The sequence below is a fragment of the Lonchura striata genome, chromosome 4 (assembly GCF_046129695.1).
Source record: "Lonchura striata isolate bLonStr1 chromosome 4, bLonStr1.mat, whole genome shotgun sequence".
Lineage (NCBI taxonomy): Eukaryota > Metazoa > Chordata > Aves > Passeriformes > Estrildidae > Lonchura > Lonchura striata.
In genome coordinates, this window is record NC_134606.1 from 5,488,252 (window position 1) to 5,550,570 (window position 62,319).

General features: G+C 44.0%; 1 protein-coding gene across 1 annotated transcript; it reads right to left on the bottom strand.

Moving 5' to 3' along the window:
- Positions 1-33,585: 33,585 nt before the first annotated feature.
- SUCLG1 (succinate-CoA ligase GDP/ADP-forming subunit alpha) lies at positions 33,586-49,050 on the bottom strand. Its single transcript, XM_021535747.2, has 9 exons — positions 48,919-49,050; positions 40,479-40,582; positions 39,522-39,638; positions 38,802-39,014; positions 38,656-38,713; positions 36,247-36,330; positions 35,489-35,640; positions 34,783-34,971; positions 33,586-33,840 (listed from the first exon to the last, which is right to left on the bottom strand). Exons 1-9 carry the CDS (start codon positions 48,968-48,970, stop codon positions 33,814-33,816), a joined length of 996 nt encoding a protein of 331 aa, XP_021391422.1. The 5' UTR covers positions 48,971-49,050; the 3' UTR covers positions 33,586-33,813.
- Between the last annotated feature and the right edge of the window lie 13,269 nt (positions 49,051-62,319).

Here is a 62,319-nt window from a genome sequence, read left to right on the forward strand (position 1 = left end):
AGCTGTAAATCCAGGGCATTCCTCTCCTAGAAAACCACTAGGAGTGATGTATATGATGTACCACAGATGGAATATTTTCTTAGATAATGACATCACTGAGAACTGTGTGTGACAGAGATGAATTTGTCCTACCTCTTCCCATACTGCCAAGTTCAGGAGCCCATGGATGACCATGCATGTGCAAGGATGAAACCCAAGTTCGTCATGGCCAACCAAACAGACAGGTCCTTCCACAACAAACTTCATTTGTTCAGAAAACCTGAGAGGGATGCACAGCTGCTACACAGAGCTGAAGTCAGCTGAGCTGAACCCTACTTCAAAATCCACCTTTCAGCCCTTTGGAAAGACCTCTCTTAACTCAGGGTGGGCAGGAACATGTAAAGATATAGCAAAGCCATTTTAGAAAAGAATTAAATTATTCTGTATCTGGAAGAAGGTGAGGCTGAAATGGGAAATGTGGCAGAAAACTGGTGAGAGGATGAGATGTGGATGAAAAATTATTCTTCTGAAATGAGGCTTCCCCTGCCTGGCAAAGAGAGCTGAGGGAACTTAATTCCTCTTGGCTCGTAACAAGAGAGAGAGAAAAGCACCCTGAAACTGAAGGAAAACACTGACAAAAAGAAAAATTGCTGGAAAATTGGCCATTAATATATTTAAACTAGCAATTAGAAACAACTTCCACTAAGTCAAGTCCCAGCTGGAGATTAAAGAGAGAAAAAAACCCAACCTCTTAAAGACAGAGCTTCACGCTCTCTGAGAGGAGGGTATGAGGTGCTGGTTTTTATTACAGACAACTTGACACACAAGACCAATTCCAACCTCGTTCTGCTGTGTCCTCCAACACTGCCAATGCTGCCACCATAACAACTGAAAATTGAGGGCACTCAGCACTGGCTGGTCCCAGATTCGAGGGCAGCAGAGAACTCCAAGGCTGAAATTAGCTTTTCTCCATTGCTGAAAGCATTGGCTCAGCAGAATCTGAGAAGAGCCAGATGGGCAGGGCATCCCCTGGCCCTGTTGATTTCCTGCAGAAATCATTTCTCAGAAAACATGTTTCCATTTTACAATGGAGTCACAGGAAAGTCCTGGATCGCATTTTACTCCTCTCACCTGCCCATGCAAACAAATTTTAGCTGCTGATTGCTCAGGCTGCAGCAGCTCCCTTTGGAAGGATTACAATGACAGCAGAAGAGGCTGATGAAAACTGTGACAATTCCCTCTTCCCCCAGCTGATTTGGAGCAGCAAACGTTAATGCTAAAATGTACAAATGGCTCTGCATGCAATTTTAATATGATTATCATATGAGAAAAAGAAAGACCATCTGTGGAAGTAGGAGATCTTAATGGGAGATTTAATTGACTTCATTTATCTAAGGGAGATACACGTGTTTCAGGACCTCCAAACAAGTTAGGTTGACACCTTTGCTGTGCTGGAATTAATGGTTTGCTTGATGGAGGGTGCAGTACACCTGAGGGATTGTAGTTGTCATATCCCCCTCTGAACAGGGAAAAGCAAAGTTATAAATCACCTTTATCACCAAGATGATGTTTAAGGACAGAAAGTAGCATTTTAGCACAAGAAATGGATGAATGACTGTTGCAAGACCCAAAGGCCTCAGGCCATAAAACAAATAACTGTGATTAAGCAGATCAAAAGTCTTTAAATTATCCAGGGCCATAAGGACCAAATTAAACCCCAAACCATTTAGGAAATGGGCTTCATAACATTTCTTGTTATGAGCATCTTGGCAGGAGTTCAGGAACCTCATTAGGAAATGGGAGAGAAAAATCCACTTTATTAAGACAAAAAGATCGTGTTGTTTTGCATTTCTGTGTCAGGAAGAAAGTCAGCAGCAGGATGAACCATGGTTCTAACAGAGCACAACCCATCCGGGCACAGGTGGTTGCCCAGAAAGGGCTCCAGTGTTTGTACATCCCACTTAACTTCTTTTGACTTCCTTTTCCTTTTGACTTCCATCATCACTACCAGCAGAAATTGGCAAGGGTTTTTTAATTAAAGTGTTTGCAAAATGATATTTTGTCCATATTTAAGCTGTCTCTGTGTAAGGGGGATAGATGTAATTCCCAAGATCTTTTTTTTTCTTCTGAAATTTTTAAATTAGCATTCAAATCTTCCAGAGGAAACCAGAAAGGTCAAGAACAGCTTGTTCATTGTCCTCGTTCATACAAAAGGAGATGCAAGAAAGACCATCCTGCCCCAGGGATGTCTCCCAGTGGGATATTTACTGTGATGCATCAATGAAAGAAAGAAAGCAGGTGATTACAGTCCTACCCAGCACCCCTAAAAGTTCCTCTGTGCTCTGGCCTACACTCCATTTAGTGTCTGTTATACCAGGAATTGCTCGGGGAAAAAAAAAAAAAAAAAAAAAAAAGGCAAAACTCTCACATATATCTGTAAATACTGTAAATATTAATGTAGAACTATATGTGTATTATCTCAAAGAGCACAGCTGTTCTCTAGCAGCTTCCCTCAGCACCAGTTACCAAATTTTCCTTCTCTTAAGCTACAAGAGAGGCAGAGAAATTTTGCAGTCACTGTTTGGAGCTCTCCTTTCCAGAGGCACTAAGATGACAAGGTGAGATGTTCTTCACTGAGACTGCTACAATTTATCCCGAGCCTTGAGAGGTGTAGAGGTGAAACAGCAACACAAGGAGGCTTATACACCACTTTAATTCTTCAAATACTCTTGGAAAAGCAGGAGCAGGTTGGGAAGGCACAGGTTTGCTGTTCAGAGGCAGAGCAAGTACCTCAGTCGATGGAAGGAGGGAAGAGGCTGGTGCACTGATAATCCTCACAGTATTTAACCCAGACTGCACCCAGGCAGATGTTTGCTGAACCCCCATAGGGCAGGACTTTTTAAAGCTACTTTTACACTGGATTTTTTTCAAGTCCAGAGAAGGGAACCACAGAATCACAAGGCTGGAAGATGTGGGAATCCAGAGCATCCCTCTGACTGCCCTGGTTGCCCTGGGACCCTGGCAGGGGTCAGGAACCCCCCTGGACAGAGCCCCAGAGACACTGGCTGTGATCTCTGTCCATGGAAAAGAGTTTTCAATCTTACAGGATCAATTACAAGCTCTGAGTGTTTGATAGAAGTAACAATGAAGTGTGGCACTGGTGCAAAAGTAAAATTTTAGGATTCTAGATACGGGGTCCAAAGGGGACAAGATGGAGGAAATTGGGTGTGTCTTGTCCTTTTTGTCCTTCTTCATGCCCTCCATGTCTCACTGTGGTGTTGGCATTTTTCTGTTGGTTCAGGCTGGGGACACACTGTCCAACGTAGGTGACAGATATTGGCACGTTATTGTAAATCCAGCCCAGGGAGTTTCTGGTATTTAATGTTTGTCACATCCCACTGAGGGCAGAGCCCCACACGCTGCCCTGCAGGACAGAGCTGGGCAGGGCAGCAGAACATGTGAGAGATAAACAGAATAAACAACCTGGAAACCAGCACAGACCAATTCTGGCTTCTGCTTTGGCAGTGGGGCAGAAAGAGACTTTCTACAATCTCAGAATCATCAATACCTCAGATTCCAACACCTAACAATCTGCTTTCCTGAAAAACACTCCCAAATAGCTTCTGGCATCCAGCTGGAAGTTTTTCTGTGTAATACACTACCCTCTGCTGCTCACACGGCCTAATTGCAATGCAGTATTGAAATTTCGGAGCTCTGTAGGGGAGACCTGGTGTTTGGTGTTAATCCTGACATTAATCCTAAACTCACAAAGGGTGTGAGTTATTCATTGCTACAATCAAAAGGAAGTGGTGGCTTGTCTGCTCGTGATAACTGGATTTATTTAGAAGGCATATCTGGAGTCTATCTGAATTTTCAAGGTTTTTCCTTAGATCTACACTGAATCAGAATTTGTTCTGTGCAGAAATTAAGGCCAAAGACTTTCTGCAGCAGATTTTGCTGGGAGGTTCATAGAGCCATAAACATCACTACATGCAAAATATGTTTCCAAAGTGGATGATTTGTCAGTCCAGTCCTTCTGATTCAGCACAGGACATAAAACTCATCACATCAACTATCAAAAAACAGCTTTATTTCAGAAAATAATAAAGTAATGGTAATTTAAGGACAACTGGCAATTGGCAGTTTTGGATCACACCCTCCTATATTTATTTAGTTTAATTTGTCCACTTAGAGGCACACAGACTCATTTATCTCAGGTCTCTTCCTTCTTTCTCTCAGTGTCTGGCACAGGTTGGGAGCTCTGCTGCCTGCACCCTCTGAGGGTGAGCCAAAGAAAAGAGAAATGTGGGATGACTGCTCCTTCTCAGGGGAAAGGAGAGCTCACTCTCACATCTCCCCTGTGCTAGGAGGTGCAGAGCATTCCACATCAGCCTCCTCTCCCCAGAAAATGGCCCAGTCAGAGCAGCTGCATGGAAATGGATATTTCTGTGGCTCATTGCCGGGTATTTCTGAGGTTAATGCTGGAATTGCTTCTCCATTTTTGCTGCCTGAACCAAATGGCACCAAAGTCTCCTGCCTCTGCAGAGTCACCCACAGGCTTTTGACAGGGATGGGAGGAGTGAAAAATAAACCCCAGGGCTGAGCCCAGCCTACCTGCAAGGCTTGGACTGACAATACAGAGCATGAGATCAGCATATCGAGATCTTTTGACTGCTAAGTGCCAATGCAGTCATTGCTCCTGACTATTCTGGGATGGATCATACACAGAGACCAAGGCAACTTCCTGGTTCAGTATCCTGAGCACCTCTTTAGAAGATGTTTCTGGTTTTCAGACCCATAAAATGTCAATGACTGTCCTTCTTAGTCCTTCTTATTGCTTTACCTCCTACCACAGACCCAGATCCTATTCCCAATGAAACATTTTACTGGCATCTCTTTACTGGAAGGAGAAAGATAACTCTGGATGGACTGAACAGCCAAGCCAGAAAGTCAGATACATACACCTCTCCTCTAAGGAAACTCAGAAGTTTCCCTAAAAACCCAGATTCTCAAAAAAAAAAAAGAGCTGAAGGAAAGGGACTTTCAGCACAACTCACTGTTGCAGCCATCCTTAGACCCATTTCTGGAGATCTTCAGTGACATGAGAATAACTCAATGCTCTGGGCAGAGTCCCCTTGAAGGCTAATGAGCTTCAAATGCAAAGGAAGTGGAAATTTATTCTGCTTGCAAAGCCAGGTGCATACCTAATTCTGTGTTGATTCAGGACCACATTCACAAGATTAAAAGCAGCTGAACCCACTACACTTTGTGTGGCCCTGCTCAGAAGAACTTGTGAGGATTTTTCTTCTAAATGTCTTGAGTTGGCTACAATCAACTCTCATTCCAGCCAACTCTTTCATCCTGAATCCTGCAGAACAGCCCAATACCTTGCCTATAACAATGTGAATAGAAACAAACTGTAAAGGACCGGTGAGCTGAGTCTCTGGTATTTATTACTTGTGGGAATTGATTTCTTCTTAGTTCAATATTGACCATTTTAGGAGGATTTTTTTTTGTTTGTTTCAAGAGGTAGGAAAAATTGCAGGTAGGTGTGTTATTAGTTCTAGTGCCAATCTTCTACATAACTATCTCTTTGTTTCACAAGATACCTTTTTTCTGCATTGCCTAATGCATGCAAAAAAAGCAGGCAAAAATATTTATTTTAATTGAATGAACAGGAAGAAGATGATCAGACCCCTCAGCCGTCACATGAGATATTTGCCATGACAAGGATCAAAATCATTCAGCCTGCAACTGAAATGGCTCATGAAAAGTCTTAATATGCAAACATGGTGCAAAGTTTTGTGTCCAGTCCTCTCTTGTGGACTGGACCCTCCGGCAGTGTAATTCTATGTGGATTTGCCCAGGAATACTCAAAGCCCTCACACTGCCTTTTTTCTCCTGTTCTGGAGACTAGAAATGAATTCTCATCTCTAACTGGACACTTCTTATGCCTTTCAGGTATCATTCCTACTCAATTTTTGGTTTAAAATTTAATGGCAAGACATATACAAACAGCCAGCAAGCTTTGCCTCCTTAGGAAGTCAGGCTAAATATTCAATTAACAAACCAAACAGCATCTATCTTTACCTTGCAACTTCAGTAACTTATTGGCTTTGCCTTCGCAGGTGCTGAAGACAATTAAATTCCCAACCTTGAAGCCCTAGTCAGATACTGAAAAGCAGCCAAGCTCCTAAGGCTGGGGCACTGGAAATAATCTGTTTCCCTGCCAAAACCAGAAGAAAGTTAGCAAACAATTTAAGTTTCAAGGCAAGCTGCTTTCGTGTGCGTTGTTCATTTATTTGTCTTTGCTGGATAGGTTTTTGCTCCCTCTCAGTCCTTAGCTTGTGCAAGGCTGCCAAGGAGGAGAATGATGTGGTGTGGGGAGGAATTGGAAGGAGTCTCAGACACCATAAAAGTGTTTGCTTTAGAGGCAGAGACAGAGAGGCTGAATCGGGTCCACGCTGCCAAATTACAGCAGTCAAACACACACTAAGATGACACCATAAAAAAGTCATCAGCCCACCTAATCCAGGGACAAGCCACAACATAAACCAGGCTGCTCAGGCTCACTGCTGATGCTGTGTGAGTTGTGCCTTGTGCCTGGGAAGAAATTCAGATTTAACTGTGCCAGCTCTGCCACCCTCGGCCATCTGAACCACAGGTCCATGTGCTTGAAATTCCATCTGTAAAGGGAAAAACAAGATGCCAGCTCTCAGCAGACCACCCTGCAAGGGGCCAAGGAATCAGCCTGCCATAAAAATTGCCCTTCTGACAACCTCCTGTTTAAGGAAAAACTCAGGCTGTTGCAGCCATTTGCCCTGGTGAGAGTCCTGGAAGGTTGGCAACCCTTCCCACTCCCCATGAAACCCTTTAGCTCAGTCCCACAGTGTCATTTCTCGAGTCCTTCTGTAAATCCCTTAATTCAGGGACTGCTGCTTCTGCTCACAGGTGGGCTGTGACCCACTGCTGACTGATTCTGCTCCTCATCCATCTGTGCAGGCTGCAGCCACTTCAGCAAAGCTCTTTGGAACAAAGTCCATGTTAGAGTGATTAAAAGGTGAACCATTAGTCATTTACTAATGATTCTAACTTCAGCTCCCTGAATGTTTTAGGGTCTTTGACTAATGGCTGAATTTCAGTTGGAGGGTTAATTGTGGGGATATATGTCCACACATTTCCCCCTTTCTTCCACTAGAGGTTTTGAGTCCTCACAGATCTTAAAGCAGAGATGATGATTTCCTTCTTGTCATAGTAGATGTCTCAAGGCTAAGATATGAGTGGTGTCCAAAAAGTTAGAAAGAACAAGGTTGGAAACACCCAGGGGAAACCCAGGCAGCTCAAGGCCAAGAAGTCTCTGCACAAAGGGTGAGGACTCTGCTCTCTTCTCTGGGTGACAGGGACAGGACCCAAGGAATGGCCTGAAGCTGTGTCAGGGAGGTTTGTGCTGGAGATCAGGAAAAGGTTCTTCCCCCAGAGGGTGGCTGGGCACTGAACAGGCTCCCCAGGGCAGTGGGCACAGCACCAGCCTGGCAGAGCTCAGGGGGTGTTTGGACAAAGCTCTGGGGCACAGGGTGTGACTCCAGGGCAGGGGATGCTGTGAGCAGAGGGCTCAGGTGCACCAGCTCACAGCCACCTCTGGGGCTGTCAGAAGCTCTCTGCTCCCCTGCCAAGGGGATGGGGGGCACAGGCAGAAGCATCTTGAGACACCTGCATGAGGACACAGAGCTCCTTTATTGGGCACACGCTGTCATCAGGCCAAGAACTGTTTGCTGACCAACTTCTACAGACCAGTTTCTATCCATGGAAATCTGCCACCTCCAGGTTTTTGTTTGATTTTGGGAGTTGTGATGTTTTGTTGGGTTTCTTTTTCTCCCCACAGATAATTCTAGTTGGGATGGTGTTTCTTAAAAAGTCACCATTATTTCCAGCTGTGCAATCTGTGAACGTGTCATGGTACTTCAATATCAGCATATGCCCATGTAACATTTCTAATTAATATTGAATGTTTGGGTGTTGTTTATTTACAGAGCTCAGGAGCATGATGACAGACCCATTTAACCACAGAGCAACCAGTCAGTAAGAATATTCTTCATAATTAAAAGCCTTTTCCTGATCCAAACACCTGTTTCTCATCCTTTAATTTGTATCTGCATGCCAAACACTGTCATGCTGAAATTCAGGAGTACAGCACTAAACAACCAGCTCTTCACTGGTCCTGTGGAAGCAGCTCCCTGTCTCAAAGGTCACCTTGGAGAAATAAAGGAAGTTCATATGTTATGGATGGAGAGACAGGTGATCTGCAAGATCCAGAGGCAGGGAAAGGCCTCTGCAGTGAGAGTTTAAGAGGTTCCTCGAGTGGATTTTCACACTATTAAGATCCCTTTAGAGCACGAATATGGGGATATTTGAAGGAATTTTGAATAAGTTAGAGACGGGACCTCTGAGTTTTTAGATGATGAGGTTTATTTTCTTATCTTCTCCATAGGCAGGAAGGATGAGTTCAGCTCACATCTTCACCCCATGGTTCAAAAGGTCACAAGACTCCTAGTTAAAAGATCTTTTAAGGATTTATTGACCAATAAAACAGTGCCAACAAGTATTTTTATGTTTTTGACCCAATCCTTAAATATTTCATCTTATGGATTCATGCTACAGTGTCAGATTTCTTAGCCAATCATGTTATGACACACAAACCTAGAGTACTGCATTCTAAACTCTTTGTTTAACTTTATAACTATGTTTTTCTACATCTTAAACTCTAAAATTCTAAACTTTCCTTTATTTAACTTAACATGTCTCTGCTTTAAACTATAAATCCACATTCTCACTTCTAGTACCTAAGTTTGGAAGCCTTTTCCAAGGTCTCAGACTAAATCCTGTGTTTAATTCTAAGCTTTGGCTCACAGGCCCAAAGTTCTGACAGTTCCTTGCTGGTTCCTTCTGAGAATTCCTTGTTGGAGAGCAGCGTGCAGCTTTCCAAGACCCCAAGGACAGCAAGCAGGTCACAGATCTTGATTCAGGTTCTGATGCCCTGTGTATCTCCAGCCAAGCTGCATTTGAGAGAAAAACTTTCCTTGCTGCAGTACTGAGTGCAGCATCCTTACCCACACCAAGTGGCATTCCTTCATCCCTCACTGCATCACTCCAGTGACAACTTCAGAAGGTGGCTTAAACTTCAAGGGACTTGTCATAATCGTGCCCACGGGGAACAGGGTTGGGGATGCCTTAAAACACTGCTTGAGCTGTGAGGTTATTACAGCTTCAATGGGTACAAAGCTTTGGACACTGACTTCATGGATCCTTATTCACTCCAGATTTTCTATGCATTAAGTTAGGCCATGAAGGTATTTAGATCTCAAAGTAGAATCACCACAGCCATTGAAAACTACTTGAGAATTGATAATTAGCAGGGAATTTGCAAATTCTCTTGTAGCTGAAGTTACCCCTGTCACTTCAAGGTGCTTTTATGCCACACAGCCAAGCTGAGTAGAGAAGTCCACACAATGAGGTCTAAAATCAGCTTTTTTTTCTTCACTGTGGTCAGCAGCTACCACAGGAGCCACGCTGCCCTAGTTCACATTCTGAGATCCATATTTCTGTCATGCTGAAATCAGAGTAATTATAAACAAAGTGGGACTGTCTCAGAGTATAAAGGCTGTTTCTAACTCCTGTTTGCAAGATGAAAAGGCAAGACTCAGCAAATAGAGTTGAGGTGCAAAGATCAGGTCATACACATTTCTCCCTGTACAGATTTGTACTGGAAATGAGGCGTGTCCAGATAACAGAGCACCAACCTAGCAGAGCCAGTGAAGAAAAAGCTGATTTTAGACCTCATTGTGTGGACTTCTCTACTCAGCTTGGCTGTGTGGCACAAAAGCACCTTGAAGTGACAGGGGTAACAACATTTCTGCCAAGGGAGGCTGCTGTTTGTGAATTTTTTTTTTTTTTTCCTGACTCTTTTAGATTTTACAACATTTTTCAGAGCCTGGAAACAGCTGAAGTGCTGTCGTTAGCAGCGAGCAGCCGAAGAAAAGGAAGGAGAAAAAAATTGACCCATTCTTCTAACCATATGTCTGTTCCCCAGGTCTGTCTAGAGAGTACAATTGCCAATAGATAATCACTCAATTTAGAAATGTTAGACCCTGTAGGCAGCTTTCATCACTGAACACAAGGGATGTGCAGTATTAAATAGTTACTCTGCCTCAAGAGATAATTCTCAGCAGCACTTAGTGGGTCAGAAATCATGGCTGCAATCAAATTCAGGTTTTACATCTTGGTCCAATAAAAATATATCAGGTGCAGTTTAGAAGAGCAAAAAGAAACTTGCACACAAGCCGACATAAACCAGGAATTTTCCCTTCACATTTCCCTGCCCATCTTTTTTTATGTTTGCTCTGCATTAGAGAAACGGGAGGCTGGGACTTTTTCCTCTTTGCCATGTTGAATTTATTGCAAGGTAGGTTCTCCTCACAGCTCCGTGGGCAGTGGAGAAGGGGAAAAGAATTCAACCTTCCCCCTTGGAAGATTTCCCTATTCATAGATGTGTTCTCCTTCTTCCCAGGTGTCGGAATCTGAGCTATTGATGATTCTGAGATTGTAGAAAGTCTCTTTCTGCCCCGCTGCCAAAGCAGAAGCCATAATTGGTCTGTGCTGGTTTCCAGGTTGTTTATTCTGTTTATCTCCAACATGTTCTGCTGCCCTGCCCAGCTCTGTCCTGCAGGGCAGCGTGTGGGGCTCTGCCCTCAGTGGGATGTTACAAACATTAAATACCAGAAACTCCCTGGGCTGGATTTACAAGAACGTGCCAATATCTGTCACCTACGTTGGACAGTGTGTCCCCAGCCTGAACCAACAGAAAAATGCCAACACCACAGTGAAACATGGAGGGCATGAAGAAGGAGAAAAAGGACAAGACACACCCAATTAATTTCCTCCATCTTGTGCCCTTTGGACCCCTCATCTAGAATCCTAAAATTTTACTTTTGCACCCGTGCCACACTTAATTATTACTTATATCAAACACTCAGAGCTTGTAATTGATCCTGTAAGATTGAAAACTCTTTTCCATGGCCAGAGATCACAGCCAGTGTCTCTGGGGGCTCTGTCCAGGGGGGTTCCTGACCCCTGCCAGACTCCCAGACCTTCCAGGGCAGCCAGAGGGAAGCCCTGGATTCCCACACCTAGGTATCTCGCTCCTGCTGATGCCTTGAGTTTTTGCTTTTCTATTTTTCAGATCCTGTACTGCATTAGTGTATAACTTTGAACTTCATATAGAGCGTTAGCAAGTTCTCTTCACAGTTTGGTCAGACAAAACAATCCTTTCCCAGATGGGAACCAAGGTCATCATTTCAGACTCAGGCCCAAAATCTACAAACTAAAATGAACTGGGGGGAGCAAACTGAGGGGATGTGACTACATCACCTGAAGCTGTAATTGGACAATTAACAATTAACCCCTGATATGTACATAGACCAAACTTATATCTCTCTGAAAAACTCGTGACTGTGATCCATCTTGGGTGTAGCCTCTTCCAGGCTCCTGCACTGCCCAAGGTGTATCCTTTGAAGGCCTAACAACAAATAACTGCTTTATTTTCTAACTCTATGCAGCCACTGTTCTAGGCAGCCCCTCCAAGGCATCCCTGCCTCTTGGATGGAGCTGCTGCAGCTGGAACAGAGCTGCAGGGACACTGCTGGGAAGCCTTGGCAGCAGATGCAGAAGGGAGGAGAGGCCAAGGCTGGCCCTGTAGCTGAGCCCAGAAAGCTCATGGCAGAGATGACTTTCCTGTTGAGACATTCTGGCAGGGAGAGCATGACCAACAGCAAATAAGCTCTTGGTTAAGCTGTGGCAAGGGAAATATAGGTTGGATATTAGGAAGAAGTTTTTTTACAGAAAGAGTGATAAAGTTCTGGAATTGTCTGCCCAGGGAGGTGGTGGAGTCCCCATCTCTGGATGTGTTTAACAAAGCCTGGATGTGGCACTGGGTGCCAGAGTTTAGGTGAGGTGTTGGGGCTGGGTTGGACTCGATGATCTTGGTGGTCTCTTCAAACCTGGTTATTCTGTGAACTGAAATCTTTTCTTTCTTGTCGTTTTTATCACAGGACTTTGGCGCAGGGCCAGCACCAGCACTGGGTGAGGTGCTGAGCCTTGGCCACTGCAAGGAGACCTTGCCACCAGTTTATATCTTCAAGCCTCACTAAACACCAGCTCAGTAACCCTCTCCAGGTAAGAGCCAGCAGGATGGATTTTTCCAAAGTGCTGAAAGGCACTTCTACAAACCAATTTAATCCCCTGAGATAGAAAGACACATAAGTGCAAGGAAGAGCAGTTTGCCTTGCCCCCATCCAGGCAGCTTTATTTGTGCTCTGGGTAGGTCTGTGGCAGTGCTCCTGACAAAGCACTCAGTGCCAGAGAGGAGGCTCCAGGTTACAATACTAAAACCCCAAGTGGCAGCTTTAGCAGGTGACACTGCCACCCCAGAGCCATCATTGCTGCTGCTTCTGAGAAGGAAAGTGGGCTGGCTACAAGCAGCAAAAAGAAAACAAGTGCCTGCTCCCCAAAACCATAAAAAATATTCTCCCCTCAGTCTCCCACCAGGAGCCCTGTGAAGTTCAGGTGAAAGCTCTTAGGCTCAGAAAGCACAGTTGGGTAAATTTTGGGAATACCAAGGACTTTTTCTAGGATTATCCCACCTTGATCTTACAGACATCCAACTTGTTTTGGCCCAGATAAATGCCACTGAAGCACTGTGCTGAGAGCTGCACAGTCTGAGCAGCATTGCACAGCCCCACGCTGCTCTCGGTGCTCCTGCAGCACCAGAACGAGGATTACACAGACACTTCTCCTGCTCTGTGCCCTCTGTCTCCTTCCAAAGGCAAAGCAGAGGCTGAATTTCAACTCTGATGTGTTAAAATACATCTAAAGGTGGGTGAGTTTCCTTCCTGGAAGGGCTTTCCTTTGAGGAATTTCATCAGGAGTTATAGGAGAAGCAAGCTCAGGTGATCAGTATGGATAGAGATGCACAAAATAATTACCTTCAGCAAATGTTATTTGGGCTCCTCTTGATAAGGCAGGAGGGTAAAAAGCCTTGAGATATATTCATTGGTTAAGCTGGGAATAAATTTTCATCTCAGAAATTATTTGACATCTACAATTCTTAGTTTGTTCACAAGACAACCACTTTCAGCTTGACATAGCTAGGAATCAATGAGCAAGGTTAAAAATGATGTTGTAACTCAGGGTTTTGGTGCCACAAATGTGACTGTAGTTATGCTAAATCAGTGGGATGGGGTAGCCCAGATTTACTGCCGAGTGGCAGCCCCAGCAGTTAATTCATGGATATTGCTCTGGCTGCTTTAGAGGTAAAAGGGTTGTTAAGAACAACACTGGAGCAGTTCCCCCACAGCTGTCATTCATCTTCCACCCAGCCTGCCAGGCTTCTGAGTGTGTTGAAAAACACTTTGATTTCAGCAATAAAAACAGGTAGCTCAAATTTTGCTTACGTTGCTGCTGTGTAAGCACAGCTCCCCTGAAATGATTTTGTGTGTTTCAAAGCTATCAGCTTGGCAAACGTGTCTTTACCTTCATGAAGGAAGTGGAACTGACTTGCTTCTTAAAAAAAAAAAAAAAAAAGCCTGCACTCATTTCATTTTTTAACCTTTTATTATGGTTTATGAAAAATTAATTCATAATAATTAACATTAATATACATGCAACCAGTTTTGCAAGCACTTTATATCTACAGCCACCCTTCCTCCTGTTCCTTGGTAAACATATCTCCCACAGGTCCCTATGAATTTGGAAACCATCTATCATTTGTGTCACTGGGTTAAAAAATGTGAGGAAAAGCAGGAAGTCAGACATCATGGGAGCTCATCAACACCATGTGCCTCGAATGTGTTCTAAATGTGATAAAAAACCAACCTCAAAGGGAGATCATTATGATAAAGTTGTTCAGTTTTTTTGGTTTTAGGTTTTTTTTTTACTCAAACCTAAGTTGAAATTACTCATTTGAGTTACACTGGGAAAAAATAACTCTCTTTTCACAATGCCATCCCTGTGCCCTTTGGAAGGGAGATTTTCCAGCTTGCTTGTGCAGATCAGTGAGGTTTGTATGCACCTGGATGTTAAAAGAGGAAAATGTTTATGCTTATCTGATGGTTTCCATTAAAATCTTGCTTGGTTTTTGTGAAGGACTTGCTATGCTGATTCTTCCAGAATGGCTGAGAAAAACTCTCTCTGAAATTAACTTCATGTGAAAGATTACATGGCTCCAGTGCTATGCGAAGTGAAGGTGACTGGATTATGCATCAGTTTGTTTCTGCTGGAAAACAGGTTTTTGTCAAAAGGAATTTACATTCTACAGTGAAATCTTTTTTGGCTGTCACCTTTAAATCCTTTCCCAGCAGGAAATTTTCAAATAAAGCAAATATTTCAATTTACTTTGCTTTTCAAAAGAACAGATTGCAGAGTGAAAGCAGAAGTGGAATGGAAACCAACTCTTTTAACATAAAAGTACAGGTACATGTTCTTTTACTTCATTTTCCTCAGAGGATTAGAAAATAAATAGATGTATAATAAAATGAATTAAAGCAACATCAGTAGGGTTTCCAGCATGTTTCTTAAAAGAAAAATGAAATATTGTTGTGTGTAGAGCTGCATTTATTGATTTTTCTTTTTTTTTTTTTAATGGTCATTTATTTTGAGAGGGTTTATTTGTATGGTTATGGCTTCTTACCAGGATTATGCTTCCCCATAACATGGTACTGCTCCATCATACAGGGCTCTGAATTATTTCAATAGGTTTGATATAACTTTGAATTTCACAGGAAAGGGCAGGGGAAGTGGGAATAAGAAACTTCAGCTGACTTTTTTTTCCCCCTTCCAGCCCTCAGCTCCTGCTCACACATGTTTATAGCCACTTCCAAGGATGATAACTTCTTTGAAAGGGTTGCAATTTGAGCATTTTTATACACCCCAGGTGTATTGCATCTATATAACTCTTATTACCATATAACTCTTTCTAACTATAAAACTCCTTTAGGGAACATAATGTTGTTTGCATTAACTCAGGAGCTCAGAGCCAGTCAGGAGGATCTGGGGCACCTCGTGCAGGGCACTGCACGTGTCCACATCCTTTACTCCAGGATGAAACAGGCCCAGGAGCCCTTTTTACTCCTCATAACAGCCAAATAGATTATAAAAACATTTCTCTGCAGGAGTGGCTCTGGAGATAAGAAATGTTCATCAGGGTTCAACGGGGCTGAATTTAATTTCAACCAGAGCCATCCCTAACTTTGCTATGGTGCACCTGGTGCCTTCTCACGCTCAGCTTTGAGAGGAATAAAACAACAAAATTCCTGGCAATGGAAAAACCAATAGCAAGAGGCAAGAGACTGAAATCTCCTTGTGCAGATGAATATTTATAGCTGCCACGTGAACATCTATTTTCTCAGATTACACCAGGAGATGTGGTAACAGCACTGGAGGAAATTGCTTTATGAATTTAATACTCATATATTTCCTGTAGTGATTTCATATATCTAGGTTTGGTGGCATTTTATGTGGGTGGTAAGCTCTGCTCTATCACTATTCTTATTACAGCTAATCACCATTGTTATTGTAATTAATTGCTAATTTCCTCCTAAAATAACTTCTGTGGAAATAACTGAGGAAAGATACAAAAACAATAGAAATATAGAGGCTTTTAGGAATTGTTTAAGTGGTCAAACTGTCTAAGATCTCATGCTAAAGACTTCCTACAGCTAAAATATGTCTGTGACATCCTTAATGGCTTTCTGCTCAGCACCAAAGGGATGAGATTACACTCAAATTAGGAATTTGTGTCCTTCTTCAAAAGGGCACACAGCAAGAGCCTGTCTCAAGTGCCTTGAAAGCCTCTCAAAACTGCCCTGGCAGGGGAGGGAGGACTTGGCTGTGATGAAACAGAAGCTGATTTTGTGGGCACTGGACACAGATTTTGGTGGGTCTATCCCCTTATCAGACTGCTAAAGGTGAAGCAAAATGCAGACCCCTCCATCTGGGGCACAAAAAATGAAGAGACACAAAGGCACAATTTAATGACCCACATCAGGACCTTGGGTTATCTGGGATGCACTGGAACATGAGAGAACCTCCTGCAGTGGGCAAAACCACACAGGACCTGTAGAACTCCTAATTTGGGCATTTGGGACATCTCAGGCAGCACCTGGTCTCTTCATTAAAGTCTCTGTACCCTCCAGGGAGTTTTCTCTGATCAATATCTGCTCAATCCATGCCACAGCCAGACCCATCTCTCTCCCAGTTGGACAAAGTCAGTATCTGTAATCCCCCTGCTCAGCACAAGCAAAAAACACAGCACAGAACATTAACCAGGGTCAAGCAATCTCCCCATTGTTTTATCAGTAGATAAACAAAATGAGTTATATCAACTTGAAATCATTTATTTTAAAATATTATGCTGAGAGAATTCTTCAAAGAGATTTGGAGTCCACAGGCAGTCACAGAATTTGGTAAAATCAATGAGTTCTTCAGATGTTCTCCTCTTAATTAAAAAAGGCAATTAAGGCCCCTTTCCATCTAAAGACACCATGGAATTTGGTGTCAAAAAAAAAAAAAAAAAAAAACACCCTAGGACATTTATTATAGTTACTCAGCAGCAGAGTAAGGAAAAAAAAATGCCAGACCCAAGCTTGGTGTTCTGCCCAGACCCTTTTACCATTCCTGTCTTTTAATACATTTAACTTTTGCTGGCATTTTGTTGAAACAAACTTTATGGTCCATAACACCAACAGCACTAAAATATGACAATTAATCACAGTCAGCCACCAAGCTTCCACTGAGTTCAAGCATTTAAGTCACAATTAGCAGACACAATTTCAGCATCTCAATTTAGTCAAAAACATGGAAAGGCTGAACCAAATTTGATCTATGGCATTGGCAGAGATGCAAGCAGCCCATTATTGTACAGCTATATCCGTCATAATTTTTCTGGTCTCTATCAAGCTCTGCTGTGTTCACCAGGCCATGAAGGCAAGGACTGTAAGTAATCCTTGAATCTGCAGAGATGATGGTTAAACCTAGTTTGCCCAGCAAATTTTACTGTCCTGTTTCTCACACTCACAGCCAGTAAAGTTCCTGAGAATAAGCACTTTAGCACCAAAAAGATCCATTTTTGCAGTAACAGGCTACAGGAGTGCCAGACCAGCTGTACATTCAGTTCCCAGAGATGCTGCCAAAGCAACAGCAAGCAGCTCCAGGGCAAGGAGGGGCTCAGCCACAGATTTCTTACAGAGGAGACTTTGCTCTGTATTTACACTGTTCTCACTAGCAGAGCAAACAGCCTCTAAACACCAGAAAAATTTAAAAAAATAAAAAAAAAATAAAAAAAAAGAAGAGGAAAAAACTCCTTTAAAACCCCTTTAACTGTCAGGGAGAACTCTTTCTTATCTTACCTCAGTCCCTGCAAGGCCTGCATTTCAGAGAGGGGCTGCTAGGGGACAGACAGAGAGGAAATTTGGGAGATGCCACTGGGTGGTGGAGTTACTGCTGAGGGTTCAGAATCAAATTAGATCAGCCCAGAAGTCCTTCCAAATCAGACTCAGGGGCAGCTGAAAGACTGGCACAGATGAAGCAGAAAACTGCCTATTCAGATGCATATTCTGCTTGAGCTTTCAGCCTGAAAGGTACTACTGGAATTATAGAAGTTACAAGCTTGACATGGCTACCAAAGAAAATAGAGCTCTGAAATGACTAATTTCATGAAAATAAATATTTCCTCTCTCCCTCAAAAAAAAGAAAAAACCAAATAACCAAAAAAACCCACAAAAACAACAACAACCAAAATAAAAGATAAATAAACCAAAAAGCTTAATGGATTGGAAGGACAAATTTTAAAAAATAATTAAAAAAAGACTGGTTCATTGTCTGGGAGCCACTGATGAATAGCAGGGCAGAAGAGGAAAAATTAACCCCAAAACATCGCCATGGTTCATCAGAATGTTTCATCAGCCAGCCTGTTCCACTGCTCCTTTTACAGGCAATTCAACAACAGCTTTTACAGGCAATTCAAAAACTCCTGGTGCTACACTGTCATTGTTCTGGTCTCTAGACTCTGAACCAGTCAAACACCTGTATTTTAGGAGAGTTGTTACTGGTTGAAACCTGTGTCTGTCAGCCCAGAGGCTGGTCTATGGAAATGAGCTGGATTTCTTATTTATAACTGGATTAATGCTAAGCACAGGTCAGCTTGTACTGCAACATCTCAAAGAGAGCAGCACAGCCTTGGTCACTGTGAAAAATGCATATTTTATGATTGGCTTTTGGCAAATATTACAATGAATATTATATGTGTAATGTTAGAAAGTTATGCTCTATTAAGTCTCTTTAGTGTGTTAAATATAGTCTTAGGTTATGACATAATGTTAAATAGAAACTCTGTGATATAAGATTTTTTTTACTAGCTCAAGCAAGGGATAAGATAATCAAGAAACTCTTCACACAGAGATAACAGCAACAGGGCCCATAGAGTTACAGCCTCCTTATCAGAAAAGACAAACATTCTCCACCTTCTCTGTCTTTATGGAACCACCAGAATTAAGGAGGAAGAAGCTGACAAAAACCAGAAAAGTTCTTAATTTGCATGGAATTTATATAAGCATCATGTATGAGCTATATGAATATGCAACAGGCTATTGCTTTTAAGGGTTATTCCTTTGTTCACAAGGTATGCTTTTGGCAGCTTAGTGCCCAAAAATCTGGATGTCTGTAATTCCTTGCTTTTTATTGTCTCGTAGTGTCCTAATCCTCATTGTCCAAATTTTCATTAGTCTAATATTATCACTATTTTTAATAACTATTTTATTACTAATAAACTTTTAAAATTTCAAAAAACAAAGCGATTGGTGTTTTTTACAGTTACCCCATGGGGCTGCCCACCCACCCACCTCCTGAAGAGAAAACAGATGATGAGTCCAAGCCCTCCACCCCAGATGTTCTCTCTCTGGGGCTGCCCCGTGCCACGCTGAGCTGGAAGGTGTCTGCAGCCTGACCCAGCCTGCTCCCAGCCCACCAGCATCCTCCTCCTCTGGCTCTGCCATGCCCTGCTGGCACCAGCCACTGCACTGTGACACCCTCCTGGCCTTGGTATGGATGTCTGCCAGCTCCCAGAGCAATAGGTGCCTTGCCCAAACCTCCCCCTGTCCCCAAAATCAGCTGATTTCCCCACTCACCTGGGGCTCAAAGCCTTGTAAACAGGTTGCACAGAGCCTGTTTCTGGCTTGTGCTCATCTCCACAGTGAACTCTTTTAACCAGTCGTGCTTAAGATGATTTACAGGTTTCCAAGAGCCAAAGCCAAATCACATCACTGAGTTATTTTTGGATTGTTATTCATGAAGCTCATTCAAAGCTCGATTCAAAGGGCATTTGTACACAGTTGGGGAAGAGCTGGGACCCCCGCTGTAATAAATGAGTCATTTCTCAGTGGAGAAGGAAAAACTTACCATGTCAGCAGGAAGAATGCACATGGCAGAGCCTTGAGAGAAAAATAAAACAGGGTTAAGGGAATGGAAATACAAGGAAATCTTAGAGGAAACAGAGAGGGCAAAATATACAAGTGGAAAGAGTGTCAGATGGAGTCATGTAAGGAATTACCCTCATGAAGATTTTCAAAAGCTCCAGAGCTTCAGAATGAGAGAAAATAATTCAGTTTCTAAAACTCCTTTGGACCTCCCTTCCCACCAAGCTTACTTCTCAGACTGGGTGTCCAGGTGCAGAAGAGGCACTGCAAGGATTCCCAAAGGGAATCAGCCCTAGAGACAGTGATCCTTGAATAAACTTACCAAGTCAGGGCATTATTTTTCAGAAGGTGCTTGGCTGAGAGCAGACTGGATGCCAGCTGAAGGGCAGTTCACCAGGCTACTACCACTGTTCTCCAAGGAGAGAGCAAAGATCCAGGTAGGAGCATCCACAGCACAAGGGAAAGCAGGCAGGAACATTTTCATACTCTTACTGCACTGTCCATAACAAATTTTTGGTCCTTAAGGACAAAATTTTCTCTTGCACTGGGCAATATCTGCCTTGCCTGAACTATTTGGAACTTCTGCCTGACGTTTTGTTAGAAAAGTAGAAATTTGCCTTAACTTTGTGTGAGCTGAACCAGAGCTGGGCTACACCAGTGTCTCTGCAGGGGAGTTCAGGGGGATTTCTGTTCTACAGGGGCTGCCAGATCAGAGCCAGCCCTACCAGCCCCGAGGATGAAGGCTGATAACCTGCACAGCAGGCACTCCCACTGCTGCTCACAGAAGGAAAGATTTCTTCCCAGGACAGACCAAAGCTTCCTAACTCAGATGCCAAAGGTTCATCTGCCTCTCAGGCAGGACTCAGCAGCAGGTGGTTCAGTTTCATTAAAATAACAAAGTGTTAAAACCACCACTGGCTCCAAGCCTGTTAAAAAATATTTTTGGGCTCACTTGTGTCAACCTTTGCAGCTGCCTCCTTCCCCTCCACCTGCCCCCAGGTGACTCTGCCACCCCTCCTGATGTCCCCTTCCCATGTGATGAGTACACTTTTGGTAAAAGTGTCAGTTCTTTTAATTCACTATGCCTTTCTCAAGAAAATCTCCTGCTGAATTTCTTCCAGGTGCTCTGTATTTGTTCTGAGGGATTTGCTTTCATCACTTTAAAATGTGTTTCATTAGGAGGTTCTTTGTGTGGCTAGAAAAGCCTGAATGATAGACTCACTTCTTGCAGCATCATTTATATTCATTTCCTTCACCAGAGGTATTTTTTGTGGAGCTGATTCTTTTAATTTGCCTTCCCTGAACTCTTCTTATTGATGAGGTTTTTCACAGAGCTGCCAAAAGCACCAGCAGAGGCTTTTCCCCTGCATGGTGGCTAATGCAGCAAAGTCCATCACTCCACGTGGGAAGCAGGAATGTTTCTATCTGGAGCAGGGAGCCCCATGGATGAGCACTTGGCTCCACAAATAAAGCAGTTTTGAATTTAACACCTCAGCTCTTTTGCCATGATCGTGGTTGTAATCCTTCACAATTACCTCCAAGTAGCACTTGCTCCCATTCAAATGAATAATCTCCTGCAGGGACTGCCAGGAACAGGTGGAGGGAGGGGGAGAAAAGGAGGGATAAAAGAAAGATATAACTAGAAGGAAAGAGAATGCAACAGAACTTGTCTCCCTGCTTCCCTTAGTTTTCCACTCAGAAATATAATTAAGGCTTTAAAAGTGCAGGTTTTTTACAGAAAATGCCAAAATTGTTGCAATTTTGGCAAAATTGTTTGTAAAGGTAGTGAGGGATGCCAGGAAATGGAGCATGGGATTGCTACTCATGGACTTGGAGATCCCTGTGGGTCCCTTCCAGCTCAGGATATTCCATTAGAATACATGAAGAACCCTGCAATGCCTTGAAGTTGTGGTTCACACTACCTTCAACATCAAACTGATTTGTCTTCTGGTCCCTTCTTAAATCTTAACGCCAAACTGGTCTGAAGCCTTTAAATATCTCACTTATATCTTCCTGAGGTGTGTAGATAAATGAAAGAGAAGCCATGAAATTCATTGGATGTGTTTTTCCACCTTCAGAGTGTTTAAGAAGCAAAACTGATAGTGAAGCAGAAGCACAACTCTCATATTAACCATCATGGGCAAGAGCAGCAGGATTTCCTTTCCTTTCCTTTTGACACAGCTTGAGGATAAGTCACCCCACCTCTAGAGCAGGCAATGAGTACTGAAGAAAACAAGCCCAACCAGAATAAATAATTGAAGTGTCCATGTAGACAAAGAGCTTAAAATACCCAAACTCTGCTTCGGGGGCTGCAGAATCAGGCTGCAAGCAGGAAAATTGTGGGGATACAAAGCAAAGAGCAGCTTCATGTTCAAACAGCAAATTTCTGCAAAAAGCTTCTGCTGCCCACCTGAGTTTGCTGCAGTGACCTCATTGCTGGCCCTGCTTTGAGCAGGAGGCTGAGCCCGAGGTCCCTTCCCCACTTGCATTATCCTGTGATCCCCAGCCACTCACCTCCTGCCACCTTGGTTGTGTACTCAGCTGGAGTTTCCCTGAGGTGAAGTGTTCAAAGGCTTTGGTAAAAGCCCTTGCAGAGCAGTAATCCATGGTACAAATCACTGGTTTGAATGTTTTGCAGGCACACACCAAACCAGGCACACATTAGGAGCAAGCCTTGGGATGATCTAACCAGGTCTGCAGGATAAATATGTCTTAACAGGTGTTGAAAGCCAGAAAAACCATAATGTTCCTTGAGTGTGACCTCCTGAACACACAGACATTGGCATTTTAGCCAATGTTCTGCACCAAACACTTCCTTGCCATGACCACTTTGCCCATAAATGCAGAAGCATTGCAAACACCTTCAGAACTGAGGCACCTGAAGGTCTTAATCCCTTAAAGGATGCCAGTGTAGGAAAGAGGAACTGTAACCCTTTTGTTGAAATAGGTGTTTATTTATTGACAAAAAAAAGGAAAGAGGAGCCCCCAGCAACAATTCAGGACCTCAGAGAAAATCCTCTTCCTGTCCAGCCATCCTTGTTCTCCCCACAGGGCTCACAACCTGTGATTAAAGCTGGCTCTGAAATTCACATCAGGCTGAAAATGGGTGCAAGACTGACCCAGGCTCAAATAATATTTTATATATCATGTCTTAAATCCCTTGGTGGTGAAGAGTGACACAACATAGCCTGTAAGTCACAGGCTCAGGAGAAACTTGAAAATGCTTCTAGCATTTTGCCAGATCAGTTAATAGCTGAACACTTGGACCCATCTCACCAAGGACAGACTGATCTGCCAGCACAGACCTCCTCAACAGCCACAGAGCACAGATGCACAGATGCTGGTCAGTTTGGGCAGACAGGCAGCCTGACAGACACACAAAGAAGGAAGTCAGTTAATGAACACAGCATTTTTCATGTCAAAATTCACACACAAACCCCTTTTATTTTTCAGTAACATTAAAAATGGGGTTTAGTACAAGAGACACATCTTGTCATCCAAAAGCAGGGGCTAGCTGGTTCTCGAAGTCTCAGAGGAGATCACAGGGGCAAGCTGGCAGGCAGCTGATGTCTGTTCAGATGTCCCAGGATGCCCTCCCTGACCTCCATCTGCTCTCCTTCAGCCCATGAAACTTCCACAGGTGCTGTAGCATATTCACAAGCCCCAGTGGAAGATTTGCCTATTTGGCATCTCCATGTGGAAAGTTGAATCCCACTTCTACAATTTGTCAAAAAATTAATTTAGTTGCCTGAACCTGGAGTTGAACAAAGGTATTCTCTTCCCCTTCTGTGCCAACTGGTCACACCATCAGATGTCTCTTCCCCTTCTGCTCCATCTCACAGTCTACTAAAACACCCTCTAAGGAATCATTTGCTAGTTTGTGAAGTTTCTAAAGAGTTTTTAGGGTCTTAAGGGGAAAAAAATCAATTATTTGATAAGTCATTTATAACAAGGGTATCAATATCCTTATTCCTGCTGAGCAGGATTTAAACTGTCCCATCTGTGGAAGCAGTGGTTTAATTACAGGTGTGTTTCTTTCATATTTTAAATGAGGGGGTCTTGCCGGGCCATAGGAAAGAGAGCAGAAATGGTTTGATGGAGACAGAAGATGCACCAGAGGTCACTGGTGGCTCAAATAATTAATCAAATTTGGTGGCCTCCTGTCATTGCAGGACACTCTGCTACCTGGGGTAATTGGCATTTATTAGTGGTTTTTAGTGCTGCATCTGTGGAGAACAAAATATTCAAATGCTAAGGAATTCACTTTTCCAGTCAGAAAAAAGACACACAAAACACACAAGTGAATGGGATGGAAATATTTCCAAACAGAATGCCAGCAAGCTGCTGCTCTCACCCTCTCTTTAATCACCTGATTCATTTGGTGACATCAAACAGTCTCCCTGGGAAGAGTCCATGTCTGTGCAGTCCTTGAAATATCTCCACAAACCTGAATTGTTGGCATACTCTGGATATTTGTCTGGCCACATGGGAGCAGGGTGTTGTGTCACAGAATCATGGAATGGTTTGGGTTGGAAGAGACCTCGGTGATCACCTAATTCCAACCCTCCTGCCATGGGCAGGGACACCTCCCACTAGACCAGGTGACTTCAAGTCTCATCCAGCCTTTGGGTAAGACTTTAAGATCCAGCTGATCTTTAAGGTCCCTTCCTATCCCAACCATTCTCTGGTTCTGTGAACCACCTGGAAACCATCTCTTGCCACCTTGTAACCCCGGACATGAGGCACCTCCCTCACATCACCTGCAGAGGTGTGGTCAGGAACAAAACTCTTCCATTTCTTCTTTGTTCAGGACCTCCCTGGAAGCTTTGGCCACGTTGCTTTACAGCTTCAAAGGTATAGAGTTAGGAAGAGTCCTTAAAATTCCAGCTCTCGAACCTTCTAAAGAATTGTCTCCTTGTTTATGCCTTTGCAAAGGTGTCTTGGTTTGAAAGGACAGGTGCCTGCTAAGGAAGGCAGGAGCATCCCTTGAAATGGAAAATGTAAACCCCCTCCTTGTGAATTATTATAATTTTGAAATTAAGGGGCTCTCAGGCAAAGATATTGGAGTAGGAATAACAGTTCTGTACTAGGGAAGAAAATAAAAAAAATTTAAAAATTTGGCAATACAAAACAACCCTGCCAGAGTCAGAACAGGTCCTGACCCCCTGTGGGTCAGGGAGGTGGCAGCAGCCCCATCCCAGGGGGGCTCAGCCCTCCTGCAGTGCCAGCTGTGCTTCTGCTGCAGCAGGATCCTGCACAAGGGGGGAGTTTTCCTCTGGAGCTCCAAGGCTGGGAAGATGGGCCTGGGCTCCTCTGGGAATGCAGGGGGAAGAAAGCTGCTCCTCTGGGAATGCAGTGGGGAAGAAAGCTGCTCCTCTGGGAATGCAGTGGGCAAAGGCTGCTGTGCTGTTCCCAGGTGAGATTGTATCCAGGTAGGAATGTTTGGCTCCTCTCCCTGGGTGGAGCATCTCCCCATGGGATGATGGAATTTTATCAGCCATGCAGGAACACTCACTGGCCCATAAACAGAAGATAATTAATAATTAATGGCCCATTAACAGCAGAGACCTTCTGGAGGGAGGATTGGTTGTGGAAGAGATAAAGAAAAAACTGTCCAATGAGCAGAAGAGAACTGCCCCACCTCTGACAGATGGCAATGGGATACACACACCCCCAGCTGCATTTTGTAACCTAAGACAAAAAGAAACTCTTCAAAAGGCATTTATGGCTGTTCTGTCTCCAGAGGATGCAGAGTTCCCCTCATTTCCATTTCTGAGCTCTCAGGTCAGGTTTTCAGGCTTTTCTGCACAGCCTTGGGGTACAAGCTCCCAAAGTGTCCCTCCAAATGGAGACACAGCCACTGCCATGGGCTGGCAGCCTCACAGGGACACTTCTGGCTTCCAGCCCTTGGAGCTGGGCAATGAAGGAGCAGAATTAAGTTACAAAGGCACACAACTTGAGAGTTGGCAGCAGGGCTTTTGGTTTAAACTTTGAGTTCCTCTAATCCAAACCATCTTCAGGTTTCTGCATGCCTGGCATCCAGGAGACCCTTATAGTCCAGGGGAATGAAACAAACCCCAGCTCATTACAAACACCCTCTGAAAAAAAGAAACATAGTTTGAAGTTGTAAATCCCAGCACTCATATTCTAGCAACATAAAAACAATCTTTCCAGCAGAAGATGTTCTCCCCATCCTGCAAGCATTATTCACACATTAAATCAGAACTGACAACGCAATCTTTTCAGCTGAGCTGTTCTCATCCTTCTATTTTATCATGATGAAATAATTCCCCTTTTTAACGACTTCCAAATGTTCCTATGGATGTGTTATTGAAGTGACAATGCAGACTCCAACAGGATGTGTTCAGGGTTTTTTCAAAGCAGTAAATAGACAGGATGTTAATGAATTGGAGAAGTATTAAAAATTTGTTTTGCAAAAAGAAATGTTTTTAACTCAATAAACTGCTGCAACAACTATTGATTGTATTTCCACCGCAACAAGGCAGGCAGGCAGGGGCTGATTTATGACAGCAACCCACCCTAACTATCTAACCAGATTTAATATAGTTGCCATCCCATGACACAATGATGTATACTTTGGTGGCAATCTAGAAAATAATTTACAAGGAGTAACAGCTCGTTCTTCAGGCATCAGCCATAAAGCTGTCACAGAAGGGTCCCCAGCCCTGTCTGTGGGACAGTGATGTAGTGAGGATGATTGCAAAGCCTCATGGGCTGGGGGGAGAATGGAGGATGGAATTTATGGATAGCAGCGTTTTCAAGAGACTCTGTTGTTACTGGGTTTATTTAACCATAAACCAAAGGTAACAACGTCTCTATAAGAATATGCAGTGTTTGCCAAAACCTCACTTTTCACTGTCTGACAAAAAATTCAATGCTGTGTAAGATCACCACGTGGTGTTTGGTCTGGAAGGAGCTGGAAACAGCTTTCCATCTGGGAAACCAGAGACAAGGTTAAGGAAAGAAGAGGAGGCTGGAGCTCCTCAAGGAAGAACATCCATTTCCACGGGCTGCTGGGACACAAAACATTGTGCAGGAGATGCCCTGAGATACCTCCATAGCTTTGCAGGTCCAGCCACCACCCTCACTCTTGGGCTGGCAGGGCTAGAAGGAAGCTCCAAATAGATTGAAAATCAGGAAAAATTTCTTCACAGAAAAGGGTGGTCAGGTATTAGAACAGGCTGCCCAGGCCAGTGGTGGAATCAGCATCCCTGGAAGTGTTCAAAAGCCATGTAGATGTGATGCTCAGGGACATGGCTTAGTGGGAACCCAGCAGTGCTGGGTTAACATGGAGTTGATGATCTTGGAAGCCTTTTCCAACCTTAATGATTCTGTGATTCCCACTGGAAGGGAAGCCTGTTTTCTACCCAGTCCTCATTAAGCGCTTCACACAAGATAATTTCTACCATTTGTCATAAACAGAGCTAATAAATACCTTGACCAGCAATTTCTTTTCTGCATTTCAATGCAGATTAAATGGTTGAGCAGTAATTACAGAGAAGCCCCTTCCCCTCCACAATTCCCCTGCTGCCTGCTCTCTTCTGCCTTGGTTGCTCTCCAGCACTTCCATTTTTGGGGTTTGAGATTCTATCATTTTTGCCATTGCTATATCACCCCCATTTAGGGTGCACTGGCTTCCCCACCAAATCTCAAAATCTGATCCACAGGATCATTGATAGCCCCAGAGGTGCTCCAAGCAAACTTCAAGGTGGAAAGCAAAGGCGACAGGAGGACTGCAGCTGCTTCAGGCTGAGTGACTAGAACCACAGTGGGTTTTCCTAGGAAAAAAATCCATGTTTAAGCCTCTAAGGATGCCTTATTTGCCAGCAGCAAATTTTAAAAAATGAACAAACAAGAGTAACCCTCAAAGTTAACCACTGAAATCAGCTCCTGCTGGAAACAAGCTGAGCATATTTTCTTTAGCTGACTAATTCTTGTTTATTCTTTGAAGGCTGACGTTATAAAACTGGCAATCCAATTACAATTTCCAGGCTGAAAGAATGGCTTCTAATTATATTGTTTTCCATTGTTGCACGAAAGAGAGGATTAATGCTGTATGATTTCATTCCCTGTACAAAATCAGATCTTGGCACTCTCAAGTGTTTTATAAAAGATACATTAAATAAATTATTAGCTGGTTTTGCAACAGAAATGGCCTGTACCATAAATAGGACAAAGGATGACACGGCCCATACTGAGTAAAATGGAACCAATTTAAATTTGGGAGGAAAGCTCAGGTGAATTTTTGAGGTGTGGGAGTGGCAGCTTGATTTCCAACATGACTTTGGGTAAGTCACTTGGCCAAGGGGAGGGAGATTGCAGCTCCAGGCAGAGCCAGCCAAGCTGTCTTGCAGGCACAGCTCTCTCCATGCAGGGAGGGTGTCCAAGTTTCTGCTCTGACCAGGAGAGGTCAGTGATCAAACATGCCTGAAATGTGACCATTTCAGAGGTTCTGTGGTCTTTGCCTTGTTTCTTGTGTTCCCCATCACTGGATTCTACCACGTGTCTGAACTTTGGGATGTGCCCCAAATTCCATGTTTCAGGACAGGGCTGAGCCACAGTCTAGGCTGGTATCTGTGATCTTGGGTTGGATTTACATCCAAGCCAATATACTCTATACTCTAGGGAAGAAAAAAATTTAGTGCCTGTCTTGAGCAAACATAACAGTTGCCTACAGAAAGATAAATAAAATACACTCAGTTAAATGATTGAAATGTTTGGATGTCGCTGTTGAGGCAGGACAGGAATGAGAAGACTGACTCAGAAGGCTGCTGAGAGTAAAACTCCAATTTATTCAAAATACACCACTCTTTGAGAGCTTTGTGAGGATCAACTGCATTGGTCCTGAAGTGAAAACAACACACAGCATTGGTGCAAAGTGCTTGACACACAGTAATAGAACTTAACTAGAAACAATATGAACAACAAGAGAGATAAAGAAGTATTTACATTCTGCTCCAGCTCTTTCCCAGGCTTCTGCCTGGCTATAAACTCCCCGTTTCTCTCTTTGACTGAATCTGAGACCCACAATTGGAGGCTCAATCTCCTGACTGTTGTGTTCTCTCCTTGTAGCTAAGGCTCTGGTCAGTAATTAGACTTGCAGTCTGAAAGCAGAACAAGGGAGGAGAGGGTGACCTTGAGCAAGGCACGGTCCCTCAGGGTACAAATCCTTCAGAGACACTTGTCCATGCACACGCCTGGCTCCACACACACAGCAGCTGCTCCCAGACAGCTCCTGGACCACAAGAGCCTTGGCAGCCTCTTCCATGCAAGGGCTGGCACTTCAGACCTCAAATCATGGAATTACAGAATGGTTTGGGTTGGAAGGGACCTCAGAAGTTCATCCAGTTCCAACCCCCCTGCCACAGGCAGGGACACCTCTCACAGGACTGGGTTGGTTCCAACTAAACCAAACTGGTCTTGTGCCCAGCTGGAACTGAGAGGAGCAGGACTGCTCCCAGCCCTGAGGGCACAGCTGATCCACTGCCCTGAGGTTACAGAGCCTGGTGGACACAGCAGCACGGAGGATGCCTCTCTTCCAAGGAGCAAATAACTGAATAAAAGAAAAAAAAAGTAAAGTCAGAGTTGCTAAGTCCTTGAAGAAACAGTCTGAGCCATTTCTTGCCTGTTTCAAAATGAAGACAGGTATTTCTCTAAGGCAGGTCCCATTTGACTGACAAACCCACGCAGTTCAGCCAACATACTGCAAGAAAAACAAGAAGACATTTCAGCATCACAAGAGTAGTGAGAGAGTAGTGAGAACACCATGAGAAAACCAGGCAGGTTCTTTAACACCTCTCTCCAACTCATAGAAAAGGATACTATCATAAATCAATCTAACACAGAGAAAGAATAAAGTAGCGGTAGTGGTTTGCTTCCATCTTTTATTTGTCCAGCACACTTTGAGTCTGAGTTCAGAGCAGGAACCAAACCCATGTTTTGGAGTCAAAACCTGCCACCTAGAGAGCAAAACAGCAAATGGAATGAGCAGGCTTGGAGACTGGTGGGGTTTTCAAAGCAACAAACTTGTACTGTTTCAGATGTGCTGGAAACTATAAATTTGCTGTGCTGTCTTTTACAACAACAAAAGAGGTTTTAAGAGACCCTCAATTATGCATCTGCACAGCACAGACAGCATTACAGGATACTGCTCCTACTCCCAGCACCAGCACTGCTCTGCGTGGTTACTCATTACAGCTCAGAAACACAGGTTTACTCCCTGTCCTAGAAATTTATGTGGCTTTGTAAACAGAGAGGCATCTCTTGTCTTTTCTTTTGAGATCATGTAACTGCTGCAGAAATAAAGTCAGATTTAATGAGAGTTTTTGGATGTTCTAAGTGGCAGAGAATTGTCTGGGTCTGAGCCCTGTGAGTGAGGTATGGATGGTCAGCAGGTCCAACAAGTATCAGGGACCTGGAACTACCAACCCCTGCCCCCCAAAAATAAAATTTAAGAAAAAAAAAGAAAAAAAAAAACACTAACCAAAGCAAACCAACAAAAACAAACAAATAAACAACAAAAAATCCCATGCAACAAAAAAATCCAAACAACAGACCACATACACACAAAAAAACTAACCAAACAAACAAACCAGAACCCTGGTGCAACTCTGAGAAATCTCCCTGAGGCTTTTAACTTGAGCAAAGCTCTCAGATTTCCACTTCTAGGAAAATATCCTGTTTGTACCTCAAGTTCAAGTGGAACAAGCTGACAAATTCCTTTAGAAAATGGAAAGAGTTTCAGTATTTCTGAGTCAAGAAATTTTCCAAAATTGCTGGCATTGATTTCAGGTCAATTCAACACTAAACCAAACTCACAGAGATAAAAGGAGAGGGGACATCCTGAAGTAAATTCTCCCTAACAATGGTACCTAACAGGTTTTTCTTGCTGTATCACAGAATCACCTCCACCACACATTCAGTCACAGGGCTCCAGGCTTCATCATGCACCCAGGCAGGAAAGGAGGAAGTGGCAGATAATTTCAGGGTTGTGCATTATTTACCCTACATTGTGAAATACCTTACCCCCACCACTCACCTCAATCAGCCTCTGTGAGGGTCCTCAGAGCCTTGGGCTGCACAGAGCAAAGGTTGGATGCAAATCAAACAGCAATTGCCAAATATGCTCTTGCTTGTAGCCTTAATTAACTAACTGCACCACCCTGTGCTGGGATATAATCTTTGGTTGAGAAATAGTTTTAACCCCTTGTTCAATAACTCAGGAAAAACAATTATTTAACAATATGGCCAGTAGCATAAACCTCATTTAATTGCTACTGGAGTGCTGCAAGTTGATGTCCAAGACTTTTTGGGTTTTTTGGTGTTAAAATTTCTGTGGAAAGCATCAAACCTGGACTCTTCCCTCTTCACCAGCTATTTCTAGTCATCCCAAAGCTAGAGGCTGTCTCAGCACTGCACAGATGCTCCAGGAGGAACAGCCCACTGTGTACAACACCCAGAACCTTCTGCCACCCTCCAAAATCACCTGCAGGCTCCTGCCCATGGTATCAGACAGACCTTCCTAGGAAAAACTGTCATTTAATCCTGACCAGCAACAGGCAGTGGGACAGGGAAGGCAAAGGTGATGGTAAACTGAGCAAATAGTTGTGTTGCAGCACAAGATTTAATTCCACGCTTCCAGCAAAATTAAGACTTTGGACACCACACACTGGGCAGTGCTTTGAAACCACCAGCACAGAAGTCAGTCTGAAGTTCTTCTTGAAATGGATCTCTCATGGCTCAGATCCTGCATTTTCTGGCCCAGTTTGCATTGACACCTGGCTGCTACCAGGGAATCCAGTCACTAGAAAGTGTTAGGGATGATTCAGAACCACATAATGTCCAGTAAGAGGAAAAAAACCCAAGGGGATCTACATCCTTCTCTCTGTTGAAAGTCAGCGTGGCAATAAACTTCCCTGACCAAAATGAACTTACAGAATTCATCTCTCAAAAGTGAAAGTGATTCATGGATTGACAACACTGTCAAGTGTAGATCAAGAAACACAAAAAGGACTATTCCACAAAATATGGAAACACCAACATTGGCACTGTTTCTCTTGCACACAAGATCTCCCTTGGTTCTACCAGGTTATAGTTCTATAGGTTAACTATTACGTTATAAAGCAGCAACTGCTTTAAGGCTCAACACTAATTTAAGTTTTGCCATTAAAAAGAATAAATAAACAGTTTTCCAGATCAGATTACTCAAAATATTTATCCACAAGAACATATGGTACTAAACAGATGTGAATGTTTTCCAAAGAGATGCTGTCATTAATTAGCTGATATTTGTCAAGTGCACATTTTTAGCCAGCAAGAAAAAACTGCAAACCAAACCTTTCTATCAGACAAGGTCAGGGTCTTTCTCCATCCTGAGGTGACATCAATGCCAGGTTAAATTGCTGCCCGGGCTGGAGCAGGTCCAGGCAGCTGCTGAGGCACAGCACTGGACTCTGCTGCAAACCTTAGAACCAGGGGTGAACTGCTAAACCCATCCTCAGATCTCAAGGCACAAGGAAACACTTTCTCAAGGTGCAGCAATCACTGGAGTTTATAACTGTCTCCTAAAATAGCTGGTGCCTCTAAAAGCTTCCAAGGAGCAATCCCTAGCAGGAAACTCCCTCCACCTCAGCTGTCCTGGAAGAACATCTGTTACAGGGATGAAATCCAGGCAGTTCATCACTGAGCAGTGCCCGTCCCAAAGGGCACCAGCACAGCACTGCCATGAGTTACTCTGATTATCAGACTCATAAGAAGATTGGCTGCAATTCCCTGACACTCACTGCTGAGGAATTGCACTCTTGCACAGACTGAGACAATTTAGCAGTGCCATTTCTCTAAAGGGCACCCATCATTCTTTTTGCTCTAGATTAAAACAAGCACCACCAGAAAACTGAGCAGATCTAGTAAAAAAAACCCTTATCTGCTGTCATAGGCTTTATCAAATGATTTACTGCTCAATGCTGCTTTCAGCTGTCCAGTGACAGCGTGTCAGGTTCATTTCAGTAAATCATGCCAAGGTGAACAATGCAGCACCTGGTCTCTGTGTCCCAAGGCCTGCATCACCAGACCATACATCAAGTGCATGGACACACCTTCAGTGTGCAGAGATATGACCTGTCCCTTATGCACTTCATCAGGGCTTAGCTCTAGGAGCTAAAAATGTCAGCAGTGACACACCTGCTTGCTTCAGGAAGAGAAATTCCACAGGGATTTATCTGAGTGGGAAAACTAAGAATAGTTTTAAATAAATAACGACACAGGTTTTTGTAACAGCACCTTTATGGGACACAAGGTTAGCTTTAAACAAGTGCCAGGTTACATGAACTTTCAGTCCTCTATATAAAGCAATCTGGGGTTTAATCCATCCTGATGAAACTTGCAACATTTATAGGCACAATACTTGAGCTATATCCACAGTAAAAAAAAGAGGGATTTCCATTACAGTGCTGGGAGTGGTTAACAATAAAGTTACCTTATTATATTCTTTTCTAGAGAATAATAATCCTTCCCTACTACGTCCCATTGTTACTTGGATTTCAGAATACAAGCAGTGCAATGCTAGTTAAGATAAATTGGAAATTAGTGTAATGTCAGCTAAAGACCAAATCATCTTCATAGTTACAGACAACTTTGAATATATATTTTGCGTGTGAAATTATATTAATTTTTATCAATAACAATTCCATTTCTATACACAACAAACAGAATTCTTTGCCAGTAGAGGACTGCACTGTGCATGGCTAGTCAGCCTTGAAGAGAAAGTCTGGACCTCAGGCATATCCAGCTACGTGGATCAACACCAATCCCTCCAGATCCAGCAGCTTTGGTTTCATGGACGGAAACTTTGGCCTATTGTTCAAAGGTACTGGCCAGCAACGAACGAGCAGGACTGGACTCCTTAAAAATAAAGCAAAGTGTGGTATGTGCATACAGTCAGTGCCTTGATCCTTAAAAGCAGCTCTACAAGAAACTTCACCTTAAAAAGGGGCAGTGCTTAAGTTACAAAAGATTTTGTTTATGATGACCGAAGAAACGGCTCTGCTTCAGGAATTCAAAAGATGGATCAGATTTAGTAGTAGATTTATTAATTTTCTGTGATTTACAACAGGGTGACAACGTCTGAAACAAGTAGACACCAAAACAGGTTTAGCCAGGAGGTTTATGGCTTCTGAGTCAAATTCATTGACCAGTGTCAAGACATTGGGGCAACTGAAGATTAGCAGACAAAAGATAAGCGAAGGCCGGGTGCTGCACTGGTGTTTTGAAGAAAAGTGTTCCAAAGTGTCTTCTCTTACAGCAATTTCCTTTTCTCAAACTCCTGCAAAGAGCACACAGATGTTACCAGCAGGAAAAACAGAAAATGCTTCTATTATACTTCTACTTCAAATTACTTTGTATGTATCTAAGAAAATCTGATGTTAAGAATTAAAAATTGGTATTAAAAATTAAAATATAAAAAGCATAAAGTGTGCAAGTTGAGGGGAAAGGAAACTGAGCATTCTCCCACCTCACATTAACAAGCCAGCTCTGGAAAGCCAGACTATAATCACTGCCAGACTGCAATGCTGTCAAGAACAGATTTATTCCCAGCATAATGGGGTTGAAAAACACCAAATCTGCATCAGAACTGCAGGAGAATCCTTACAGGAAAGGACTCAAGCCAGGGAAGCAACAAAATCAAGATTTTCATTTCAGTAAAGAAAAAGCACAACAAAAGAAGGCAAGAATCCCACAGCAGCCTGTGGAGATCCTGTACTATATAGTCACCACAGGAAACAAAAAATACCTAACAGAGCTGAATTATGCATCTCCTCAAGCGGCATCCCTTTTTTGGATATTAAGTAAAATGCAAATAATCCCATTCCACACCTCAATTTTTCAGTAGCATATATTCAACCATAACTCTGAATTACATGCCAAAGTTCTCCTTCCTAAAATACCCTATTTAGAAATAATGTTCTCATATTTTACATTAATTCAGGCTCTTTGCATCCAGAAAACAATTTCAACAAGTAGCTACGCTTGAAAGCAGAATGTAATCTCTTCTCTGTTTTGCTACATTTACTCTTCCATAAAACAATATTCAATAAGACTGTGTGCACATATCTTTTATGTAGTAATTTCAGCTTGTCCAGCCAATAGAGTTCTTATGTTTAAGCAACATAATTAGCAGAGTGTCTGGGTAAGAGATGGACTCCCAGCTCATATTCCCTCAAAAGTGACTTCTTGCTCCAGATGTGCCAATGCCTGAGGAACCAACCTTGTAGATGGTGCTGCCCAGCTGAGCAGGGGACATGCTGACCACAACCCCTGCACTCTGGAGGGCTGCAATCTTCTCCTTGGCTCCCCCCTTTCCCCCAGCAATGATGGCTCCAGCGTGGCCCATCCGCCTGCCTGGAGGAGCTGTCAGGCCAGCTATGAAGGACACCACTGGCTTAGCATTGGGGCCCTGGAAGAGATAATTGTGTTATGTGTGAGGAGGGTGAGAGAAAAAGCAGTTCCATGTAGCAAATTGCTCGTTTTGTCCATCTTTATTTTGTTCATTTTTTATTGAAATATTAACTTGCCCGGCAAATTTATAAAACAGCTCACACAGCACAAAGAAGTGTGGAGTACTTCCTCTGCTGATAATCATCATAAACCAAATGCAAACAAACTTTAAATCTTTCTACAGACCCATGCATACTACAAAAAAAAAAAAAAATCACTACAAATATTGTTACAGGAATAAAATTCTAAATTTGACAATGCTCTCCACTTCACAGAGCATGGCTGGAAAGACCTCTAAGATCATTGAGTCCAACCTTGACAACACTCCTAATTTCAACTCTTTTTCTTTAAAAACCCGATGACTGTTTGTGGTTTTTGTAAACAGAGATGAGAGAGTGAAATGAGGTCTCTTTGATGTGGCAAAAGAAGCTGGCTAACTATGAAAGTGTCTGGAAGCAGGGTGTTTTAAGACTTACGGCATTATTTTCTTTCAAAAATGCTGCTGCATCTTCTTCAGCATTTCCTCCAATCTCCCCAATCAATATGATCCCCTCAGTACGAGGATCCTTCAGGAAGACATCAAGGCAGTCAATAAAATTAGTTCCATTGAAGGGATCACCTCCAATACCTACAAAAAAAATTAAAACCACAAAAAAAGAGGAACTCAGGATAAAGATATTGCACTTACAACAGAAGTTTAGAAGTAAATTTCAGCATAAGGAGTACTCCCAAAGGTTCGTAAGACAGGCAGCTCTGAAGGTTCTACCCAAGTCAGAGCATGTCAAATTCCTGCTCCAAATACCTCCCCAACAATTCACAGAAATCTTTGATATCTGAGTGTTCACTTTTCAAACCATAAACAAAATGTTATGAGCACAGCAGGACCAAGATGCCAGCTCCAGAATTTTGGTGTATGAAAACTGAATTTACTTAACACACCCAATTAAATGCCCAAGATTGCCCTAATCCTTTGGAACTAAACTTCTTGGGACAGTTTGACATCATATCTGCTCACAGTTCTCTGTTCAAAACTGATTTAAGGCTTGAATTAATCTGAGGTGGAAATGATAGCAGAGAAGAGCTGTACTCTGCACAGCACATAGGAATCCCACTTGTCAAGACAACTGCCATTCAGCAAATTCTACACTTGCAAAAAGGAATTATTTTGAATTTACACTTGTGAAGAAAAAGCAGATTAGTCTAGGTCCAAGAGACTAATTCTGAGGGAACCTACCAACACAAAAAGACTGCCCCAGCCCAACTTGTGTTGTCTGATGAACAGCTTCATATGTCAGGGTTCCAGATCTTGACACAATACCTTGAGGAAAGAAAAGAAGATAAACTTACCACTAACACAGCACATAACTAGAGGCAGCTGTTCTTACAGTCATGAACATCACCTCAGTAAACAACATGAGATTCCAGGTTTTCCACCTGCCCTTGCCAAAACATTCTGTCAGATTCTTTCTGTACCATTTCTTGGTTTTCATCTTTTGACACTTAACTGTCAAGGGACTAAAGCTGCCCAGAAAGTCAATAATATTTTTGCTAAAAGCCTTACCAAGAAAGAAAACTGAAAAGCAAATAAAAGAAAATACTTCTTATCTTGTATGTGAGTAGCTGATGCACTGGTCTTGAAACAGAGTTGCAGCTCAACAGTTAACAAAAGAATTCTGCATTAATCACACCCCCATTATGGTCAGGCACACCAAGAGATCTTCCAGAACAGAAAAATGCTGCACAAATGCAAGTTATCACTATTAAGGTATTTGTTGCTGCCCTACAGAACACATTACAATATCACAAGAGACCACAACCCCAGTTTTAAATTCAGGATAGAAGGAAGCACAGAACTTAGAGCAGGGGCAGAATATTTGCATGGCTTTTTGTTCATTTTTTCAAGTCGAGACTTCTGTTAACACTACAAAAGGAAAGGTTTTCAGGAAAAATAGAAACCATCTTCCATCTACTGCAAGCCATATAACAAGAAACATAATACATACATGGCATGAACAGAGGAACAGAGGAGAAAATACACCACTAGACTAAGAACCTTAGTTTTATCAACTATTTATACTGTTGGCCAGCTCAGATATGTTCTAGCACAGTGTTTTTTCCTTGCTGTGTTTGAAAAGGCCTCCCAGTTTACCACTAAGATCAGATTGCCTCAGAGGAGCTACAGATGAAAGTCCAAAGACTGTGGCTATTTTTATGCCTTGCATCACAGTATATTCAGATGATTATTGGATGCCTCACAGTAATAGAAAGCTGCAGAGCACATCACCAAAGGTCACACGTTAGATGAAACTGGGAGGGTGGCAAATCCACATTTTTATTCTTTGATTCTTGGCTCACCATTAAAAACATTTCCAGCAATGGCACAGCTACTGGATTCAAGATGTTAAATATTCTTTTGCACTTGATGTGCCTTGCATTCAGAGTCTCATAACTTGTGGCTGCAACACATTTCCTGTATATATTTAAAAAATCAGAACAGAACTTTGATTCAGAAGGGAGCTCAGAGCAGGGTTGATGTTCCCTTTTACAGTCATTGAGCAATGTCTCAGTGGTTTTTATAAAGGGCATAATTGCAGCTATTTGATTTTTCAATTCCAGGTTTATGGGTACTTGTAAAAGCTGAAGGTGGAACACGAGTGTTAACACATCTTCCAGCATTCCTTAGGTGCAGTCTAGTCTCAAGCCAGAAGTGGTCACATAGCAAAGGGAGCTCCTCATGCTAAAAAAATGCACTGAGTCCCTGTAATTCAATAGCACTGAATAGGCTTTCCCACAATACACACATTTTTCCATCAAAAAAAAAATAAATAAAAGGAAATGCTGCAAAGAATACTGCTACGCTTAAGTGAAACTGGTTACCTTGCTGACAGGCAACAGCAGCGTGTGCTGTTTATAGCAATATTTCTGAAGCTCTACGTAACTACAAATGGACATTTCAGAAGAAATTTCTCTACAGCTCCTGAGCTGCATTATTTGAAAATTTAAAAATCAAGTTGTTATTTCTATAGTTTACAACAAGGAGCTGACAGAAGTCAGGACATGAGAGTAGCATGTAACAGGGTGTGTAACTCATTACACACAGGGGGTGTGACCAACACTGGTTATGAACAAGTCACTGCCTTCCTGCTCTTTACCACACTGCCTGAAAATTGGGAGTATTTGTCACTTCCACTTGTAATGGTTTCATAGTTGTCTAAATTATATCATAAACTATCTGTAGTCTCTTCTCTTTGCTGCAGTACTGAGATCACTAGAAGAGTAGGATTCCAGCCCCAAGCAGCCAAGCTGTTGTAAGGAATAGTGTTGGAGAGCTTAGTGCTCTCAAATCCCAAGAAAAATGGAAGTTTCCTCAAGGCTCTCCTTTGAAGACACCAAGTCAATCATATTACCTACAGGAATTCCCAACTGCTTTGCCTCCACTATCAGCACCAAGTGTACTATGGAAGAATTCTGGATTTGGGCTTTCAGGATTGATAATGCTAAAATTCACGTACAAACTGAGGACAGACAAGCTGTCCCACAGTGTTATCAGCTCTCTCCAGGGCAGGATGTGCCTTGCCTCACAAGGAAGAACCAGAGCACCAAACTTTTGTTTTAGATGATGCATAAATATTCAAAAACTCACCAATTCTTCCTTTCTTGTGAATGTGACCAGGCATGATACCAATTTTACATTCTCCAGGCTAAGGAAAGAGTGGGAGAAGTCAGATGGAACATTCCAACCACCACTAGGAACAGTTCAGCCTTGGAGCAAAGGCAGAAGTCACTTACATTGATGACTCCGGGGCAGTTGGGGCCCACCAGCCGGGTCTTGTTCTGCCGCAGCAGCCGGTGCTTGACCCGCACCATGTCCTGCTGGGGGATGCCCTCAGTGATGCAAACCACCAGAGGCATCTCTGCATCGATGGCCTCGTTGATGGCAGCAGCAGCAAACGGGGGAGGGACGTAGATGACAGTGGCTGAAGCACCCGTTTGTTCTTTGGCCTGCAACAGACACCAAAAAAAACCACACGGTGCATTTAGTGGGGCTGAAGAGAATGTTTGACAACAAGTCATTTAAAATACATCCATTCTCAGGCATGAATTAAGGATTTGTATTAATCTACTATAATCTAAGGAAGTGTTAAATTCCCTGAAAATGGGGCACAACCAGGGAACTGAGAACTGACCACTGTCTGGAAAGGATCTGCCCCGTGATCACCATCATAAATACTCTTACATAACAGTTTGCTAAAAATTCATCATGCACAGCAGAATCAATCAGAAACTAGCTGCATTCATAAAGCAAATGTACCCAGACTCTGTGAACTTCACAGTGGAAGCCAAAGTGGTGCCTGACCACCCTGAATGTTCCCTCTTTTACAAGGCTTCTGTTTCACTCTGTGCCCAGTGACAGCCTCAGCTCAAATATTTGTCTCTCCAGTGTGAGTAATGACATAAGGAGCCCTCCAGCTTTAAACTTTGTGCCCTCCAGTCACTGCTGCAAATTACCTCCTTCACAGAATTAAACACAGGCAGACCTAGATGAGTTTTTCCCCCTTTCCCTGGAGAAATTCCTCCAACTAGATTGGTGCCATACTCCAATGCCTGCTGGCTGTGAAAGGTGCCCTTTGAGAAAAAAAAATAAGTAAAGTTAGAAGGCATGTAATAGCAAATAAACTTAACCAAAAAGTTTGATGTTATTTATAATTCTGAAGGCAATTTATGTCACTAAAATTTGCAGTAAGAAGGGAAGTTTTCACTACACATATATATCTATAATCAGATATTTTGGTGAGTGCATCCCCATGTTTTAAATACATTTGGAATATGCTAATATGCTTTTTTTTTTTCAATCATAGCACAGTAGTTTCATGCTCAAGGGTCTTCTGTTGTGTGCTGCTAACACACCTGCAAACACAGCAGACACAGCTTCTTTCCACATCAAGTTTGGCAGATGACAAACACTACAGTGAAATAGAAGGAACTGGCATGCTCATCCATGACTAGCTGATAGTTTTACTAAAGCAGCCTTCTCTGCCTGCAAATTTGTAAAAGATTGAATCTGAGAAAATTATTAAATATCCTGAAATAAAAACAGAAATTGAATTCATAGCCATTGATACTGAACTACATTTGTGGAAAAAGCACTTTGAAAACGGGCAGGTTTTTGCAGTTTTTTTGCAAATAGCCTTTTACAGAGAAATCCTTTCAGCTGTATACAATATGAAAAACAAAAATGAAAAGCACTGAATAGAGATGACTCAAAACCAACTTTCAAGCTTTTGTACAAGTATTCGGGCCAAAGAATGTAAACTACAGTGCTGAAGGGACCCTCCTGGTGAAGAAGTCCAGCTTCCTATCAACACAGACAAAGGAGTATATAATCCATTTCATAGATAACTACATTTTCTGAGCAATTAACTTTCTGACTGAAAGGCTGATAGAAAAAATGAGTTAGAAACATACCTGTTTGCCTGTAAAACCCTGACAGATAACCTTTGTGTTTTTGTTGACATACAGGTTTTTTCTGGATGCTGTGTAGGAGCAGTGTCGGACTCCATTCTGTTGAACTGGAGAGAGAAGAGAGGAGAAGAGAGCACAAACCATTAATTCACTCCCCTGGTAGACTCTGAGATAAAAAATGTCCTACCAAGTAAGTGCAAACCAGTCAATGCTTGTATCAAAAAATCATGAGCAGCTCATGTTTTCAAAAGCAGCTCTGAAGCCTCATTCAGTTCTTGTCATGCCAAGACATTAAACACCTGTAGCTCACCCTATTATGCCAATTACTCAATTTACCAGAAATTAGGAGAGATTTCTCATATTGAGCACTCAATATCAGGATTTCTCCTGACAGACAGAAACTACTTCTTAAGCACTGCTTTCATTGGCAGACAAACACATTTTTATCTTCTCAGATATTCCGCAAAGTGACAAAGCAGAACTAAAATCCTGATAAAATCCTGAGGCTGTTACAATATTGGTATTATGTGACACCTCCTGTGAACAGAGCAGAGTCCAGAGCAGACAACAAGAGACACTGAGAAGCTTGAGGATCCCTCAGCCCAGGAAAAACCTGATGCCATGTCAGACAGCAAGAGATCTTTTTCCAACATATTCCTAGCTGTGGTATCACTACTGGACATGCATTTGGGCTCAAGAGGAAACACAGCTCTGCAGCAACTCCACTAGAGTGATTTTCAATTTAGTTCTCACAACTCTGGTGCTGAGAGAAGAAAACAACACAACACAATTGTAGAAAAAGAGCACAGTATGTGCTGGCAACAAAAGTCACAGGGAATGACTGCATCTGTGTTGAAGGGAAAGGAATGATGACAGCAAGTGCACAGAATGCTACACAGAAGAAAGCTTAAGATGACAAGAGTGGGCTTCTGGTATAAATAAGATACACACCTATATTTATTGCCATGCTTTTTCAAACACCAGAGTTTTGAGGGGATCAGAACCAATTTATTCCCTGCAAGTGTTCTGACATAAAAACCTTAATTTATACATAGAGTGACCCTGGGAAGGCACAATCCTAATACAAGATCTCCGATATATACACTAGTAAGTTGCTATTTACCCCTTTAGCTCTTTTAAAACTTTAGCAACTAAGACTTAAGGAAGTAAATAGTGCAGCTCAAATAAAAATAACAGATCCTGAATCACAGTCCCCAGATTGTTCCATATACATACTCAGGCACAACTGAACAAGGGAGTATATTTTCCCTTTTCTCTTTTTAGGAAGGGAGTAAAAGCTTTTAAGAGAAAGAAATTAAAAAGTATCTTTATGATAATGCACAGAATTTGTTAAGATGCATTATTACATTATTGTAATAACAGAATTTCCATGGGTTAGTAAATCTGCAGAAACTTTTTAAGATCCACATACACACACATTTCCATCACAGAGTTTCACAGCTCTCTCTTGCCAACTAAAGTGTAGTGCTACACTGCTTTTATGCTTCAGTTGTATTCAAAGGAGTGAACAGAAAAACCAAACCATGCCAGAAGCAACCTACACACACCAGTGCTACTGCTAAACCTAAAGTCCTTACTGTATTCTTAGACAGTGCTGGCAAACCCAGGGTTTAACTCCAGCCACCTCCTGCTGTCCTCTAAAGAGCTGCAGCAAATCCTCAGCTTCACACAAAGAGTAAAACTCCACACAGAAAGGTACAGACTAGGATACAGTAAACTTTTAAGGAAAGTGGCAACAGTGCACTTCAGCTTAGTGACCTGCAGGGCTTTAACCTAAATCACCACAAATACTGCTGCAGAACTTGTTATGCCTGGAAATACAAAGCAGTAACAGACAAAATCCATGTGAAATCCTTAAGAAAAGCCATAAAAAAGCCAATTGTATCCTGGGCTGCATCGAAAGCAGCATGGGCAGGGTGAGGGAGGGGATTCTCCCCTCTGCCCCATTCAGGTGAGACCCCACCTGCAGAGCTGTGTCCAGTCCTGGGGCCCAGCACAGGAAGGACCTGGAGCTGCTGGAGTGAATCCAGAGGACAGGAAGCTGATGACAGAGCTGGAGTTATGAGGATGCCATGAGGAAAGGCTGAGAGAATTGGGATTGCTCAGCCTAGAAAAGAGAAGCCTTTGGGGTGACTCAATTCCCTTCAGTACCTGAAGGGAACTTGAAGGAAAGATGGAATAACATTATTGACAAGGGCATGTAATAACAGGACATGGGTGAATGGTTTCAAAATGAAAAAGAGCACATTTAAATTGGGTATTGGGGAAAAATCCTGTACAGTGAAGATGGTAAGGCCCTGACTCAGGTTGTCCAGAGCTGTGGCTGCCCCATCCCTGGAGTGTTTCAGTCCAGGCTGGAAGGGGCTTGGAGCAACCTGGTCTAGTGGAAGGTGTCCCTGCCCATGGCAGGGGCTTGGAAGAAGATGATCTTTAAGGTCACCTTCTGACCCAAATCACTTTGTGATTCTGTGATTTTATGAAAATATGTCTAAGGCTGAGATTTAATGAACAAGGCTGCCAGGCTGGCTGTGGGAGGGGAGAGAGAAACCACTGCTACAGAAGACAGCACAGGATGTTCTTTGTCCCAGGCTGAGGACTTGGTCTTTTTTGAATCAACTCAAATGCACATCTGGTGAAAAGCAGCCTGCCTTCAGCAAAGGAGAGAAAAAACAAAACCAGGAACAGCTGGAATGCTGGTCAGGAGAGCAGGGAATTGATCTACCTGAGCCCAGCCATTCAGGCAGTCCCTCACTGTCACGAGATGTGCCTGGGTGACACCCAACCCTGAGGACAGCAGAGGATGATTCCCCTTGAGAAGGAGCTCCTACAGTCCTTACCACCATCGAGGCCTTGGGGAGAACACTCCAGGCTTCCAGGAGAATGGCAATGACAGACTGAAAATGGGCCTGCAAGGGGAAAGAACAAACAGGCAACACAAACTGATTCAGATCTAAGTTCTACAGAGCCTGTGCCCAGCCACTGACAAATCCTCCTGCAAAGTAGGAGAGGGATGCTTGCTAGCCACCTACCTACCACTGAGCCATTTCAGTACTTTGAAAAAAATAAAAATCACAGAATGGGTTGGGCTGGAAGGGATGACAGTGGGTCAGCTGGTCCAACCTCCCTGCTCAAGCAGGGTCATCCTACAGCACATTGCACAGGACTGTGTCCAGATGGTTCCTGAATATCTCCAGTGAGGGAGACTCCAGTGCCTTCTTGCTGCTGACAAACTGACAAATAGTCACATTTCTCTACACCTCACAGCAATTTTACACTCCCAGTTCAACTGCTCATTCCAGATCTATTTTCAGATAACATTGCACAAGAAAGTTTTTGAAAGCTTGTTTGTCAATCCTCCATTTTCAGAAGACAGTATTAATACATTTTTCAAGGATAAAAAGCTTTTGAATATTTTCTATACTATCAAAAAAAAAAAAAAAGTAGGCCCTGATATCTAAACAGCAGCTTAAAATTTAAGCTTTGTATAGATTTACCCTTGAAAACCACGTGCTTCTTACATTACTGTATGGCCTTTCTTCAGAGAAAATACAGCTGGCTCAAAAATCCTGGCTATAGATTTGAGCCCTTTGCTGTCTCCAGAGGCAGCTTAGCATGGGCAAATGTCTGGAGAGCAATATATTTTTGAAGGGATTTATGAAAAAAAGCCCTAAAAATCACCTTGCAGTCTCTGGGCTGGATGAGTCTGAGTTTCTGGGGTTTTTCAAATGGCTTGATACAGTTCTGTACTTGTGTTCCTGGCCCCACCTGCAGCAACAAGGTTTGCCCCAGTTATCAGCAGAGGGAGAGCAGCAGGGCCATGGGTCAGGATGAGGTTCTGCTCCACGTGGCACAAACAGCAAGCCCTGGGTGCAGGCAGCTGGCAATTTCAATAGTTAAGACAGATACAAGATGAGAAGGAAACAGGTGGAAGGAAAGTGGAAATGGCATGCCCAAGTTCACAGCAGGTATGAGTCAGAAATAGAAGTCAAGTCTCAACTTCCACCCAGGACCTGCTTCACAACTTCCAAACCAGTCCAGACAATTGATTTTACTACCAAAAAAAAAAAAAAAATCTGTCTGCTTAGGTGTAAATGCATGCTGCTTCATGAAGACTGGAGGAAAAAAAAAATTTTAAAAATATTCTTCAGCTGTGAACCAGCAAGGCCAAACCCATCGGTGATGCTATTTTAATGCTCACGTGTGAATTACAGGCCAAGTTACAAAGGTGAAGGCTCCAGATGTAGGCCCTAGAGCATAAGGACAAGTCTTATCAAATCCATCTCTTCCCAAAAGCACGGGAAAATGCTAAATTTTGTCAAGTCAGAGTTTTAAGACAATATTACTATGTCCAACAAAGGCCTGTAACAGACTTTAACAAAGTGTATTAAAAATAAAATAAGAGACTGGACAAACTTTCCAGACACAATCGTCATTTCTGCCCCGCCCCTGTTCAGTTTGTGGTTTAAAAATAAAGTTACACAAATAAGATGATTTGTTTTGGTTTTTCTTCTTAAAGTACTTTAATTTCTACTTAGCTATTTTTAGTGAGATGTATTGTGTCAAGAGCGTACTTTGGTCCATTGTATAGGAAAATCAGCAGTTATGAAAAGTGCTCAAGTACCCAACCCCTGCTGTCTCAGGGGAGATTTGAAAAGCAATATCTAAATTTAGCAGTGGGGCATAAGCCTGTATATGGAACACCAGCTGTTTTAGAGTCAAGAAACCTTATTAGAAACTAAGGGGCAGTTACTCCAGCACCACACACTGCTGCTGGTTCCTCTGGCATTTCCAGGCAACGAGGCCCCAGCCAAGAGTAGAACTCACTGCAGTACAAATAACTGGAAAATCCACCTCATTTACCTCTTAGGAAAAAAATCTCACAATCCCAAGGCTCAAGCAGGACTTAAAGCTCATTTGTGCATTATAATTAACAAGCCTTTCTAGAAAAATACCCTATTATTTATCATGGAATCCAAACAGGAATTTATATGTTAAAAAGAAAACTGATCCATTTACAAGGTATGTTAAAGCACAGAGGGTATTTGAATACCATTTACACTGAGATTTCAGGCCCTCTTTGAGCAGCAACACCTCTCAGGCACAAATCTCATTTAAAACAATGCAACTCAAGCTACATTTCATGGAATCACAGAATGGTTTGGGTTGGAAGGGACCTTTAGAGATGATCTAGTCCAAGCCCCTCTCTATTTGGGTTGTGCAAACCAGGTGACAGCACAGATACTAAAGGCTGAACCTCTTCTTCATCCAAACTATACAAAGCTCAAAACTTACTATTTTCAGGGCTTCTTGTAGAATTTCCTATGGACACAAATCCAATCAAAGTGTCTCCTTCTTAACCATATTTACCCCAAACCAAAAAAATAAGGAAAGTTGGAAGATGAGGCATATCATTGGAGGCTGCTTATAAAACAAGCCCAGTATAAAAGCAAGCTGAAACAGCAGATCCCTCTCCACAGTGACCTGAGCTGACACCTACATTGCCAGAAGACTGAAATTCTTCCTCTATTGCTCCTTGAAATACCCACAGAACTTGGAGATGAAGGGAGATATTCCCTTTCTTTTCTATTACCTATTTAAGGGAAGAAGAAAGCCTTAGAAATCATAGGAGCTCCAATGTAAGTGGGGAAAATGGAGGCCAGTGCAGGGGAAGCTCAGGGGTATGAGGAGTGCTACGTAAAATGCTGTATCTTTTTTCCACACTTCCCATCAGTTATGGGCCTTCAGCTTGCTGCTCAGAGTTCCTTTCAATGTTTTCTATGTTTAATTTACATTTTTATGCCATCTCCTTTCTCCTTCCTCTGCCAACCAATGCAAGGCCTGAGGAAGCCACAAGAACAGTTCTGGGGAGCTCCTGACAGTGCAGAGAAGCATAAACCCATCCCCAGAACTCACCCCTGAAGTTATCAGCTACATTAGCAGAAGATGCTTCTTCATGACAAAGACGTTTTTATGCTATTGAGGGATTATTCAAAATATCTTACTCCTTTAAGAGGATTATGCACTCCAGGATTCCTGTTTATCAGTCCCCAGGTTCTCTTCTTGCACCATTCCCTTGCCAAATTCCCATTAATTATGGAAACCCAGATCTGTGACCATGAGTTGAGGAATTAAGTAAATTAATTGGGCTGTGAAGGGCAGATGCAATGCCTCCACTACACCCATCACATTCAAACAGATCTACAATTAGTGGGAAATGACATTCAGAAAAATTTCAGTTCTTTCAACACATTTCTTTCCTAATCCAAGTCCCTCCTTGGTACAAATCCACTGCTTCCTACAAGCAACAAGCTGCTCTTCCCCCAGGTATCCTCCACCAAGAATGTCAGCAGGTAAAGGTTTGTGAGCTTTCCTCCCTCCACACTGTTGACATAAAAACAATTAAGGAATGCTTCAGTTTGGGCTGTTATTTCTGCAGCAATTCTTTGCTAAGATTACTCACATAATTACTGTAATCTTTTAATCCAAGAGCTCTCCAAAGCCTTCCAACACATCCAGGACAATGGAACCCTTAATCCTGACTCTTCAGTCAGTTCAAATGCCTACAAAAACTCTTCAAGAGTATGGACAAGCACAGGTTTCTCCTGATTCTGTCCATACACTAGCAGTGCTCCGAGGTGACCTTTGAACAGCATTCACCATTCACTGACAGATTTCATACTCCATTTCCACAACTTCCTGATCTCAACCTTAGGGATACACACCCTGCATGTTTCCTTCAACAACAAACACAAGATTTGTATCTCTTCTGCAACAGAACACACTGGACACTCATGATTTCAAATCACTCAGAGAAGCAGATGTTAATTGTTAGTGAAAATGTATGTACAAAGCCCAGATTTGAGGTTTCAGCAGTCTCTAAAGAGTAAAGAATATCAAACCAAAGATTTTCAATGAAGGACTATTTCATCTTGCAGGAGTTTCTGTAAAAGACTTGATGAACAGCTGCATAAAGACACTTCTTGAGCCACTTAGATTTCTTCCTCCTTTCTACCCCTCAAAATAATTTTGATAACAATTCCCTGAATCTCTTACTGCTATTTGCAAAGGGAATAATGCGGGGTTTTTACACATAAAACTGCACCCAAGAGTAGTTTTGCTGGGAGTATAAATTAAACTGAATTGGAAGGTGCTACTTTCCCATCTGTTCCCCTCCATCAGAACCAATTCTTATTGGGCCCAGGGGAGCCAATTCAAAAAGCTGAAGTGGCAGAAGTTAACAGCATAAATAGTTTTCTGATCCTGCTTGTGGAGAACAAGAGGCAGGAATGGATACCCACCTGGACAGTAGGTGTGCCACAGGAACTACTCAGACCAGCCTGCGGTTGTGAGATCACATTACCTGACCTGCAAGTCACCATCCCACCGGGACAAAAACACTTTGTGGGCAGTCCAGTGAGGTAGGTTTAAGTTTGTTCATTCATTTTCAGCTACAAGAACCACGTTAATGCACAATTTTCTCTGTTTACATTCCTAGTAACTTTTCTTGTGTCTGGGCATACCCACACTGATCTCACAGAGTGGTCTGGGTTGGAAGGGACCTTAAAGACCATCTCATTCCAACCCCTTGCCACGGGCAGGGACACCTTCCACTAGACCAGGCTTCTTCAACCCATCAACCTGGCCTTTAACACGTCCAGGGATGGGGCAGCCACATCTTCTCTGGGAAACCTGCTCCAGTTTCCCCATTGTAAAGCATTTCTTCCTAATATCCAGTTTATACTTCCCCTCTTTCACTTTGAAGCTACTACCCTCATTCTATTACTACCAGTCTCCTCTTCAAGAGGATATAGCCAAAAAAAATCACACTGGAAAGAAAAAAAAAAAAATGAGGGAGAAAAGCACTTTATTTTTAACTGTGATGTTCAGAACAACACAAATTAAATGTTTCGAGCTGAAACACTAGTCTCAGACTGCTCGTGCACTCCAAAAAAGGGAACTCCACAATCTTATTCCTGGCACGAGAAAGAACTTTACCAGGCTGTGCTGAAACCACAGGGTAATCCCCGGCCCTCCAGAGGCCTCCAGCCCTCGCAGTGACCACGGGCCCCCTCCGGCCCCTGCCCTTCGGAGTCTTTGCGGGTCCACACGGCCGTGAAAACCTCCCCGTGCCCCACACGTGCGGCCGCCCACCCTCCAGGGAAAACTTCCCACTACATCCACACACGGCTCCCTCGCAGCCAGGCGTGCCCTGCCCCGGGCAGAGCGATCCCGCCCCGCTCCGAACGCTCAGCGGTGCCGGGAGCGGCGCCGGGACCGCCGGGGCCAGCCCGGGTCCCGCCCGCTGCCCGCGGGCCGCGCTCCGCCGTGACCTTGCCCGGCCCTGCCCTGCCCGGCCCGGCCCAGCCCCGGCGCTGCCCGCAGCCCCCGCGGCGGGGCCGGGAGGGCTCGTCCCGGTACTCACGGCGGAGGAAGCGGCCGAGCAGGCGGGCGGCGGCGGGGCTGCAGCGAGACATGGTCCGGTCCGCAATGACGGCGGCGGCGGCCCCGAGCTCGGCCCGCCCCGGCGGCGGAAGCGGCGCCGCGGGGCCTGCTGGGTGTTGTAGGCGCGGAGCCGTGAGGGGACAGCGTCCGAGCCGCGCGCTCCTTCCTCATACGCACTCCCTCGTGTTGCCCTTGTTATAAATGAGAATTTGTCCCGCCAAGTTAAAATAAAAAAATAAAATATTTATTTGCAATCAAATTCCATCTAGCCAGCCACAAGGAAAGCACAGAGCCCGGGGTCGGCACCGGGTGTGCAACAAGGAGTCCGCCTCAGCAGAGGTTTTCTCTATGCCCACACACCTCCATCCTGGCACAAGCGGGTTTTATTGGGAAAATTCCGCCTGAAGCCAAGATTTCGGCAGTCAGCCTTTTCTTCCATTCAGAGTCCATAAGTTAATAAGATTTTCTTTTTTGGTGATGAGGAAGAACAATTCAGTGTCCGGAGTTGTTGAATCCCTTGATGAAATTTACTGAACGCTGCATTCACATTTATCTGCCCGAGGATTTCCATGAGATCCATCACCATTCAGCACCAGGGTGTCCCGTATCTCTCCAGACACGGCCCATCCCCATCTCCTGGCCGAGCCACATCCTTTTACGTGTAAAAGATTTCAACATAACACCAGTTTAGCCTGTGAGAGTGGGGGGGAACTCCTAATACAAACATGTATACTCCAACAAATATTCAATGTCACATATATCATATATCATACTAGAAATGGTGTGAATTATGTCTACTACACGACACCCTGATTCTTAAGATTTTCTAAAGCCTTCTGAGTTTAAATTATTGTAGAGAATTTTCTCACACAACTTTCTGTAAACAATCTATCGTTTACCATTCCTCCATAGAGGCGGAGAAATTTGATGTACTAGTAGTTTGTCCAATGTTGTTGGAGAGGTGGCACATTCACCCTCCAATCCACTGTCACTTTTGGAAAAGTAGAAATGCTGGAGTTGGAAATTAAACTTCCTCTTTTTCACCTTTGCAATAGCAGCGGTTTGCATCATGTTTTTACGTGTCCTATAGTGACCCCCTCGAAGGCAGGGAGGCCCTGCAGAGACCTCAGCAAGTGCGAGGGCTGGGCAAGCACCAACCGTGTGAGGTTCAGCCAGGGAAAGCGCTGGATTCTGCACCTGGGATGGGGCAGCCCTGGCTGCAGGGACAGACTGGGGAAGGAGGGGCTGGAGGGCAGTGCCAGGGAAAGGGACCTGGGGCTCCTGGCCAGTGGAAAGTGGAAGCTGAGCCAGCAGTGCCCCGGCAGCCAGGAGGGACATCCCTGTCCTGGGGCAGCAGGCCCAGCATGGCCAGCCCGGCAAGGGAGGGGATTGTCCCGCTCTGCTCGGGCTGGGCGGCCTCACCTCCAGTGCTGGGGCAGCTCTGGGGGCCACAATGTCAGAAAAACATTAAACTATCAGAGAGTGCCCAAAGGAGGCCACGAGGATGGTGAGGGGCCTTGAGGGGAAGCCGTGAGAGGAGAGGCTGAGGGCACTTGGTCTGCTCAGCCTGGAGGAGACTGAGGGGAGACCTCAGTGCAGTTACAAATTCCTGAGAGGGGAAGAGGAGGGACAGACACTGATCTCTGCTCTGTGGTGACAGGGACAGGACCCAAGGCATGGCCTGAAGCTGTGCCAGGGGAGGTTTGTGCTGGAGATCAGGAAAAGGGAATTGCTAAACCAAGCACAAGTTCTTGAGCTGGTTTAGCCCTTACTCACCTCAGTGATGACTCTGGACCTACATTTGTGGCATCAGCTGATGTCTGATTGCTGTCTGATCTGAGCTGATGTCTGATCTTACCCTCAATAAAACAACCCAGCAGCTTGAAATCCTCACGAGTCTTGTTAGCTGAAGTGGCATCATCACCTCCTCTCGCTGGAACATAAGGATGTGCAAACAAATTGGTCAGTCCCCACCACCTCCCTGGAATCAAGGCAAGAACCCCTGTGTCAAGGTAAACCCTGGCCTCACATCTATCCAGCTTCCAGCAGTTTGTGGGTTTCTATACTTTAATTTATAGGTTGTAAGTAAAAATAATCCCATCATCTCAGCCCTAGGGAAGTGACTGGGAGGAGCTGGACCACTGCTCTCCTTTCCTTTGAAAAGAGCACAGAGAAATTCAGAGCTGAGGATTCCCTCTGGAGGGATTAGCCACACTTGTGCTTTAACCTGCTTTATTTTTAACCTGCAGCCTGTGGTTTTCAGTAACAGAACTAAGGATGAGAGCATCTGCTAAGGAATTAGTTAGAAATTTACTTTGCTGGGACTCTGTAACTCCAGAGAGCAGAGATAAGGACCAGTGGAGAGTTATGGCAGGGAGGGTGTAGGTGGAGCAAGAAAAGGATCATCCAGCTTGCTTTTTTTCTGTGCAATCTCCATTATGCTTTCAGCAAACACATTCTATATTTTGCTTCTGAAAAAATCCTGCAAACTTTTGTGGTACTATTAGTATAGTTACTTTGGGGGGCTCAGTATTATTAATGCCAAATGAAAATAAAGAAGCACACAAACACTACCCCTCGTCCCCTAACTGTTGCTTGGTATTTCTAAAGAGGCTGACATTTCTGCAGTGCTTCACAAACAGGAGATCAGATTTCAGCTTGGCACCAGCTGTAGTCACAACATTCAGTGGGAAGTCCCAAGCATGGACACCTGCAGCCTGCCAGCCCCAAAATGATCCTTTCAGGTCCATCATGGCTTGGATTTCTCCTGGAATGAAGATGTTGCCAAAAGCCTGTGGTGATCTTCATCCAAATAGTGGGTTTTTTTCCTTTGTTATGTGATTTGAAGTAAGTCTGACTCTGTCAAATATCAGGGGCTTATCAGAGCTTACTCATCTTATTCAGTAACTTTTGCCAGAAATGCTTCAGCAGCTCCAGGTCTTAGAGGAAAGCTTGACATTTGATGGGTTTTTGTAGCTGTTCACTGGGCTGCAGCCATACACTTCCCACTGCCTTTCTCCCTCCTGGAGACGGGGCAGCCAAGCACGGCAATCTGGTTTATTAAAAACACAGGTGTCACACCTGGGGCTGCCCCCCAGAGCTGGGAAAGGTCACATCCTGCAGACCTGCACTTCCAAATCATCAGCCTGCACTGCTGGTCACGAGGAGTGGAGCAGACCTGAAGATGGGAGGGGTTCACAAAGGGAAAACAGCAGACTGGAACAAATTCTGTTCTCAGAGACCCTGTGTGGGGTTTTCCTGGTGTTGGAGCAGGATACAGGATCCTGCAAAGCCTCTGCCACACAAGAAGAAGCAGAAGCAAAATGGGATGTAAGTTTCTTGAAATGCTTATGCCAGAAAAGCCTCTGGTCATGGCTTGTCCCCTTGCTGTCAGGAATTGAGTTTGGCTCTTAATTCTTTCATAGAATCATGGAATGGTTTGAGTTGGAAGGGGACCATTTCGTTCCACCCCTAATTCTTTGCCCTGAAAAAGACTCCACTGAATACCAATGAATCCTTGTGTGATAAATAAACTCAAGTCTTCTTTCCTGGAGGCCACAGTGGTTTTTAAGGTTTCAGGACTGTGGGGTGCATCTCAGCAGGAGTTAAGCTGAAAGCTGATAAAACCCTGACATCTAAAGGCCAGGACGGCAGAGTGGAAAGAGGCACATTCCTTTTGACCTCAGCATCCCTGAAATGCTGTGGCTGATGTGTCTCTGCATAATTAGTCATGGAGCAATGATTTTTTTTACCCCTGCGGGGTTTAAGAAAGCCATAATTCTGAATATCAGCATCAGAAAATAAGAGAGTGGTAAGGACTGGGAGCACCCAAAATGCACAGCCAAGAGGAAGTTCCCAACCTGGCTAAATGTAGCACAGCCTACAACAGATCAGATCTGGTCTGGTCTGGTCTGGTGTCCCCAGAAGTCACAAGCACATGGAACAATGTGTTCACCTTCACCAGGGAGAGCAGTAAATCCAGCTCCTTCCCTTTTGCCCTGTTCCCCCACCACTGTCATCAGCTATTTCATAGGGAGATTGGTCAGGCCACTGCAGGACAACTGGGCAGGGCAGGGCAGGGCTCTGTGGTCCTGGAGCAGGAACTGGTGGCTTTTCCCTCCAGCAGTCTCCTGGGGCTATTCCCTTAGTTCCAGTGATGTTCACCCACCTCTCCTGGACTCACACACACAAAACCACAAAGAGTAGCTCTGTTGCAATTCTTATTTAATTCTGCATCATCAAGCCATAGAGTGCTTTGGGTTGGAAGGAACATTTAAAGGTCCTCTAGGCCAATTCCTTGTCATGAGCAGGGACATTTTGCACTAGACTAAGCTTCTCAGAGCCCTGCCCAATCTGAATATATGTCAATGCCTTAAGAAGTGCCAAGATGCCAAATTACACATTTTTACTCCCTTTTATTGGATGTCATCAGCTCATTTTCAGTGGTCGGACAGGTCACATGCAGTCTGGAAATCCCAGAACTGGCCACAGCAGCTTCACAAACACATCTGTTGGAATTTTTCTGCACTAAAATTGCTTTTCTTTTCAGGCACTGTGGGATTGATGAAGAGTAGAAGTTCTCTAGAGTCCACTATTTGTCTGGAGGCTTAACAGCCCCAGAATAAAATATGAATATATGTTTATTCCACAGCAAGATTTGTCTTGCACCTAAAGACAAAAATAATTTTGCTCAAACTTGTTGTTACACTGAAGCCAGCTTTGTCCTTGCAAAAGTAACTGACAGCATTAAAAGAACCCAGATTCTTTCTAAAGGAAAGAGTTTTATTTGAGGTTTTTAATTTTGCAGAAATCACAGAAATCTTGCTGACACAGCAATGTCAGTGTGCAAAGTTCTGCAGGACCAAGTTAATGTTCTACTGAAATCCTTTGCTTCAGGACTAGGTTCCTGAATGTCTACAAAATGTATACAAATATCTAAACTAAACCAGAGGGGCTAATCCTCATTTCGCAACCTTGCAGTTAAAGTTGGAGCAGCAGTGGTGAAGGCACTGCAATGGCAGCACTTGAGACCTGGTGCCCTTTGTGAGATCTCTCTGGCTATTTATCCTTTAAAGCACAAAATCAATTTTCACCAAGTATACCTATTTTTCAATTTTAGTATTATTCAGTGTATATTTTTCATTGGCCAGAGAAGCTGTGGCTGCCCCATCCCTGGAATTGTTCAAGGACGAAGCTCTGACCAGCCTGGTCTAGTGGGAGGAGTTGCTGCCCATGGCAGGGGTTAGAACAAGGTGGTCTTTGATGTCCCTTCCAACCCAAACCATTCCACGATTCCCCATTTTTCCGTGCCGTGTAACAGCCACAAACACCACTAGATGTCACAACTGCTTCACTGTTTGACTGCTCCCTCCTGAACAGCCTCGGCTGAAGAACAACTTTTGCAGGGTTAACTGAGGAGCAAAATACAAAGACAACTAAGCAAAACCAAGGTTATGTCCTCAGGAAGTGCAGGGTGCTGTAGGACACATCTTTCTTGAGAAAAAAAAAATAATGTTTTTCTCAAATCCTCTAGTTTTGGGCACAAAAAGGCTCTGCAGTTTGTTCAGTATGAAGGAAATTCCTGTTCAGGACCACCCTGACCCTTTGAAACTACAGCAAAAAGCTGTGGAGAAGAAGCTGATGTGGGACACAAACAACTGTGCTGGAGGCAGGAAAGCAAAGTGACCACAGGATATTTTTTTGCCTTTATTCTGATAATTTCGGTGCTGGCAGTGACTTTCCTGCACTTTTCCTGGGTATAGCATATGGCATTTGTGTTGTCACTGTGGTTGTTGATGTTTGATGGTCCTGGAACACACAAGCAGCCACCCACCTCCTCCTACTGAACTAGTGAAGAAATAGCAATAACATCAACTGAACTTAATTAGGCCAAACTCGAGGTGTTTTCTGTTGCAGGAGCTAATTTTAGATGCCAAACTGCCACAGAGGCTTACTGTATCTCTGCCCTATTTTAGCAGCTCGTGGCAGAGAGGCAAATGATTGGAAGGTGAAGGAGTGAGAGCACAATTGCTTCAGCCCATGTGAAGGTCAGGGAAGAATATTCTTCCTCTGTTCCCAAGGCAATCTGATTTCTGTCTCTGCTGGTGTCACCCATAGGAACCTGTTCGTCCTCAGGTCTTGGCACTGAAGTTGCCACAAAAGAAAAATACACATTTTTCAGAGGGAGGTTCAAACTAATTATCTCCCACAGGCTTTTAGAGAATTTTTCTCCCTCCCCTAAACACACTGTAGTCAGTGCACCAGCCTGTGCCATCATTATGTGCATGAAAATAATAGCAAAGCTAAAGATAATGAATTCTTTTAGTCACTCTCTCATGACCAGTAATTGCTCCTATGGATTCCTTTTTCACTCCAGTGACAACAATTATTGCAAACAAAACCAAAACTGAATTCCTGTGAAATTGCTGTTAAAGCATGCCCTGAAGGTGAAAAAACAAAAACCAAAAAAACCCCAAAAACCCCAAAAAACACTAAACCTAAACCAAATAAAGAGTACAAAGAAAAAGAAAGCAAAAGTGATTGTCAGAACAGCAGCACCTTACAAGAAGCAGTGAACATCTTGGTGGGGCTATTCTCACTATGCTGAGTTGTGAAACAATTTCCTTGTGAGGGGAAGAGGAGGGACAGACACTGATCTCTGCTCTCTGGTGACAGGGACAGGACCCAAGGAATGGCCTGAAGCTGTGCCAGGGGAGGTTTGTGCTGGAGATCAGGAAAAGGTTCTTCCCCCAGAGGGTGGCTGGGCACTGAACAGGCTCCCCAGGGCAGTGGGCACAGCACCAGCCTGGCAGAGCTCAGGGGGTGTTTGGACAAAGCTCTGGGGCACAGGGGGACTCCTGGGGACGGTGCTGTGCAGGGCCAGGAGATGGGTCCCTTCCAATTCAGCTTGTTCTGTGATTCTGTGAAGAACCTGGTTTAAACTTAATCCCTAAAATCGACATGAAATGGGAAAGTCCAGAAACTTCAGCTAAATTAATTCATATCCCAATTGTCCTTCTCTAAAAGCTGAGTGCATTTAATGGGAAAACAGATTTAAAATCCCACAGAAAATAAATGGCACTTTTACCTTGAGTGAGCTTTGAATCAGACCTGCAGTGGGTTGCAGAGGAACCCACTGGAGGTGCTCCCATCTCTCTGGGAGATGTCCCATCACAAGGCATTGGAAGCATGGGCAGGAGCCTGCTTTTCTTGAGCAAGGGGCATTTTTCAGCTCAGTGGGGTTTCTGCTTGGTTACACCTCTTCAGTGGGTGCCACAGAGGAGTGTTAGCTTCTGCTCTCACACTCCACTCAAACACCCAGGCACATTTACCCTCAAACTGAAATATTTGCAGTGCTTAAATTCACTGGGATTATTGACAGATTTAGAGTGAAACAAGCCCAGGTCCTGTAGGAAACCACAGTGAAACACCACTCATCATACACACCTGTGTGTGACAAAATATGATTTTGATTGGATTTACCTGTGCAGGAAAATAAGTATTTGAAAGGTAAAGTTTTAAGTGGCTGATTCTGGCTGTGCTTCCTCCACGTTGGGGTGGACTGCAGAGGAGGAGGTGGATCTCAGAGCAGGGGGTGGACCATGGGACCCACATCTCTCCACTGTAACAGGAACCCAGAGTGGCACAAAGGAGTCTGAGCTGCCTCAGGCCTGGGCAGAGGGTTGCCAGCCTGCCTACATTCACCTAATTTGCATGACTTGCCCATCACAAGATTAATTATTACAGTGGCTTTAGTCAAATTCCTCTTCCTCGCTGTAAAGCAATGCTTTGTCTGTCTGACTTCAGATGCAGCCTAAATCCAGCTGAGGCCAATGTTCAAGCTGACAGGCTTTGCTAAATGAGCTTCTCTGCTGGACTCAGTGGTGCTTTCTTTTGAGATGACACCAAATCACAGCTTACCCAAGCCTGATGCCAACTCCCTTTGTGACTGGAGGGAAGAGAAACTTGGCTCACAATTTGCCTGGGAGAAAAGAGGGAAGAAAAGGGAGAAGAGAAATATTTTTCAACCACCCGCCATCCTCAAAATTGATTTTTCTAAACCAATCTAACAAATCCTAGATGAAAAAATTAATCATAGCTATAGATACAGCCCCTCCTCTGCCCCATGTCAGCCTGGGAAGCACCCAGTGAGACACAGGGAGGCTTCCTCCCTTTGGAGAACTTCCCATGCTGTGCCAATTGGACCAGCCCACCCTCAGGGCTTGGAGCTGGATCAGAGATGCCCCAAGTGATCATCCTCAAGACACCAAAGGTTCCTTGTGTGTCTTACCTTGACACCCCAAGTATTGCATATTTCCAGAAAAACAGGATGGTTCCAAACCATCTGTTTATCAGCAGGGGTGACAACTACTATTGCCAGGTGAAAACTGAGAGGCTCATCTCTTTTGTCTTCTTGGAACTGTACTGAAAAACAAACAGCCCCAGAGCTGGTCAGGTTTGGTCACAGCCCAGAAATTCTCTTTAGCAACCTGGCTGCTGGCACCTGAGTGTGTTAAATCAGACCTTTGTAGGTGATGAAGGCAATGACAGGGCTGATACTGGATGTAGGGGGTGACTGGCAAACAGCCCCATCCCCAGCACAGCCACTGTCACCATCCCTGTGATGATGAGATAAACAACACAAATTTGAGTGTTTTGCCTTCATCTCACTCTCCAAAAATCACCTGTCATGTCTCTGCAGTGGCCTGGCTGGTTCCCAGAAAGCATCCCCCACTCCCACACCGGTTCCATGGAATTTTTCAGCACATTAATCTCCAAATCCTCCCCCTGATCACACCTCTTTACAGAACAAGCCCAGTGAATGTGTCCCATCAGGGATCTTTCTGTGAAACACCTTGATTTTTAAAACTGCATTTCACTCGATCTTTCAAAACATCTTTCCTCTCCATCTGTGAATCCATCTGCAGCTGACAGTGATTTCTGGTTCATCAGCTCCACACTTCACTGGAGCTGTTCCTGCTCGGTGTGGAGGTGAGGAACCCTCACTGTGGGTTGTCACCCTCTGATCAGTGGAAGCCTTTCACTAGATTGCATTTTTCTAGCAAGTAAGCAACAGCTTGGGCCAACATGAGGTACTCTGTATACTTGAGTAGATCTGAAAAAAAACCTCTCTGCATCCTCCATTGAATATTCTGAATTCAGGAAAATCCTGTATCCATCCTTTCCACTTCTACACATCCTTCCTAGAATCACATTTTCTGCTCTAAGCAATGCAACACTTTGCTGAAGTGTTTATTATAGTTCTCTGGTGTTGAGAGACTTGTAGGCAGGAGGGGATGTGGGTTGTTTTTGTCTGGGGTGGGCACCCCCAGGAGGTGAGGGGCTCTGCCTAAAATAGATGGGGTAAATCCATTTTGCTCTTTCCATAAGGCTCCAGGTGTGTCCAAGCTCATGTAGCTTTTGAGTGGGAAATTATGTGAGATAAAGCCTATTACTGATGTGGGAAAACTAGGAATAACTTGTTCCTGGTCCTGCTCTATCCATCTGTTTGATCAGCAAAATGGGTGCAGAGATGGATCAATAGACAAATAAACAAATTATAGCAGACAGTGCTTGGCCAGCCATCTGGCTAAATAGCAATATTGATCCTGTAAATAATGATATCCATGAAATACCTCACTTACTCCTCAAGCAATAAATACAGGCCTTAAGGCGTGAATTTCTCCACTGAATTTTTATTGGGGAAAGCAGCCATCCACCACAGAGTAACAGCAACATCTGGATTTTCTCTCTCACATTGGTTTTATCTTATCTATTTATCTTAAATTAGACTAGAAAGGCATCAGGCTTTTTTTCTCTCTCATTTACTGAATATTCAGTTTGGAACTCTGAGTATTATTTAATCAATAAAAGTTTGAGTTTTCTAAGCATTCATTGACCAAACAAAGCTTTTTTTCCCCTTTATAACCAGCATGTTCCCAAACTGTATGACTGAAATAAGCTTCAAGAGCTCACATTAGGCACTTGGTGACTGCTTTTAGGCAGCTGGGTGGAAGAGCTGAGTTAAAACACAGAACACCTGTAGAAATGATCCCCGATGTGAGCTGCCCCCATCAAGGCTTGGAGAGAAATAAAGGGCCAAGGCCAAGTCAGTCTGATCCAGAGGGATCCAGGGCTCCAGAGTGAGGGTCTCAGTGGGGCTGTGTGGGAGGGGTGGGACCAGAGCAGCCAGGGGCTCAGAGGGGACACAGGGGCTCTCCTGTGCTGGCACAGCCACTCCTGGGTGGTTCCATGGTTGCTGGGGGTGCTTTGTGACAGTGTCCTCTGTGTCCCTTTGTGGGGATGTCCCTTTGAGGTGTGTTTGGGGGCTCTTTGTGACACAGGGGCTGTGCCCAGAGGCCACTGTGACCTCTGCGGGGTTTTTGGGGCACAGAGGGCTGGGGTGCCACTGCCCCGAGCACCTTTCTCAAGAGGCAGCAGCAGCCTGAGAACCTCTGCAGGAAGGAAAGCATGACAGAGACACCCAACAGGGAGAAGGTGAATCCTAAATCCTTGCCCACCCAAGGGCTGCTGAGCCTGAAGAGCGCAAGGATGAGCAACGGGGCAGGACAGAGAGGCTGGCGATGGCACAAGGCTGGGCTGGGGCTGTGCCAAGTCAGCCCTCTCCACCCCATGCCTCCTCTGTTCCCACAGATGGACTTCAGGCAGCCACAGGAGAACTGCTGCCCAAATGCTCCTCCTGAGGCACAAGAGGCAGCACAGGCAGCAGCCCTGGGCGAGCAGGCGTCCTCAGCAGGGACACAGAGCCATGTCCCATCCCTGCAGAGCTCCTGCTCTCCCCCAGGCCCCTCATCTGCCCAGGGGGCAGCCCAGACCCTCAGCGGGCCTGGGTCAGTGCTGGAAGCACCAGAGCCCGGGGAGGGGGCCTGGGCCAGCGAGGAGGAAAAGGGGGATGTCTGCCATCCCCTTGAGCCGTGCCGAGGGGAAAGCCACATGGAACGAGAGCTTTCCCAGGGGGAAATCAACAGAATCCCAGAGCCATCCCAAGGGGAAAACAACAGTGACAAAACACCACCGCGTGAAAACTTGCGACGCATCATAATCCACACGGTCTGGATCAACCCCAGCTACCCGGAGCTCTTGCAGGAACCCCTCCAGGAGGAGGCAAAGGCAGCAGCTCCTGCCTCAGTCGAGCAGGTGCCAGCAGCAGGGACACAGAGCCCTGGCCTGGGCAGCCCCTGCTGCTCTCCCTGCTCCTCACAGACGCAGCTGGCAGCCCGGACCCTCGGTGACCTGCAGCGTGTCCACAGGCGGCCCTCCAGCTCCAGGCGGGCTCTGCAGGCGCTGTGCACCCTGCTCTGGTGCTCCTGCATGGAGCTGCAGCTGGGTGATTAGTGCATGCTGCCAGACTGTGCAAATCAGTTCACTTGGAGTAGTTCAGTTGTCAATAATTATTTTTATATTTGCAAAGCGCTCTGGAGAATCGTCATTGTTCCTCGTTACTGCACAGAGACTCAAAGCAACAAACACCTTTCCTGCAGGAGGACACACCAATAAAAGATGCTGATTTGCCAGCAGTGCTCAGTGAGCCACCTTGGGACCCAGGTGGGTTCCAGCAGCACCAGAGATTTGAAAATCAGTGTTTTCATGGTCATTGTGGCCAAGACAGGCACCAAACACCACCTCACCTACGAGAGCCTCTCTGGGAACAAGTAGCAAAGCACAGAGGGCACTTTTCCATAAGGCTCCAGGTTTGTCCAAGATCATGTAGCTTTTGAGTGGGAAGTTATTGTGAGATAAAGCCTATTACTGATGTGGGAAAACTAGGAATAAGTTGTTCCTGGTTCTGCTCTCCACATTAGCTCCCTGAGATCCTCTGCCAAGAAGTTGTCAGCCAGGAGTCTTGAGAATCTCCTGGACCTGTCTTTTCCCAGTTAACATCTGGCCAGTGGAATCGTCTCACAAGGACAAGGGTGGTTGGGTTGGCAGTGTCCCTAGAGTCCTTAAAGAATAATTCCAATATGCCATGTCCTGGCTGGAACAATAATGAACAATATCCTCTGACTGGTATCCAGAATTCTGGGTACTTGAAGTGAAGAAATGTCACTTTGAGATAAAGGAGCTTGGATGAAATATTCCCTGCTAACCTGGCATATGGGAGATGTAATCAACTTTACTTTCAGTTCACTTCCTATAGAACATCCATGATTTTTAAGACTGAGATATTAGATTTCCTCCAGAGAAAAAAAATCCCAGCTAAATAACCAGATGGGTTTTCCTCTTCACAACTTGACACAGGCCAAACTCAGCTGTAGAGATGGAACATGGAACTGTGCCTGCCTGGGAGCTTAAAGATATGTCCATCTGATTTTCAGAAAACAAAATCCTACCTTTTTCATCCTTTATAAAACTGATTTAGTTGAATAACAAAAAAGGCAAGAAATTTCCCAGACAGGACGGTTTAAATGATACTGAACCTCTGAGTAATGTTTTGATGTGATTGTGACTGTCATGTAGCAAAACCTGCAGCTGTACAATCCAATGAGCAAAGATTTTTCTAATGATTCTACAGCTGAGGATGTTCAACCAGCTAAAAGTTTCTTGTTGACTTGCTTTAAAATGATAAAAAGCTCTTGGCCAGCCTTGCTGGTGCTGAGGCAGCGGTGTTGGAGAGGCAGAGCATCCCAGGAACTGGAAATGAAGCCCATTGGGCATTTGTGGACATCAATTACAGCAAAGCAACTCCTTGAAGCTTCCAAGGATTCGATGAGGGAGCAACAGTGGCCTTGGGCTGCTGGAGAGCCTCTGGAAAGAGGCTGGAAAAGGCTGCTGGTAGCCAGGGCTATCACAGCAGGAATTCCACAGGAAAAACACAGAGCCTGAGCAGAAACACTCAGTGCAGCCTCCAAAGCCCAAGCCAGGGCCAGCACGTGCTGCTTGAGCTCTCAAATAAGGATGAAAGAAGCATTTCATAAATCATAAACCACAGCCCACAGCTGACCTGCAGAGAAACCTGCAAGTTACCTGTCCAAAAAGGGGTGGTCTGTGGCAAAGAGGCTGAGGTGGCCCAAGGTGCTCATATGCAGAGGATCATACCCTGAAACCCCTCTCAGTAGAACGTGTGATTATCTGCTTGCTCTTCAATTAGACAAGACTTTGGTACATTACTTATGAGCTGTTGGATTTGAGTCCTCACTGATCTGGTCCAACCCTCACTAAGTTAACATATAAAAGTAAAGGAAAGAATTATAATCTTCTCTAAAAAGTAATAATCATTTAAGGGTTAAAGGAAGGCAGGAGTGTCTTTTTTTTTCCTGCAATAAATTAAGGTAGTAAGAAAAGCATCCCAGTGTACCATCTAGATTTACAGCGGGGTTTTTCAATTTCATTTGTCATTGCCAAATACATTACATTGGGATTA

Excerpts from the sequence above, each read along its gene's own strand:
- SUCLG1 (XM_021535747.2), bottom strand. The coding sequence starts at position 48,970 with ATGTCTCGCTGCAGCCCCGCCGCCGCCCGCCTGCTCGGCCGCTTCCTC. Across the intron at positions 40,583-48,918 it reads GCTCGGCCGCTTCCTCCGCC|TTCAACAGAATGGAGTCCGA; the intron begins GTGAGTACCGGG and ends TTCTCTCTCCAG. Across the intron at positions 34,972-35,488 it reads TTTTGAAAGAAAATAATGCC|GGCCCCAATGCTAAGCCAGT; the intron begins GTAAGTCTTAAA and ends TATCTCTTCCAG.